Raw genomic sequence first — 72,089 nt, forward strand, 5'->3', positions numbered from 1 at the left:
GCAGGACCAAATATGTTGTGGGATAATAAATCATACCATACCATATCATATCATAAATAGCAAGTACATACACTTGATCACGAAAGCAGCTTACAATTTAACTGGTAGATGGTTCATTTCTATAGCAGGAAGTTGACAGTAAGATCCTCAAGGCAGGTGTCAGCTCTGTGACTCAGTATCATTTGTGTCATCTCACAGTGGGTGTTTCATGTGACAGGTACAGATTATATAAAAATAAATTGTACCTTTGTTTGGCAAAGTTTTGAAACTAGCCTGTGAATAGATGTTTTTCAAATCTGTTCTACTTCAAATCATAACTTCTGATGTGAAATGTCTATATTCGAACTATATACATACTGTATATAATAGTAGAAGTTTAATGTCACTCATGGTATCATGGAAACAGAAGTGTAAGAACAACTTCATGCCTCGTAGTTCTCCACAGCATCCATCTTGCTCCATTCTCTATTTAATGTGCTTCGAGGTTTTTCACATAATAGTTACGGAAATATTGGCTATATGGGTTATGTATATATATATATATATATATATATATATATATATATATATATATATATATGTGAATATCAAATAAAATATGCTACAACGTTAATGAAAGTACAACCTTCAATACGAAAATTAGTCATCGTTCAGAGACTAAGACCCACCTCAGAATAACTTGGGAATCATTGTGTATGCCATACGAGTATTTACATCCATGTGTTTTACATAGATTCAAAGCCTGGTCTTTGGAACAATAAGAGTTCTATCGCTAAGCCATAAAGACTTCATAGGGAGTATATCGTTTTGTGTCATACACATACATCGCTGCTACGACTTAATTTCATCCTCGACCATGATGCTTAATATTTCGTGTAAATTACGTGTTAACCCGAATGACACTTAGACAAATTAACACTACAGGAGATCGACCATTTTCTGTGTCAAAGGATGTACATACTTTATTGTATTTTATTACTTTCGAGTATAGACATTTCACACAATCATTATATTTCCGTAAGTTCCCTGTTAATTTTTAAATAAATATGACTGAACGTACTTCCAAATGTTAATTTATTCCTAGATTTTGAGACACAGTATTTCTTTTTTTTTTTTTTTATACATTAGCGAAATACAAGTTAAGACTAACTAAATTATCTTATAACTAATAAAGAAATAAGACCTTATCTTATTTAAACCTCTCTTTACAAACTTGAGTGAATCTACCAAACCAACCTGTAAATAACAGATATTCTCACACTTCCAGTCACGAGAACAGTTCAACTGAATCCATCCAGTAGAAAACAAAATAGGAACTAAAGCACAACTCAAATGTTGGGAAGGAAAATCGAAATCAGTATAGTTCTTCAGTAATATAATTTTTTCAAACAGTCCTTTCTACTCGTGTGAAATGAGAGCTTGTTTGGTAAACTCAATCCGACTCTGCAGGTAAACTGTAGTGTAACAAATGCATAACTAAGACGGCCAGGAACCTGGACAATGCAACTGCATCAATAACCTGAGACTACGACGGCATCCATGCTCCTGGCTAGCAGCACTACCTTGTATACTGGTCTTCATTTACTCGTCCACTAAATAAAAATCGTGTTTATTTATATTTTCAGACTTGTTTAAATGGCTTCAAGAAATCTAATTTATTTTTAAGATTACAGAAAAACCAAGCTTATTAAACCCTTTTTGTAACAGAAATATGTTACATATAATTGTAGTTTAAAGTTGAATACATATTTCAAGTTTATTTAGCCACAATCGGATATAGTATGGTCTAAACAAGATGGATTATGATTTAGAATGTAACGTCATCTTACAGAGCAGTCAAAAGTGCATCAAAGTGAAAGCCAAGGTAACATGCAGAGTAGCAACAACATAACTTTAAAACAATTCTGTTCCTTCTCTGTACATCAAATTTGCAGCCACACAAATTCTATGTGGAATGTTTTGTAATATGCCAGAAACTTCTCGCAAATCCAGTACACTTAATCACCACTGTCTCAAAATAATCACAATAATAATTTTAAAAGAAGAGATAAAATTGTAAGGAAAACCAACAACTTCCTATCTGCCATTATTATGAAACAATGAATATAAGATGATTTTAAGAACACAAACTGAAGGGAGAGAAAAAAAAACAATATCGCTCATCAGTTTCATCGGAAGGATTTTTTTAAGTGGGAGGCCCTAATTTCACAACAATGCCCATACATAAAAAAAAGCTACAAGAACACAAGCAAAGTGTTATCTCATTCACGAAATCAGTTTTAATTATTTTCCGCATCTAAGTCGCCACACTTCTTTATATACTTGAAACAATTGTCTGTGCGATCAACTGCCACAAAGTCTCCACTTGCTTGTCACTCGAAGCTGTTCATAAATAAATGTCACCAGATCAACACTCGCTCGCAGTACCAGTTTACTGCCACGTACAATTAATTGTGTTTGGGTTGAGTGCTCAGACGAGTGCACTCCATCCCATCAGTCTCTAGGCTTGTAATTTATTTTCATTAATTGTTTTCAGGACTTACACATGAGAAAAATAATAAAAATAAAGAAACAGTCTCACAGGCGATCAGACTTAGCCGTCTTCTTTGGGTGGCGTGAACCAGCCTGCAACAGAATCAATACAGTGATAAGAATCATTACGAACAGTTCCCTTCATCCTTTACATAAAATAACAAAGCATATGATCAGAAAACTTTTATTTCAATCTTTCCTCACAAATATTTCACAAAATAAGTACGACATGGATTTATATTTCATCTCCTTTATTTTGAATTACTGACATTATTCTAAGAACTACATGAAACATGTATATCTCCAGTAACCAAGTTCGTTCAGTTGGCAGAGCATCTGATTATGATTTTTATGTGTGCGAGTTCGATTCCAGGCAATGGAAAGGGACTTTCGCTTCACTATGACTTCCACAATAGCTATGGGACCATAAAGCTTCCATGTTCCCAAATTCCTTCACGAAACGTACACTGGAATTTCACCTCTATATACTTAACTACAGTGAAATTCCAGTATAACGAACTTCAGGGGGTACTGTAATTATTTCCGTTATAGTGAAATTTCGTTAAACCTAAATTTGCCTACAAATTGTGTCCCACATTATACAGAGTGATTCAGACCACCCGTAACAGTCATTTCGGAAACTAGTGCATGAAAATTTCCGAGACAAAAATATTTATTACTAAACCACATGTGAACTTTCAATTGAGCTTGATTTCATCAATCAGCTCTAACAGGAAGTAGGGTCAGTGGCGTATCACTTTAAAATTTCAAATAGGAGTCGGGGTCAAATAGGATACCATTTGATAGAGCTCTTCAAAACAAACAACTTTCATAGGAAACGTTTTTATTATTTCCTACTCTTTCAATGAGAAAAGTACGTAAAAGTAATGGGTGATTCGGATCACCCGTAAGTCATTTATTTCGGAAACTGTGCATGAAAATTTTCGAGACAAAATATTTATAACTAAACCACATGTGAACTTTCACTAGAACTTGATTTCATCAATCAGCTCTAACAGGAAGTAGCGTCAGTGGCGTATCACTTTAAAATTTCAAATGAGAGTTGGGTCAAATAGGGTACCATTTGATAGAGCTTTTCAAAACAAACAATTTTCATAGGAAACGTTTTTATTAATTCCTACTCTGCTAGTCACTTGACCACGCCGAATTATTGGAGTCACTGACAGTGTTAGAAGAAGAGTAGCCTACAGGTATGTGCTGCTTAGAACGGCAGATAGTTTGAAAATTTATAAAAAATTAATGGAATTGTCAAGCCTTTCAGTAACATGTCAATATTAATTGTCTTGTTTACATTTTCGTCTTGTAACATTTCTCAATATTGATGACATTATCTTTTTGTACGTTTTCTCTTTGAAAGCGTAGGAATTGATAAAAACGTTTCCTATGAAAGTTGTTTGTTTTGAAGCGCCCTATCAAAAAGTACCATATTTGACCCCGACTCCCATTTGAAATTTTAGAGTGATACGCCACTGAGCCTACTTCCTGTTAGAGCTGATTGATGAAATCAAGCTCAAGTGAAAGTTCACATGTGGTTTAGTTATAAATGAATCGGTCATTTCAAAAAGGTCATGAGTCAAGAAACTGAAATTTTACAGGAGAAAGAAAAAACTACCTACAGCATAAACTACCTAATTTTTAATTCTCATACGACTGTCAATGATTAAAGCGTTATCGAGGAAAATATTACATTATATATTTTTCATTTAACATTTTTTGTTTGGCATAAAACACATTTTCAAAATCAATGACTCATGACCTTTTTGCAATGAACGTCCACATTTTACCAATTAATAAACTATATTTTTAGGAAATAATGTTATAATTATATAAATTGTTTAATGCACCAATATACAATGAATGAGAACACTTATGCGTACTATTTTCATATTATACAGGGTGATTCACAAGGATTTACCGTCCTTTACGGAGGTTATTTCTGAAGACATTTTGAACAAAAAAATGTCAAATAATCATAGTTCCTATTCTCAATATTTTCAGCTAATTTAAAGTTGTTTGTAAAATACGTTTTTCTTTAGTTTGAAGGTAAAAGAATAATACAAATAGAGAATGAACCATTCAGAAGTAGCAGTTCTTTAATTAGAAAGTTTTATGATGCTTAAAATGTGCTGTGAAGTCCTTAGTTGCTTCGTACAGACATCTTTTTCTATTTTTAACTAAAAATTTACATTATTCTAATGCACTTATCACAACAGTTATTATAAATCACACCATTTCCACTGACTTAATTATTTGCAGTTCAATTTTGCATCCTAATTTACAGTCTTGGAGAGTTTGCAACACATTTAAAAAAATGTCGCCGCACGCTTGTAAACGGCACTCGTCATGCTACGTAACTGCATACAGCTATCTTTGATTTCCATAGCACTCGCGCTGGCTGCTGGCTGCTGACTGCACACTGACCAAAATCACGCCTTCACAGCAATGTGTTCCAATAACGAAACGTAACTCTGTTAATGTTGAGAATAGGACCCATGTTTATATGATATTTTTTGCTCAGAATGTCTTCGGAAATAAGCTCCGTAAAGGATGGTAAATCCTCGTGAATCACACTGTATAGCTATATTTTATCTAGAAGAATGAACTCTAATGAAAATCTACACACTTTGGATAGAAGATAGATTGAGAAAGTAGTTTTTTGTTTGTTTGTTTTTAGTCCTCCTGATCATTTTCAACTTCTTTTCCTCCTTGTCTTGGCCTTTCCTGAAGTTGATCGTAAAACTCTGTATACTAAGCTGGAATATATGTACTTCTTCACCTTAAGAATGTTCCCTTTTATTTTCATTGATAGGCATCTGTTTTGAAGGATAAGTCAACTCCGTAGGAAGTACAGGATTCTTGTTGTAACTGTGAAGGAGATTGAATTTCTCTTTGCCGGCACCATCGATGAACTGTTAAGTTTTTATTTGACCAGAGTAGCTTGAGTTGTATTCAAACATCATCCACTTAAAAGGACAAAAAGACATTTTATGTACCTTAGGAATTTTTCCCATACTTGATTCAGAGAGAAAAGTCTTCTTGTAATAAATAGACCAACATCGCTTAAAGTCCAGTACAGGCACAGCATCAATGGTTTCTACTGAGAACTGACACCTTTTTAATCATAACATATTCTTTAGGTAGATAGACCCTATCATAGCTTTTTATCAGTTTCTTTACAGTCCCAGAATCCCTGTTGTTTGGTAGGAAGCTGTGACCTTTTATTGGAAAGAGTAACATTATATAATTTGGAATCACTCTGTTGTTACAATGGATAAACAAAAGCGGATCATTGTGTTGTTTTTAATTTGACTGGCGCACCTGTCAGACAATAGATGCAGCTCAGTTACATTCTGTAGAATATGCTTCTTGATGTAATGAAACAGAAATGAACATACGTCATTTTCACCTTTGTGTGCTTTTTCTTCATGATATACATAAAAATGTGAGAGATTAGTTTTTGATTATGTATGCCAAACATATAACTGTCTCAAATAAAAAATGTTCTATACAGGAATATTTGGCAGCAGCAAATTTTGCATAAAATCAAAGGTCAATCCACAAACATTATTCCCTTTTAGACTAAGTTCAGAAATTTTATTAATATTGGCATACAATTTTTTGACCTTCTACGGTGAACCATTAATTCTGCTATTGCAGCTCGCTTGACGCTGCAAGATGGGAACTGCGTATTTTAGCTGGTAAAACTTGAAGAATCGGATACTGATATCTTTCCACAACCAAGTCTTACCTTCAAATATGGGTACTGAAGTTGAAATGAAAAGGATACAAGAAACACTATTAATTCCCGCGAATGAACATTTTGAATATAGACTACAGATTTAAAGTCAGTCATTGCAAAAAGGTCACGAGTCAAAGACTCATGACCTTTCTGCAAGAAGTGGAAATTTCAAGCTTCGATTTCAGGACTGTTTGAAAGTATATTCATGATCTTCTTACATAGACTGGTCGGGCTACCCCTACATCACAATGTTCAATGCATAACTCATTTTCGTAAAAATGTTGACTCATGACCTTTTTGCAATGACCAATTCAAATATTTTTGTCTCGAAAATTTTCATGCACTAGTTTCCGAAATAAATGACTGTTACGGGTGGTCTGAATCACCCTGTATAATAACAGATACTGTACCTGGTTTAGGTTATATTGTATACACATATTATACTGCAACTTCAATAAGAATCGGTACCATATTGCATATTCGACAACTGAATAATTATTCTTGCATATTTTACAATATTTTATTATGCACCATGACCTTGTTAGGACCAAAACTTAAATTTTACAGAGCAAAACTTATGTTGAACAGGGTTATATAGGTTATACCTGTTTTTTTTTTTAAGCTGGGACATAACAGTTAAGCGGCCGAGCTTGGAATTGCTATGTTGCCAATATAGACTACCATGCTGTCAGCTGATGGAAGCTAGCAATTGACGTTAAGATGGCTGACGTTAAAACATTAATTGACAATTCACGCAAAGGTAAGAAAACAATTAAAAAAGCGATAGAGAATCAAAGACGAAATGTACCATCTGCATTTTGATTGTCTGGACATTACGCTTTTTTTTCCCCAGGTGTCGACAACACACTTTCTTCTGTACAATTGTTCATTTCATTCTTTATATGCTGTATCATTCTCGTGGATAGATTAATTACAATACTTTTCTGTCCTTGCTATAGCTTTCGTTGTTCTTTTTTTCATCGCAGCATTTTATTATATTTGCAATAATGTTTCTTTCTTCACTATAGATTGTCAGTCCTTGTTTCGTCTTTGTCGACATATTTACAATTAATAAACAAAAACAAAAACAGAAAAAAAAACTGCTAACTATATAAGCCTAAACTGAAAGTGTACAATAACATAAATTCCATTAACTGTATTATTATCAACACTAGTAACACTAAAAGCAAACGATAACTAAAGCAATACAAAGACTTGCGGTATATTGAAAACAACAGTCCTATTGAAATTAATAAAACAGTACAATAAAAGCGCCAATATTATTCAACAAAGCCGCAAACACTCTCAGACACGTGAAGTAGATGTTTGTGAAACAGGAATACTGCCGTGAACAGCGCAGTGCGCCTGTTTCCCTTTCGCCTCATCTAAGTACTTCTGACGACTTCTCCTGGTGTGACAACAGTATGCTCATTAACAGTGACCAGGCCATACCAAGCCATGAAATAGAAGAGAAGTGATTTTGGTCTAAGGGAAATAACCCAGCTTTAGAGGAAATACTAGCAGCAACCATAAATCACATTATAAGGTTCATGCATAATGTTACATAACTTTGACAAAGTTATGTTTGGTGACATTGTGTACTTGGTTGTCATGGTAACAGCATGGTTCAACAGCCCCACACAAATTCTCCAGTTTAGCTAATATTATTAAAAAAAATTAACTCATGAAGGGTTTATATGACTTGAATACGCAGTTGTGTTGTCTGACAAATAAATCTGTTTCCATTTCTTCGAGCACTGGTGTCATTTTTTTTTATTGGATCTTGTCCATTCTAATAACATTCCAAATGCTCGTGACAATGCCTGCAATAAGCCTGTAACACATCAAATACTTTATTATATATAAACATAACCTGCTGTCTGTTATTCAAGCAAATGTTGCCGATACATATTATTCAAAATATGCTCAGTTTGATTTCCAATTCCTGCACGAATTAGAACTATTCTATTTTTTTATGCTTGTCACATTTTCTTAACAACACCACATATAAAATATGAGACATTCTCAGTGATAACTTTGGACAGTAGCTGTCAGTGTTCGCTAACATAGTTTAAATGTAAATTATTTAGAAACACAGATTCATTTGCCAAACAATACTGCCAGTCACTTTGAACTGTCTTGTATTAAGCACATAGAAAATATTAATCCTAATATACTATACGGAAACAGATCAACTTATCCCTTTTGGATATTTCTAATCCAAATTTGGAGAGGAAGTTCACATGAAAAACTAGAAAGAGAATCAAGCAAATCCTATGAACTTACCATTTTTCTCATGAATCTGGACTAAAGACTTGAATGATTGTTGTGCTCTTGCCAAACTGTACTGGCCCTATAAAAAAATAAAAAAAACAAATAAATAAAAACTCAATATTATTCATATAATATATTTTATTTACTGTCTCATACATGTCTTGACAGAAAATACGAAGTCATTATTCTGCATTATGATACAGTAATCACATTCGAAACACGCCAATATTTAATAACCATTAAAATATACTGTATTATTTGACAACACTCATACTTCAGTAAAGAATGCTGAATGGAACTCCAGATCAACAGGAAGGGACGAAAAAATTTTGCCTTTCATGTAACACTTTAAAATTATATTTTATTTCGATTCTCTTAGGCTATTCTATCTGAATCCAATAGGCAAACCATACAGTATATAAAAAAATATTCAAACACAGAGAACAGTCACATCATCAGATTCAACTCAACATAGAGCAATGATCTAATGATAATCTATACAGGTTGACGAGCTAAAGAAAATCAAAGTGATGACAATTATTACAACAATAATTACAGTGGCAGTAGAAGCAGAGGTGATTGTGTGAACAAAATAAACTCAACTAGACAAACTACTCCAGATAGAAATTCAAAATGCCTTAAAAACCAAGAATATTAGATATTTTAAACCATCACATTGAATGTACAGTAGTGGCAAAAAAAAAAAAAAAAAACCCAGACCGACAGAATAATCAAAGTCCCCGAAATGAGCCACTGTGCATGCCACACCCGCATTCACAAGATAGCGAGTAATCTATTGAAATTGTTGTAGCTTCGACTGCTGACATAGCCAATTTCGAAAGCCATTAGAAAACAAGCTGGTAAAATTCATGTTCTGGGAATAATAAGTTAATTAAGTAGTAAAATATCGCTGCAATCGAAACGTATTGGGAATAAATTTGAATAAGGAACAAAAAAAAAGTTTCCTTCCCAGGCTGGATTCGAACCACGAAAGTCTTGGTTACCAGTCTATCGTGCTGTCACTGTGCTCCGGAATCACTTGAGAACCAACGTTCCTTGAGAGTCTGTCATACAACAAGTGATTTAAAAGGAGACTACGTTATATGAGTAGCTTTAATTTAGAACTAATTTCATGTAATTTGCATTACTTGTGAAAACAAACGTTTCTGTTACATCTCTTAATTTAATTTAAGTATCACTGGATTGAGAAACTCGCTACTAAATCACGTTATATGTTGCACCTTATCACAAATTTGTAGTCGAAACAGAATGCTATGAACAGATTCTCCTCAAAATGGATGCTGCTAGAGAAACACGTATCAGACTGACAGCTCTGCTAGATGACGGATATTCCATATCTTGGGCTGCAGATAGGCTAGGAATGGCAAAAACTACTGCGAAGAGGTGGGCTTGTCGATACCTAGTAACTGGGGGGGGGGGGGGGGTTGAAAGATGCCGTGGATCTGGGCGTCCGAGAGTTTCAACGGGAAGAGAGGACAGGGCATTACTCCGAATTCGTGAGTGTAATCCTTTTATGTCTTCAAGTCAATTACGAACTCCCTCTCGATTCCCTGGAGGCTGTAATATGGTTGGCAATCGTCTTAAGGCTGCGGGTATTAGGAACTATAGGGCTGCTCGTAAACAAACTCCTACTGAGGAGCAAGCCATAGACCACCTGGCATATGCAAACAGTCTAGATGGCGTCGATTGGGGAAGAGTCATCTTCACTGACGAATCCCAGATCTTGACTAATTATGCAGGACCTGTTTGTGTCTATCGCGAGGCTGGCCAACAGCACAGTCGTGCTTATGTGGCTCCAAACCCAAAGCAGGAGCGCATTAGCATCAAGTTCTGGGTGTGGATGACTTTTCGAGACAAAGCAGGAATGCTACAGCGGATAGATGGGACTCTGCGCACGAATCAGTATATTCATATTTTGCAGCACGTGTTTTACCCTTCTCCCCGTGAACGTTATCCAGATGGACCATTATTGTTCCTGCAGGATAATTACACAGTACACAAATCGATGGGCATTCTGAGATGATTATCAGAGGCGCCAGAGATCGAAGAGATTGCTCCGCCTCCCCTTTCACCCAATATGAACGTTATCGAAAATGCATGGGCCAGACTAAAAGGAAGGACGCGCAAACTGATTGCAGACAGACCACCTCGGAATCATGATGAACTCTGGGAACATGTTCTTGATGCCTGGGAGGATATCGCCCAAGATCTTGACTATTTTCGGATTCCATGCCTAGGCGAGCAGAAGCTGTCAGAGAAGCTGAAGCCTATTGGACAAAATATTAGCACGATGAAAGAGTAATGGAAGGGAGAAAAATTCTCTCCGGCGCCAGGATTTGAACCCGGGTTTTCAGCTCTACGTGCTGATGCTTTATCCACTAAGCCACACTGGATACCAGAATTCCTTAGTCAAAGATTCATTGCCACTAAATTCAATAACTCACTTTCTAGTTACAGACAAACATATCGAGGTCTACCTCAGGGCGCTGTCCTCAGCACAACTTTATTCAATATTTATATAAATGACTTACCCTCCCTATTAGAGGAATCAAACATGAAAACAGCACTATTTGCAGATGATATAGTTTTGTGGATTTCCGGATCTTACAGACATAGAGACAAAATTCAAAATTCTGCTCTTAAAGCTCTAAATCAACTACATGAATGGAATACATCAAATTTGATGACACTCAATTTAAGCAAAAGTAACTACCAAATATTTTCACTTGGTAAAAAAGAAAGAGAATTCAATATCCAATACAATGGCCAACACCTTCCTAGGACTTACGAATCCAAATATCTTGGAGTTATTTTCGATAGTAAGTTAACATGGAGCAACCATTTGAAATACATTTCTGAAAAAGCTCGTAAAAGATTCTCCCTTCTAAAAAAACTAGCAGGAAAGAAATGGGAATTCTCTAGGAATACTTTGAACACTACATACAAAATGTTTATACAGCCAGTGCTGACATACTGCGGAGAAATTTTGATTACTTCACCTTTCATAAACGACATAGAATATGTTCAAAACCAAGCTCTCAGACTCATTACTGGTGGAATCAAAACAACTCCAATAGATTCTATGAGATTCCTCACTAACATTAACAGCATCAAAATGACAATAGAAGAAAAAGCACTGATTCAATATGAAAAACTTATCAGATTACCAGGAAACAATTGGCATTCATACAGTCCTCTCTGTAGATTGAAAACTCAGAAAAGTTTGATATCCATTGTTCAAGAATTAAAACAGAAAATCAATATCCCGAATTTAAAAGAAAACTTACAAATTAAACCAAACCCTTTAACTCTATTAAATATAGAATATAATCTAAATTTAACAGAAGAAATACTGAAATCAGAAGTAAACACTGAAATACTAAAACAATTGTCTTTAGAGACAATTAATATTAGGTACCCTCCACAAAACTGGCTTCATTTATACACTGACGGATCCTTGATCTCCAGAGAACAAGGTGCCGGTGCAGGTGTTATGTGCTGTCTCTTCTCACTTTATAGATCTCTTGGATATGGAACAACAAGTTTTGATGGTGAAATCATTGCAATAAGGGAAAGTCTCAGGAATCTTTTATGCCACATCAATAAATTTAGGAATGCAGTTATATTGTCAGACTCCAAAACAGCTATTCTATCAATCGTCTCTAAACACACACCTTCATCTCCAACAGCAGAAATAACTAAAATGCTCTCTCAATTAATATCACTCAATAAAAGAATTGTATTCCAACGGATACCATCCCATTGTGGAATCCTGGGAAATGAGAATGCGGATGCTTTAGCAAAGAAGGGCAGCACTGCTACTTACAGACCTGTTACTAAATCTACATATTACTCTGTGAAAAGATTTATTCATTCATTCATTCATTTATTTTATTCCATAGATCTTACATGAGCAATGAAGCTTTAAGATGTGGAACATGTCAACATTTTACAATATTACAATTACAATTTTTACAAATTTTTATAGTTTTACAATTTAGTAATTTTCTACAATCTACATACTTAGACTTCAACAAACAAAATTTAATAACACAATCCCAAGGGAAAAAATGGAACTCTCTGCATCAAAATCCACAGTTAATTCCCGATTTACCACGAAAATCGTCTGTAGCTGCATTTAGATTGGCAACAGGCCATGATTGTTTGGCCAAACACCTGCATAGAATTGGAATATATCAGTCCCCTAACTGTCCATTGTGCAACTCAAACCAAAAAATGGATTCGGAACATCTCAAAATCTGTGCTTCAGTGGCTGGTCATGATAATATCTTTGAAAAATATTGGAGTGCAAGAGGTCAAATGACTTCATTGTCAAATGCCTGGCATTAGAAAACAACAACAACAACAACAACACTGGATACCACCCCGGCGTCGGACAGAATTGTCTCTGATTAAGTTCCAACTCTTGGGTTCCCTCTAGCGGCCGCCCTCTGCACTACGTCATTATACGATGAAAGAGTAATGGAGCGGAGAAAAATTCTCTCCGGCGCCGGGATTTGAACCCGGGTTTTCAGCTCTACATGCTGATGCTTTATCCACTAAGCCACACCAGATACCACCCCAGCGTCAGACAGAATTGTCTCTGATTAAGTTCCAACTCTTGGGTTCCCTCTAGTGGCCGCCCTCTGCACTACGTCATAGATGTCTATGAACATAGGACCGAAGTCCACACATGTGCTGAGGTGCACTCGTTATGAGTGACTAGTTGGCCGGGATCCAACGGAATAAGCGCCGTCTTAAATCACGAAGTATGATGACGCAGAATATCTGCATGGAAATATCATATGTACTTCGGTACATTAAAATAATATATATGATATGCGTAAATCACTTTGTGATTTAAGACGGTGCTTATTCCATTGGATCCCAGCCAACTAGTCACTCATAACGAGTGCACCTCAGCACATGTGTGGACTTCGGTCCTATGTTCATAGACATCTCTGACGTAGTGCAGAGGGCAGCCACTAGAGGGAACCCAAGAGTTGGAACTTAATCAGAGACAATTCTGTCCGACGCTGGGGTGGTATCCGGTGTGGCTTAGTGGATAAAGCATCAGCACGTAGAGCTGAAAACCCGGGTTCAAATCCCGGCGCCGGAGAGAATTTTTCTCCGTTCCATTACTCTTTCATCGTATGATGACGCAGAATATCTGCATGGAAATATCATATGTACTTCGGTACATTAAAATAATATATAAAATATTAGTAGTTCAATAGCCTATTTTATTTAATTATTTTTTGTAAATTTTTTAAAATATATTTTTTGTTTTGTTAGCGGAAGACCAGATGCATCTTCCAAATAAATCTTTATTTTTTTAGGCCAAATAATAATCCACATTTTGTTTTACTAAAATGAAATTAGGTCCATGAGCTGTGACAATGAATATTACTATTGTATACTTAAAAAAAAAATTGCCTGCCACAGGAATCAAACCTGCGACCTTTTGCACGATAGTGGCGTGACCCAAGCACCTGAGCCATTCAAAGAAGACGAAAACAGTAACCAGCTGCATGGCTGTTGTTCAACTGCACAGGTGGTTTCGGGTCCAAGGAATATGCACCGACGCTCTGGAATGAACAAGGCTCTGAAATTAGCTACAAGGGTCGGTCCGGTTTTTTTTTTGTTACTACTGTACTTTCAATTATTATCTTTCTCCAAAAGTGAAGTCAGGTGAAAGTTTTTACATTAAAGTTAAGTATTTACTCTGCTAGTTTAATCAAGAAAATATTTCCTTCAGTCAGAACAAATGACATCTTCAGGTCTAGGCTAGTTTCTAAGAAAGTAGTTTTGACACCAAGAGACTGAAATTAAATTTGGAGTGCAGGATATGTATGTATGTATGTATGTATGTATGTATGTATGTATGTATGTATGTATGTATGTATGTATGTATGTATGTATGTATGTATGTATGCTGCAGTAGTGTTCTGCAATGTTCGAACATGAGAGAGACAACTAAGACATTACAAACTTAGTCTTATTTCATACGAAAAACCAATTGTAATATCCATGCTAAAATCACTAAGCAATTAAAACATGAAGGGGTGGGAGTGGAGGACAGCGAATAAGTTTATAATAAGGTGAAACAAACATGACAGGTCTTCTTCTGCAGAGTGAACATCTAACTTCGCTGAACACGACAAACTTTAACTGAACATAGCACTTGTAATGCACGATGCAAGTATGGAATGAATGAATGTATGTATGTATTGTATATGTCAGTCTGTTGACTTTTTGTACAAATCTTGTATTAACTTACACACATGCCTTCCACAAGTTCTACAAACCTTAGTCAGAACATTTGCATCAATGAAAAGATCCCATTTATATTATATTGTCTTGGTTTGAACAACTGAAGTCCCAGAAACTTGTCAGCATTTAATTTTACTGATACATTAAGAGAAAATAACTTAGGTCCACCCTGCATGTATACTCACACATATAACTGCGTTTAAATTAAGATGCAATCCAAGCACACAATATAATTTAAATATGCACGTTTTATGAAGGATGACGTTCATCAAAGATGGTCATATGAATTTTGTTTATAAGCAGACAGAAGTACCGCTGGCAAGACTGTAATTATGAATTAACCAGAGTATATATTTGCATAACCAGTAACTTTCAAATATAGCTCGTTACATAGTGACATAGCAAGTACTGCTTGCAACTGTCCACAGACAATGCTCACCATGGATGGAAACTTGCAATAAGGCTTGCTACTCACAATGCAGATGGCAGTGATAAGTTTTGACCAGATAACATACACAGTATGGAAAAATTTACATTTTATTATATGCGAAACTATGAAAATGTAATATACTTTTATAAACATCTGAAGAAATGATCAATTTCACCTGCGACATATAACATATCAAAACTAAAATCAGAACAAACATTTGTACTTCAAAGAAATTTTCAAAATTTGGTAGTTTTACAGCAGTATGCACAAGAACATAACTATGGACGGAGCACTTGGAGGCTGCAGAGAAAGCGTGTGTGGCATACAGTACCTGGTTACAAACCTTGGCGGCACCAAACTGGATCCGCGCCTTGCCTTTCACTAACGTGGCAGCTATCTGCATGATGACAGCTTCTACCGTGTATGCTGAGCTCCAGCCCTGCTTTGTAAGAAGTTCCATACAAATGGCTCCACCCACCAACACGTAACCACCAGAGATGATTGGATGGACCACACGCACAAATGGTGGCTCAAAAGGATACGTTTCCTTTCAGAACAGACAAAAAATGAAAATCCTGTGAGGAAGCATATAGTTTGTACTTTGTCTCTACGCGCTACTGCATTTACCATGATACATGCCATAAAGGATAAATTTTCCAATCCCAGATTATCACGTCAGGATTAATTTTATCACTTGCAACACTGTCCTTTTGCTTCTGTTTCTTTATGAATGTTGCAAATGATGACACTTTTCAGCCACTTCAGTCTGCTACTATCCTATATCCGAATCACTAAATGCAGCTAATTTAGCCTCCAAACTCGTTTGTTTTCGTGTTACACCTGCTATTATTATTAGCTAATGCTCAAATGTCAAAGACAACAATGGCAGGGACTATAAGGGCAAATTCTGTTAATGGACAAGCATCGTTGAAGCAGGTAGAGCTCTAATGTAACACAATCCTTCCACAGAATGTCAAGACCAGTCAACAAAGGTGTGAAAGAGGTTTGACGAAATAACAGAAAAACATAGTTAAAAGGTGATATTCGTACCAAGTGAAAAGTGAAACACTGAATATCAAAACTAAGTGAACTGAAAAAATTAAAATGTTTTTATTGTTCCATCAGGGTTTCTTCAAAATATGACCACTTTAACAATGGATATAAATAATTCCACCAACTAATTATGAATTCTTTCCTAGAGTTCTTCGAAGTTTCTTTGGAGTCAATCACCGAACACCTTACTCTTCAAATATCCCCACAAGAAGAAACTGCAAGCTGATAAATCTGGCAATCTCTCAGATCATAGTCTGGAAACACCGATTCTGTGAGTGGCAATCCAGTCTGTTGGAACCATGTGTCTGGATTGATTTCAGATTTCATCACAATTTGAGGAGACAAAATTTCTTCAATCACTCGTACCTATCACTCTAATGTAACGATAAAAGAAGAAGAAAGTCATACAGTCGACTTAATCAGCATCTTGTAACATTTGCATTACTTGAATTTTGTATGAATACATGTGCAAATCCTTATGAAGAATCGTTTGGACAGAAAGCTTAGGGTTATGCAGCACAGCAGCTCTCACAGTGTTCATGTTTCTGGGAGTATGTACAGTTTTTTGTTTACTTGAAGGCTTCTTCAACATAGATCCAGTTTCTTCAAAATTCTGCATTCACATTTTAATGATATGGGTTAATGGTAACACTTGATTGCAATAGATATTATAATGATGTTGAAACAGCTGTTGCTGTTGTACAGCCACAAAACTATCTTCATTTTTGTAATATGCTTGGAATGGAATTTTTGGAAGCAGTGGCACTCTCAAGCTAGGCACATTCCCAAACCCACTGGCTGACTACACTAAGGTTCGCTGTGTACCCAGGGTTAGAGCAGACAACCCCCTCGTCCCTAAGCTAGCCCCTTCATATGTTGCCATAGTGGAATGCTATGGAATGATTATGAAATGGAGAAATGTTGACAAAATGATGTAATGCCTAATATGGGGAAATGGGAGAACCCTGAGAAAAAAGTGCAACTACAACCTTATACACCAGAAGTGTCACTAAGGATTTTCAATTAAAAATTCCCAGGCCTGACCGGGATTCGAATCCAAACTAGGCTGAAGGTCTGACCACTGCAGAGGGCTTGTAATATGCTTACTAGCAAATGCACATTGTGTACCTATCCAACACTTTCGAAACAATCGATGTGCACCCATTCAACACTTCATTATTAACTAAATGCTATACAATGAAGGATCAATTTTTACTGGCAACAATTAAAATAAATGAATGTGACCAAAAACAATAAATATTTATAATCGCCCATTTCATTGGCTCACCCTGTATGACACTTTTATCACAATGTAAATTAATTTGGTCACTGCTGATTTACACAAATGGTTCTTGATATGAAAAGAAATTTACTCAGCTTGGTTCAAACTGGCACCTCAATGTTCGGAGAGTGCTATCAAAGCAGCTATAAAATGGAGCACTCAAAATAATTAGATATATGCTTGTTCAGTAAGAACTGAAAAGAAGAAGAAGAGGTGTTACAATTGGTAAATAGTAAGTACAACACAATCCTTGTTGTAGTGATTAGACAGCCCATTAACAACTCCCCTACGCACCTTGGGTTCGATGCCACGTAAGTGTTTTCGGAAATGAAAAAGCTGATGAAATAGAAATATCAAATATACTGTCTTTTGCAATCTATATCTCAAGTTAATCATAAAAAGTTAAATGAACGAACTATGGAACCAACAATAAAGACAAACAGATTTCGAGCGTGAACTTCAGGGTCACCATATTCTCCAACCCTTTACAAAAACTATTTTAATGACTTTCTCGACATTTGTTATTCTACTTTATTTACCCATAATGATATTGTTATAATAAATTGTGTTTATACTACTTGCAAGTTCTTTCCTAAATTAGTTTACTCTCACATAGCTTACTTTATTGGTATATAATAATAATAATAATAATAATAATAATAATAATAATAATAATAATAATAATAATAATAATAACAACAACAACAACATTTCAACCACCTTAATAAAAGATAAGATTCTCCATATTGGATATTCAATATGTAGTGCTGTACCTTGAACGTCATGTTAAGTAAAATGCTATCTTTTCCTTCCTTTTCTTTGAGCAGCACCAAATCATTATGTAACGGAGAGTCTGGATCAACACTCATCAGTCGGATGTTCCACTCGTACAAACTATCATTCACCAAGTCAATGCTATACATCCCTGTAACATATATTAAATGCTATGTACAAACTGGAAGGTCCGAAGTTCGAGATCAACTTTAGCAATTGCAGCATTGCAGCACGCGCGCGCGCACACAAAGATATATACAGGCTGTATCTCTTGACCATATTTTTTCGGAATGTAGGCAACACTGAATTTTACGGGTAACATTGAAATTCTGGTGACCTTCGTATAGAGAAATCTCCCTGCACACATGCCAGACGCTTTACCTATACTCTACTGGTGACTTTAATAAACAAGGGAATAGTTAGTTGTATGTACGAAACTGCGTCCACAAGTGATACACAAGGAGCACAGATTCATATTTGCGGGCACTGTCTATGAGTAATGTGCAGGACTGTATAACTTAAAAAAAAAATAGGGGTAAGAGTTACACCCGGTATATATAAATAAATAATGTGCGACTTATTTCCTCATGGCCCTTTCTCAAACTTAAGTTCATTAAGTTCATTTTTTTCTCAAAAAACTTCTCACAATGACAAATCACTCTACTGAAAACAAAATTATAAAGGCCTCATTTGACAATTATCCATCTTGTACTGTAATATAACACATTACAATACATAATCGTAAATAACAATTACATGCTGACTAAGATTTCATAGTTGCATGGCTTCCTAAATATATATATATATATATATATATATATATATATATATATATATATATATATATATATATTATTACCTTGTTGCTAAAGTTTTAAATCTCGTAGTTTAATATCGTTCAGTTATTTGTATCTAGTTCAATCTAATGCCCAGGAGCTTGGATTGCCTCTATTTTCCTTTCACTTATAATATTAAACTATAAAATTTCAATCTCATCTTATAGGTACAAGTAAACATATATATATATATATACAGTATAAACGAACAAATAAAAATTAGCTGTATATAATCTATGGTAATGGAAAACATGCCTCTCCTCTACTTGTAAACGAAAGCACAGGCGTACTTTTATTGTGAAAAGTAACTGTGTACAGGATACTACTGTGTGATTCTTGCTGTTGTTCATGCATACCAATATGCTGGCTCCTGCCAAGCAACAGCATTAAGAGCCCAGACTATACCACGCACTTGCATAACAGAAATTATACAATTTGTACATGAACGAAAAAACAGCCATTATTAATACAGCAGACTCTTGCTAGTCGGTCATTTCTTGCATAGAGAAGTGCTGGATTACTGAGTGCTTAAAATGCTTAATGTTGTAAGCTGAGTCAACCACTCCACTTGTACTTATAAATCGAAACTAGAATATTCCACACATGGCTGAAGCATGTATATGTATATAAGTACATATGTGTATAAGTAATGCAGTATAACACATGGCACCGGTGCAAATTTCCCAGAAAACTATTACAGTAAAAGTGATAAGAAGTACTGTACATTAGAAGGAAGCTGAATAATTTCTTTAAAGTTCTCCATATAATGTGAGTTTTAGTATAGCCCGTCACATCCGGTTACAACAATTCTTTTACTATTTAATGCAGTATCATTTAGAGTGTTGAATCATGTTTTGAAGTTTGCACGTTCTTGCACATTTATCAGTAATTTAATTTTTTTCAGTGGTGATGCATACGGTAACATGGCAGCAACTGTTCCATGTTTGGCTTAATGGCAGAAAAGACTCATGGAATAAGGAAGTTTCTAATCACTGTATGAGTGTTTTAGGCCTGCAACATTATTTACACTACACAGGAAAATACTAGCCAACCTATTATTCATAATAACAAAACACTAACAGATAGTAGAGATATAGCAAACGCATTTAATAAACACTACTCAAACTCTCACAGATTACATCCCAATATCAAAAAAACTGACAAATTTATCAAAAGAGAATTACATAAAAATAATAAAAACAATATTACTAGTACAAAACCTGAAATATTTCATCAAAATTTTACTTCCAAAGAATTAAATATAGCTATACAAAATTTAAAAACCAAGAAATTTCCTGGCACCGACAACATTCATTCCGAATTTTTTAATCATCTGGGGGAAAAAGCCAAGTCTGTACTTTTATCCATTTTCAATTTATCATGGAACACCTCAATTCCTGCAGCATGGAAAAAAGCAATCATTGTACCAATTCACAAAAAAGGGAAACCTGCTCATGATGTTAATAGTTATCGACCAATAGCACTGTTAAGCATGATAGCAAAAACCATGGAGTCCATGATCTCCAACAGATTAACTTGGTATTTAGAATCCCAAAATCTTTTATCACCAAGACAAGCCGGCTTTCGACAACTACACTCTACCAATGAACAAGTCATACGCCTCGGCCAAGAAATAAAAGATAGATTTAACAAGAAAGAAGATACCTTGGCAATATTTATTGACTTTCAGTTAGCATATGACTCTGTTTGGAGAAATAAATTATTACTAAAACTCCAGAAATTAGGTATCTCCAGCAATATGTTCAGATGGATATCAGAATTCCTTAGTCAAAGATTCATTGCCACTAAATTCAATAACTCACTTTCTAGTTAAAGACAAACATATCGAGGTCTCCTCAGGGCGCTGTCCTCAGCACAACTTTATTCAATATTTATATAAATGACTTACCCTCCCTATTAGAGGAATCAAACATGAAAACAGCACTATTTGCACATGATATAGTTTTGTGGACTTCCGGATCTTACAGACATAGAGACAAAATTCAAAATTCTGCTCTTAAAGCTCTAAATCAACTACATGAATGGAATACATCAAATTTGATGACACTCAATTTAAGCAAAAGTAACTACCAAATATTTTCACTTGGTAAAAAAGAAAGAGAATTCAATATCCAATACAATGGCCAACACCTTCCTAGGACTTATGAATCCAGATATCTTGAAGTTATTTTCGATAGTAAGTTAACATGGAGCAACCATTTGAAATACTTCGAAATTTTCTCGGGCTTCCAGCCAGGTCATAAGTTGGTGATCCACCGACGTTTCGAGGATGTTCATCTTCCTCATCTTCAGGGTTAAATGATATCTGAGGGTACCTAGCTCCTTAATTTATAGTGCCAGAGGGGGTCAGCCGAGGAGCTGATATAAAAAATGCTGCGGTTGCAACCCTGACACACGTCACTACTTTTAAGCTTCACGCAGCATGAAAAAGTAGCGAGCAGCAGGTTTGGCAGCAGCTACTTTTCGGGTTGCACCGTTGTTCACATGTCACAGTACGACAGTTGCGCAGTTTTTTGTACTGCATCGCTGCAAAAGTAGCGACGTGTGACCGTACCTTAACGGACTGTTATAAAACCTTGCACAGTCCTTACAGGTGACACATATTTGTTGTGTACAAATTGTGATTACATTTACACAAGAAAACTACTCCTTTATAGTGAGTGAATTTAGACAGAACAGAATTAATAACTTTTCTCCTATCTATCAGATTTTTTATGAAATATTGTATGGAAGTTACAGGTAGCATATATATTTGTATACAAAGTATGTTTACAGTTCCATAAGAGGAACTACCTATTTGTAGGGGGTGTACATAAACAAAATTAATAACTTCTCTCCTATCTAACAAATTTTTAAGAAAATTTATACTGAAGTTACAGATAGAATATATTTTTTGTCTACAAAGCCTGAATATATTTAGGAACTGTCCCTATATAATGGTGCATTCAGACAAAACTAATACTTTCTCTCCAATATAATATATTTTTATGAAAGTTTGTAAAACAATTAAGCCTACAGGTAGCATACAGATGTAATCTGAGTTTGTACAGAAAAAAATATATACTACCTGTAACTTCTGTAAAAAGTTCCACAAAAAACTGTTACGTAGGAGGAAAGTTAATTTTGTGTAAATGCACTCCCTTTAAAGGAGTAGATCCTCTTATGGAACCGTAAATATAGTTTGTATACAAAAATATATGCTACCTGTAACTTCCGTACAATATTTCTTAAAAATCTGTTAGATAGGAAAGAAGTTATTTTGTCTACAACCAATCCCTATGAAGGGGTAGTCCCTCTTAATTAGAGTTTGTGCACAAAAAAGATGTGCCATCTATAAGGTCTATGCAATGTTTCATAACAATTCATTGTTAATTTTGTCCAGCTAGATTTACGTTTTAGCACACTGTGTGCTGTAGTAAAAAAATCTGACAAGATAAAGTTATAAATTGATGAAAAAAAAACTTTCAATTCTAATATTTGTATGGAGAAATTTTAACATTACTAACGAAAGAGTTGAATAATATAATATATATATATATATATATATAAGCAAATATTCCGAACAAAAGTGGTAGTTTTTACTAGACAATATTATTTTTTAAAATAAAAACCCGAGGAAGAATTTTATAAATTAGTTATTTAAGAACTCTTTCTCAACTGCATGGTTATTTAGCACTGGTGGACTTAAAGGAAAGATGAGACTGAGGATTTGCTATGCGATGAACTGAAAATAGCTTTACAAATTGGGAATACCTCGTGAAAAAACCCAGTCAGGCAATTAGCTCAAGGGGATTTGAACCAATGACCAAAAAGTAGTTATGCATGAATTTGATTTGCTAATCCCTAAGCTATGCCAGACACCTTGGGGAAAAAGACAAATAAAATGCGTAACTTTATAACAAGAGCAATGAAATTAAATTTAGCAAAAAAATAACAGGGAAATGAATAAGAAATTAAATAAGGATCCCCATCATCATGAATTACAAATAAGATATAATAACAATCACATAAATAAGAGACGAGAACGAAAATGTATCCCATTCTAAAAAAAAAATACAATACAGCTATTAACTGTAACATAAGTACTGATTTTGAATGCATCCAACAAACTATAAGCAGAAGCAATAAGAAAACACAAACACAATCAAGTTGCTACCTAGACAGAACTTGAAAACAAAGAAAATAAACAACAGTAAACAGAGTATGGACAGATTCAGATTCTATCTTCAATTTAATTTTCATGGGTTCTAAATCACAATTTATGATGGTTCTTATCATACTCACCTTTCTTAAAGCTGTCAGACCTGTAAATATCCCGTAGTTCCTTCATGAGCCTGTCAGTTGCTTGCACAGATCCAGAGACAGACCCTTTTAGATAATCTTGCCTCTGATTCTGTCGTAGCCGTTCTAGTGTTGCCAAGTGTTCCGTGTCCATTTCATCCATCTGAAAATGCACATCACTTTTAAACAACAACCATACTTTTTTATTTTATTTTATTAGTGTTTTGTTCATTTGTCTGTATGTCATTCATTTACTCATTTCTTTTCTTTTTCTTGTATTTCCATAAAAATTATTCTTTCCAATTACAAGAGTTAAATCCGCAACAACTCATTTTTCATGTTATTTTCTATCTGAAGTGCAAGCATTTTTCGCTAATAACAAAATGTTCATCCTGCACTATAGTGATGTGGTCTAAAACAGCATGCCTGAATTCGTGTAAAGAATGAGTGCTGGTTCCAGTCCTCATTGAGAAGGAATTTTCTCATGAAATGTCGGCCAGTGTACAGGACAAGTATCTATCCAGCAACATGATGAATTTGGGGAGCTAAGCTAGATAGTGAAATCCAATTTCAGAAATCAGCTATAATGACTGAAAGGGGGGGGGGATTATCGTGCTGAGCACACATTACCTCTGTAGGCTACTGGATGGATGATTGTTCACCTCTGGACGTGGACGTGAGACCAGCAGTCAGCTGGTTTGCCTTAGCCCTTCATGGGCTGTTGCACCTCTGATTTAATTTCTAACAAAATATTCAATTAAATACAGATTTCGGTAGGTCTCCAGCTGAAAACTCCTTCAGACCGAAAACTTTAGGAGTTAAAACACATCTATACAAATGCAAAACTAATGTAACCAAAACCATTATGGAAACAGAGAAAAACACAAGGACCATTTTTCCGTAAAAGCTTTAGTTTTCTGAACACTTATATACTCTCAGAACCTGTACTGCTTACTCGCCACAGATAATTTGAGCCAGATAGATACACCAACGGTCGATCTTTACTAGGATCAATGAAGCCATGTCCATAGCACACTAATGTCTGAAAAGTAGGAAAGACGAAAACAGGAGCAATTTCCTTTCAGAAAAAGCTACTGTTGGGACTGGCCAAAGAGAGAATAAGAGTATATCTCATTACAAACCATTAATATTCTTTAATTTTTCTAACATATTTTAAGTGGTAAAATAATAAAAGTGATTCCAAAATATGATTTTTTACAAAATGAAGAGATTCTAATTAAATTGCACAATTAGTACATAAGCTTAAGTACACTTTCTGGGGGAGGGGGAAGAGGGGGGATAAAAAAAGTTTTGTGGAAAATTAGTATTTATTTTTATTTGGGTTAACGGCAAACAATTTCAATTATGCATGTATTTTTTTTTCATGACACTTCTAGAAAATAAATTATGTTGTTGCTGTTTTCTAATGCCAGGTGTTTGACAATAAAGTCATTTGACCTCTTGCACTCCAATGTTTTTCAAAGATATTATCATGACCAGCCACTGAAGCTGCAAAAGGGTATCTGTCGGATACAGGGGGGAGAGCCATTAATCCTTCCCATTGAAGGCTTTAAGGAACCAACCTGGACAAATACCCAATGTCCCATCCCTACCTTCCCGTGGTGCAGCTGTTAGTAAGCATAATTTTACAAGCTGAACTAAAGGGAGGGGCTACTCATCAATCAGCACTGGTCAGCTTGATGAGTGAATGACTGAATTTGGTATAATTTTCCTCTATCCAATACCTAATTCCCTCTTTACCCTTTCCTGAACTCTTACTTTCTTCGACCCTGACGGCATTAGAGCATTTGAGGCCTAGGGGTTCATTTCCCTTTCCTTCCTCCTCTTTCTACTTTTCTGTTCCTAGTGCTGACCTGCTATGGCACTAAAATCGTCCTCCAGTGGCTTAAGGAGGGAAAGCTGGTGATCAACAATATCTCCCAGCTAGGTCCAATGGACCCGTCGACCAACAGCAGGTGTGGTCCTCCAGACATTCTAGGGATTGTGTGTGAATGAAGTAGCCACCAAAACGTTAAAATATGGTGTTCACTTAAATCAGCTACAACTTGCCATTTTTCACTCCAATATGAAATGAGTACCATTAAGGTAAAATTATCCGGAGGTAAAATAGTCCCCCAATTGGATCTCCGGGCGGGGACTACTTTAATGGTACAGAATCAACTAAACATCTTACAATGGAATGCTGGCAGTATAACATCAGCCAAGAAGACTGAACTAGCCAATATACTCTCAGAAAATAAATTATAAATAGCAATATTATTGCTAACATGACTAAGAACTCAACTTTTGCAAACACATGAAATTTACTGTAAAATCAGAAAGTATGTGTAGTCTCATAACACCAATTTATTTTTGTGAAACCATTAGCCAAGGTACCTTCAATGGATTAATAAGTAATGTCATAGGTAAGTGAAAATTTTCCATAAACAGGCTATAGCAATTTTTTCTTACAAATAAGCAACTCCAGTACAGACCTTGTATCTTCAAAACTTCGTTTTAAGGAAATAGGATCTTTTACATAAATCAGTTACCTATAAAGTGTTAAGGTTAATAAAAAAACTGTTCCAAACTTTTAGATTTTCAATAGATTTTTATGATTCACTTAGAAAAATTAATACAACTCACGCTAATTAGGAGACATAACAAGGAGTGGCATAAGGACTAAATAACCTATTTAAAAGAGAGAGAACATGTTACAAAGACACAAACAATAATACTTACAGTACTTGCTTCAGTATAGGAGGCAAGACCTGTCCTGTGACCTTATCATGTGCCATGGCTGTATCACCAATGAGTATGGAGGGGAAAGACAGGTTTTAGTCTGAGATGAACTTTCGTGTCTGTAGATTCGTATGATATTAATCATCATTAAATAAACTCTCTTTCTTATAGCTCATTCTTTCCCATACTGCACAGCTCGCATGCCAGGTCTCGCCTCCTCATCTTAAAAATAATTATATGAATAACTTACAATTCAACTTACAGTTCGACAGACAAGAAAGTAGAATAAGTGCTGCATGTTCACTTCAGTCAAATTTCACCCATAGCATTTAGTCTGCTGGATTGTAACCACAAGTAGAACACAGGTAGTTCAAAACAGTCATACACGTTAAACATTTACTTCCCTCAATAAGGGAGGGCAAACATTTACTTCCCTCAATAAGGGAGGGCAGTACAGGCTACTTCTACTGCAGAACATCTGTAACATTGCAATCTACTCGCCATGGAACGCTACTCAAAGAGGATTTCAGAAATAATTTACCAACCAATTCATCATCCACAAAAAGAAGAAGAGAAATCAACACTGGTTGTATTGTAACACAAATGGTCCATCAGTGTTATCAATGTGTCTCATCTTCTAACTGTACCCATTCACCCAATATAGTAGTGTTCGCATAGAGAACTCAATTCATTTAATTAGTTTCAGTCATCAGGGTTTAGAATTAGCGATGTCCTCATTTGTATTACAGCTCACCTTACTCTTAGCAACACCCTCGCCTTCATCCATTTCAAGGTGAAGATCCTCCTCTCCCTCCTCATCATCGTCATCATCTTCGTCGTCCATATCGCGATCCTCCTCGAGGCGGTCTGGAAGTCGATAGCCTGTTGCAGTTGGCATTGTGAGCAGGGCAATGTCCGGAGGCTCTGGGATGCAGTGTAGTCGACATAGTTCCCGCAAGAGAATACCAACTTGGTTCAGGACCTGTGGGAAAACAAGCATAGGACATCCATCCTCAACTTACCAAATTAATGGTATCAATATTTCATGACAACAGAACTATACCTTAAGATGGTCACTCATGTTGATGTTGATGGTAAAGGCTGGATATGAATGAATGTCAATTTTGTGTGAGAAAATAATCACGAAATCGTTTAGGTGTTTGACTGATTGCATATATGTCATTAGATTCGAGGACAGATAGTTCAAAACTGGCCATCGGTGATGGATTTTCTGGACGTTAAAATCTTTACAATGTAAATCTTTGAAATGTAAAGCTGAATGTCCTATACCATAAACTTTCAATACATAGAATAATTATGTCCCTAAATGAGAGGGTTTCATGTAAAATATACTTAAAATTCAATTGTGCCAGTCATTGGATGATGTGGATAAAAGTGAGGCTGAAGATGCATCTCAGAATTTCAAGATCAATCTCACCGTCAGGTGGATAAAAACATGTGTCTCAATTGTTACCTGTGACCACTGAAGTCCAATAGAATTCCACTAACGAGATGTATCTCAATCGAGAGGTGGAAGAAGTTTAAATGGATTTTGTACAATTGAGATTGATCTTAAAAACTTCTGAGTTACCTCCGTAGATATTTCAACAGTTGACAGTGAAGTTGGAAAGTAGAATGGCAGAGTTCATGACGTTGGCTAAGAGGAAAAGTAAAATGTACAAGATTCGGAGGGATTCTCATGTTCAAAATTATACAGAATTGTATCGATTTGAAAGACAAAATGTGCAGTATCTCTCGGAACACTTTTTTATGAGGCGTGGTGGGGCTCTCAGTGTAGAACAAAAAAATGAAGATTTTCTTACAATGTGGAGGACCCAGGTAGTAATCACAGTGGTGAGGCAGAGGATATTGGTGTGGATCGGAGTACGGTGTCTGATACATTTTGGGACTTCGCTCAGAAAACTCAATTAAGTTTCTATCCACAACAGAGACACTAGAAAATGCAAAGTTAGAATGGCAAGAGCGGTACACATTCACCCACGCATTAGCAGCAGTAAATTGCACCAATGTGCTAATTAAAAAAACGCAGGGGTTAAGAGAGAAGTTTTATATGATATTCTTATTGAATTTGGTATTCCCAAGAAACTAGTTCAATTAATTAAAATGTGTCTCAGTGAAACGTAAGCAGAGTACGTATAGGTCAGTTTCTGTCAGATGTGTTTCCAATTCACTGTGGGCTAAAGCAAGAAGATGCACTATCACCTTTACTTTTTAACTTTGCTCTAGAGTATGCCATTAGGAAAGTCCAGGATAACAGAGAGGGTTTGGAATTGAATGGGTTACATACCTGCTTGTCTATGCGGATGACGTGAATATGTTAGGAGAAAATCCACAAACGATTAGGGCAAATACGGGAATTTTACTTGAAGCAAGTAAAGAGATAGGTTTGGAAGTAAATACGGGAATTTTACTTGAAGCAAGTAAAGAGATAGGTTTGGAAGTAAATCCCGAAAAGACAGAGTATACGATTATGTCTCATGACCAGAATATTGTACGAAATGGTAATATAAAAATTGGAAATTTATCCTTTGAAGAGGTGGAAAAATTCAAATACCTGGGAGCAACAGTAACAAATATAAATGATACTCAGAACGAAATTAAACACAGAATAAATGCCTGTTATTATTCGGTTGAGAAGCTTTTATCATCCAGTCTATTGCCAAAAAATCTGAAAGTTAGAATTTATAAAACAGTTATATTACCGGTTGTTCTTTATGGTTGTGAAACTTGGACTCCCACTTTCAGAGAGGAACATAGGTTAAGGGTGTTTGAGAATATGTGCTTAGGAAAATATTTGGGGTTAAGAAGGATGAAGTTACAGGAGAATGGAGAAAGTTACACAACACAGAACTGCACGCATTGTATTCTTCACCTGACATAATTAGGAACATTAAATCCAGAAATGCATATAGTGTTAGTTGGAAGGCCGGAGGGAAAAAGACTTTTGGAGAGGCCGAAACGTAGATGGGAAGATAATATTAAAATGGATTTGAGGGAGATGGGATATGATGGTAGAGATTGGATAAATCTTGCTCAGAAAAGGGACCAAGAATACAATGCGTGCAGTTCTGTGTTGTGTAACTTTCTCCATTCTCCGGTAACTTCATCCCTCTTAGCCCCAAATATTTTCCTAAGCACCTTGTTCTCAAAGACCCTTAATCTCTGTTCCTCTCTCAAAGTAAGAGTCCAAGTTTTACAACCATACAGAACAACCGGTAATATAACTGTTGTATAAATTCTAACTTTCTAAGCTAAACATGACCACATGTAAAAAATTATTTTCTTGCAAATTCCTTAGCCATGCTAGCACGAAGTCAGTCAATGTTTTTTTATTATCTTTATCACCACAATTATCATAAACAGAATGCAACAATAAAATATCTCTCTCGCTCTCTCTCCCCCTCTCTTTTTGTGATATTCTTTCTTTTTTTACTCATAATCAATTCTACTTATAAAATTTTCTATTCTTTTAACCTTTTTCTTACCATCCCTACCATATAGGACTAGTGCTCCTCAATCTTTAACACATTCTGCCTTAATGAAATGGGGATAATGTGTGTTCAATGTCAAGACGTTTGGCAATGAAGCCATTAGTCTTCTTGCACCCAATATTTTTGCACCAAGATATCTTCTTTCTCTACGGCTGCACATGTTCTATATTCGTTTCTTCATTGGTATTGTATAGGATGCAGAAAGATGTATTGAATACTCCTATTCTTGTAAATAACTTGATAAACAGTCATGGCCTGTCACCAATCTAAACAAAGCAACAATAGGTTTTTGTGATGATTGTGGCATTTCTTCAGAATTTCTTGATATTATTTCCCATGATTTGCTTTAAGTTTAATGTACTAACACTATAATAACCAGTATCAGAATTCCTTGAATGTTTATAACAGGTCAAAACAATAATTTGGGAGTACGACATGAACTGTCTCGATCTATGACAAACAGTATATTCACTTCCTTACAAGAGGCTACACTTGCGTTATTACTTTGATAACCATAACATTACCAGTATGTAGGGAATAATACAAACAGCCTATGATCCTTAACTTCCCATGGACGTCCCAATCAACATTCCTTAAGAGTTATAAACTAAATAAAACAATCACATCTGCCTACGTTAAATGTTACCAAATATATTTCCCGTACAAACTATTATTATCAATAAATGTTTCTAGCAAGCTGTCTTTGGAAGGAAAATAAAAATATTTGTGTAATAGTTCTAGATTTGTGTCCACCACTTTGGAGTAGTGGTTAGCATGTCTGACTGTGAACTAATGGGGCCCAGGATCAAATTCTGGTTGGTACAAGTTGCCTAGTAGATTTTTTCAGCAGTTTTTCCTCAAGCCATTAAGAGCAGACACTGCTGAGTAACTTTTGGTGTTGGACCCTGGGTTCATTTCGCTGTCATCACTATCTTCATCCATCCTGCTTACTTCCATACTCATATGTCATCCTATCATATGGGGCTAACAGAATCTAACTTAGGCTAATGGGTGCTCCAACTTCAGAACAGGATTCATCATAATCATCAAAAAGTAGACAAAGGTGAAAATGGCCACAATCAATATGAGCGGTGTTACTAAAAAAAATTCTAGATTTGTAACATATTAAAGAATAGTAACATGAGGTTAGCAGCTGGATGGTCGGTCTGGGTCCTTAAAGGATTGTAGAGCCAAGGTTTATTATAATTGTTATTATTAACCTTGACTGATAGGGGCTACTCAAATAATTTCTACTAGACATCATCTTCACTAATGTTATTTCCTTACGATATGAGGTAATTATTTCTATCAAGCGTCTCCATCTTGGAAGTATAAGAGGGCTACTTATATGAAAATATGGCTATGAAAGAACTATACCAACAAGCTGTTAATGCTTAGTAACAATTTACTGAAGATGTTAACTGCAGGAAAAGCTTTCTTTACATACGTGGTTGTCTCTGCCAGAAGTATTACTAAGAATTTGGACAGCATTAGTTACACTTGTCTCCTCTGACTCTGCAAACCAAACTGGTGGTGTTGAAGGGTAGGTTTCCTGAAACAAAGCAACAAGAATAACAAACTTCACACACTCAGATGAATTATTCTACAAGAAATCAATTCATGAATTTTCTATAGTTGTGAACAGAACATAATGACGTTAGTTCCAGGCCTTCTCTCTTTACCAGTATCGTGTACTATTAGTGAGAACAAAAGATGGCCTTCCAGGCAGTGTTATGGGTCAGGCACATTAGGATTTATCTTCAAGTATATATGAAAGAAAATTGATTACTTTACTCTGAAAAATAAAACGCATTTAATAAAAAAAATTAAAAAACCAATAACTCCTAAATATGTACAAAAATGTTACATTCTTTACATAATATGTAGGCTAGGCCTACTAAGAATGTGGAAAAATATGTAAAATAAAACTCAATTGTAACCATATCAGAACCGCAAATCACTGACATGTCATTTTCAGTAGTCTACAAGTAAAGGAATGTAATATGCAATTACATAAGAATCTGGACCCTAATGATGACGATAGAATAATAATTAATTTGAACAATGATGAAAGTAGCTCCAGCGACGAGGGTAGTCGCATGGATAAAAACAACTGAGTGACAGTTAAGTTTTTAAATAGTATTCAATAACATTAAATGCACATGTATGTATATATCTCTAAGAATGCTATGAGAAGAGGGTAGACGTGATAACTATGTCTATGTCTTAGTCATGCCACAGTAGCTGACTCAGAGCACAAAGAAAGCCAGCGGACTAAATTTCCATTGTCGCTAAATCAATGGCTTGCCAGTGGTTCATGTGGAATTTGTACCTACTGTAAGGTTTAATAATTTATTGGCGGTTATTCATTGTTAGACTAATATCCAGTGTAAGTTGTTTCTTAATAATGGCTAAGAAAAAATTACTATGTCTTGTTGCTGGCAATTATTCAATGTCAGACTAATATCCAGAAAGAGACCTCTGGGAAGACCATGAAGTGAATGGAACCATGAAATCGCGAGAGAATGTCTGGAAAAACGGACTGACAACTGGAAAGATCTGATCACAGAACAGGATGGAGGCATTTTGTGAAATTGACGTGCTCCATAATGCCTGACTGACTGATTGAGACTAATATCAATTATCAGTTGCTTCTAATTACAGTCAAGAAGGAATTAATATCTCTTGTTGTTGACAGTTATTCATTGTTGGACTAATATACATTATCAATTTCTTCTTAATTGCTTACGCTTTTTTAGACATCCGGCTATTACATATAAATGACCCTGATTACTTTTCTATTACGTCATTCACCTCTGTTACCCTCCCTTCTTTTTCTATTTACCCTTCCCTTTCCTAGTTATCTATCTTATTAAAAAAAATATCATTTAACTAAACAATCACTCCTCTCAACCTCTTATTACTTGTTCCCAAAATTGTTTACATTAGTTGAACTCTTCCATAGTTGTCACCTTTTATTTACTTGAATCACTAACATTCACTGACCACTTATTCCCATTAATCTAATCTGTATATTTTCAGTTCCACAGTTTCACTACATTTCCATTCCTACTTTCTTTATTATATTTGTATCACTACTTACTTATTATCACTCTCTGATTACTTATATCTTATCCTTTTTTCATTATTATTCCCTTGCCTTACCGTCTTTTCTGTCACTATCACTCTTTCCACTTTATCACTTTCCTAAGTTTTGTCACTCATGCATACTATTTTCACTTTATCACTTTCGTATGTTTTTTCACTCATGCACCAACCTCGTAAGATATAACTTTTCTGTCCCTTACTTCTTCCCACTGACATACCTCTATTCGGTGTCACTAATGTTACTTCATCCCTTCCAGTTCTTGCAGAATCTTGACTTCTTATCTCAGTATCTTCATCTCTCGATTCCTTTTGTAATTGCTGACCCATATTTGTTCTTCCAGCTGGATTCACTGCACTCTTTTTGGTGTTCTCAGCTCCTATATGTTGTCCTTCTGTTCTCCCCTGTCTACCTGATGTCGTCATCATTATTTTAGTACAAGCCTCTTGTTTCTTCTTTAATTGCTTGTTGACATCCTCATCTGCTGCTGTTGCTGCGCTATGCATAACTCTGGTCGCTGGCCTCTCTTCCTGGTTCATGTGACTCACTGACTGATTCATTACATCGCTTGCTATTCTTTCCTGTGTGATGATTTCTCCACCTTCTAATTTTTCAAATAGTTCTCCCATCGTATGTTTCACTATAATGTTCCTTATTTCCTCTTTCATTGTCCCTATCTCTGTATGGGTCAAATTTTCCAAACAGAATTCCACATCAAACATCTCCACATTTATCTTTGTCTCTGTATAATCTAGCGAAATGACCACTTTTCCTTGCAGCCTTCATAAAAGGAATCAATATTCTTCTCTTCTTCTTAATTTAAATGTCAAGAAGTGTCTTGTTGTCTAGGAGGAAGAGTCAATCACTATTGGTCTGGTACAGACCAAAATTCAGATTCAGCGTGGAAATATTTTGAAATAGCATACTTAAAAAATGTTCTCTAGAAAGGGTAGTGAACCAAATGCAAGGAATGTGAGCGAAAGGCTGAAGATCAAATGGCAAGAGTGAAAAAACAGAGAAGTGTTTTGTTTCTTCACAACTGAAGATGATAAAGAATGTGAAGTAATACAAATATTTATGTATATCAGTCTCAGAAATGTGTTGAAATGGAATATAAATTTGCAGTTGCTGAACATAGTGAAGTCCTCTGCAAATGCACTGTAGAAAAACTGATATGATGTGCAGTATCAGTAATAAAATTCGACACACCACGAACTATTAATGTAAAATATTAATAAACATAGATATCAACACTCAATCACCCAAATTAAGAAAGGAAATGCTGAAATTGTCTGCCTTCTTACCCCAAGTATTTGTTGCATCTGTTTAAGAAGTGACATCACTTACCACAGTTCACTTTGAAAAATGCACGTATGTTTTCTCACATACTATTTTTCAGTTCTTTCAGAGTATGTGGAACATTTTTGTACCTTTTTGTCTCTTAACATTCCTCAAAAACTTAAGACAAGAAAAAATGCAAAGCACACTCCTTCTTCAATTATAGTATTCTGTGATTTCATATAAAGCCGACTTATTCTAAGAAAGAACTTCCTAATAGTATTCGAGGATAGAATTATCAGTAGGAATGTGTGACCTTCATGATCCTCTGACTTAACCCCTGATGACTTTCATCTCAGGAGAACTCTAAAAGACAAAACATACAAAAATAATCCATATATTCTGGAAGAATAAAAACCAGCATCTGAGAAAACATCACCTGCAATTCTCAAATGTCTGAAAAAAAGAAAGAAGAAAATTTCAACATCTACTTTCCTAATTTTGGTGAATAAAACATGTTTAAACTGTTTGTATTCAGTAGTATTTTACATTAATAGTACGTGGTATAGGCCCTATCACCTATATCAAGCTCTCTGCATAAGCAATGCCTACAACAGCTCAACCGAGAGCTGGACCTCAACCGAGAGCTGGACCTCAACCGAGAGCTGGACCTCAACCGAGAGCTAGACCTCAACCGAGAGCTGGGCAGTCACCAGGGTTGAAGTGTTATGCATAAAAAATTCATTCCTACACGACATGTAAAATACACGTAAAAATACGTAACATAAATGTAAAAAATTTAATAAATTAAAAAATTCCTACAATGCATTGAATAAACAAAGTGCTAAATTGTTACTCGAATTTGCAGACTACAAACATGCATTATTCTCAGTAATTCACTTGAACTCTTCATATTAAGTCTTCATTTCTTCTATCCTTCAAAACAATATGCGATACCACACAGTGTTTCCATGTGCTGCTTAGCTACTCGCAGCATTACTACAGATCCCAGCCTGGAGTTTTTTCCGAGATTTTTCCACAACCACTTAAAGCAGAATTGGTGGGCAACAGCATTAATATTTGTGAGGCAGAAACGAAGTCTGTTGTCATAGATAATGCAGTAAATGTAACTAAAACGTGCTAAATCTTAGAATATAAGAATTTTGATCTTATTTTTGTTCTCTCCGCATTCTGAATCTATTGAGTAACGATCCTTACATGGCAGACATTACAAAACATGTGGTCAGTGTTAAGAAGTACTCCAGGAACAATTATTCTATCAATGTCTATTTGCACCAGTCTGATCTAAACCAGACTTCTCTAGTGACTTTGGACGAATACAATGGTAGACTGTCTCAAGTCTTACATCAGCAATTGGCCTTTTATACTAAAAGTATGTGAAGAAAATCTTGTGATTGACAAGAATTTCAAGTCTTCAATGTGAGTTTGAAAAGAAACGAAGTTACTCTGTTACTGCCCAGTCCCACTTCATTAGCATGGACAAAGTACAACAGAAAAAGTGCACCATCTCAGCATCAATTATTGCATGGAAATAATTAATGAAGATTGTTACTGTCAATGTCCAGCATATAAAAAGATACGAGATGGCCATAATTCCATTACACCTCTTTCCCAAGAGAAGGGGAAATAAATAAATGATCCTTAATAGAAGAAAAAAGTATATAACATTATTCAGCAATTTCTCCATAGACAATGGTTTTAAAATTCGTTGTTAATCACCATGATTCTAAAAGGTCTTTCTGCACCAGGTGTGAAAGAAGAAATGACAATATATGATGATGAAATTAAAATATGACAAAATGTGCTCTATAACTGTACACTGACATTCGAAGATATCTGACCTACGATTTTATGATTGTGTAAAAGAACTTAATTGAGAATATCATCGGTTTTCAGCTAAACTCAGTGTTGTTTTACAATCAGTCGAATGATATGAAAAATTGAATTCAATAATGCGGGTATATTTATGTACTATTGGCCATCTATTCACAGAAGTAATAACTAAGTAAGTCACACTTACACCAACAAATTATTGATCACTATCTATTAGTAGGATCAGATACCTTTGAACATCAGTATACAGTTATTCACAGTTAAGATATCCTCTGCTAATGATCTGTGCATTTTTTCTATTTTATCTGTGCATTTGGAATAGTTTATTGTAAAATTTAGAAACAGATTGGGTACAAGAAGGCAGTATAAAAATTGGATTTCCTGTTTAGTGTTCAACAGTGAAACTAATTTGGATAATTTTAAACTGAAATACTAATCAATTTCAATTGCATACCAGGGAAGATGAGTGCAATAGATATTAGCTTATGTCATCAATTTATTTTGTGCAAAATAAAAGTACGAACATGTTTAGATAATTTTTGTTTTCCTCTTTTTAGATATCTTATCTGTGATTTAAAAAATTAAATAAGTATGATGTTAGAAAAAATTGACTGCCCATTGTGCATTCTTAATATTGCCAAATACAGCTAGATTAAACGAAAGAACTTATTTTTTTCCGACTCTGCTTACTATGCAAAGGTCTTGCATACATACGGTGACCAGACGTCCTCTTTTGTTCGGACATGTCCTCCTTTTTAGGCCTTTGTCCTGGGTCCAGGCGGATCTTTTAAAAATTAAGAAATATCCTCCTTTTCGTAACTTGTAGGCATATGCCTGATATTTTGAAATTATCTGATTTGACACCTTTCTCAAGTAATCTGCCTGTAGGTGGCAGCAGTAACGACGGAATATACTCTTTGCCAATGATCACTACTCTTTTTGCTTCTATTTCTTATTGTCGTTGCTTTCATATATGTAGCTAACTGTAAACTCATTTTATATATATTATAAGTTTTCTTATAAGTAGACCTATGCTGTAATAAAATATATAGACTATTGACATAATTTTAAGTATAATACAAGCCTAAGCTTAAATCTAAATAGATATTATCTGTCCTCTTTAATGAATCGGTTATTTCGAAAACGTAACATGTACTGTTCTGCGCAAACTACGTCAGTAGCATTTATTACATTAACCAAACTAAAAGTCCATTTCTTATCCATTTCTATAGATGAAATATGTGCCTTATTTTATGAATTTTAACAACGATATGTTATAGGAAAGAGTAAAGAACACTCTGGTTAAAAAAAAAAAAAGTAACATGCGCGAAATGTCACATGTTACGTTTTCGAAATAATCAATTCAATTATAGTGCCCTTGACTTTGATATGTAGCTACGTAACTGTAAAATCATTATTATTAAGTTTTTTATAATTATTTTGTAATAAAATAGATATTAATATACTTTTAAATAGTATGATATAAGCCTAAATCTATACTGTAAATATTTTGTAATAAAATAGATACTGACGGAATTTAAACTACCTACATGTATAAGAAGTCTAAATCTAAATACATGTTTTGTCCTTTTTCGAACAATGTCCTCCTTTTTGAAGCTTTCTGTCCTGTTTTTAATTGATGTGAATCTGGACACCCGATGCATACATGATATCTGTAACCATGTTTTTAATATGGAATAGGCCTATCCGTTTACATTAATTTACATAAGTAATAAATATAGCAATAAATTAAATATATAATACAGAATTAAATTTGAACTCTACATTAAGAAACCATGTTTTGGCAACAGGTTCAAGCACTACTGTTAAAATTGCCTTTTTTTGTTAAAAAATTTAGACCAAATTGAAAGATTAGCTACTTTAAAAACCTAATTAGTAATATTAATAACATTTAATATTACGCCTACTACAGATTTTTTTTTCTCCATTAAAACATCAATTTCTCATTATAGCCTACTAGTGGCTTGTGCAGCAAATGCTGCTGCAAACTAAGTTAATTAGACGTTCAAATAAAAATTTTTCAGATTTATTTTCAATGAAGAATATTTGTCTTTTTGATAGTTATTTGCCTTCCATAATAATGAAACATACTCTGAATGGATTTTTTTAGGCCAAATACTTTTTCTTGAACCTACCCAACTTCAGTTTTTGAGTTTCAACGCGAAAACGCAAGTATCAATGTCAGGACGATAGCAGTAGCTATTTCAGGTCATTGTGGATTGTAGGCGAAAGTTAAAAAAATGTCAGGTTTGCTAAGCTTTCGAACAATAGCATTTTCGTATAGCTGCTGCATGTAGAACTTGAAATGTAGAGCGTAAAATCATTTTATTCTACTAAGAGATCTTGCTGAAATAATCTGGAGACTACAAAATTTTCTAGGCCTCTTATTTTATCAGTAAGTAATACCTTTTGATCTTTCCTTAGGAACTGTAATTTTTCCGCTCTCTCGAGCCAATACTGAAGAGAATAATACATATCAATATCTACACTACACCGCCATTAAGTATATGAAAAAAACCCAACCCCACTGGGTTAATAAGTATAAAAATATTTGATTTTTAATAACAATATTATTATCTTAAGTTTTGTAGTTATATATAGCAGCCACTCAGTAAATTATAGAAATGAAGATCTAAATTAAGATATTCTCTACATTTACTTACATAACCTCAAAACGTTTCACTTTCATGTGATCAATATAGCATCAATGTTATGTACAATTAATGAAAAATAGATGCATCATGATATTAACTATAATAATATTTCATTTCTAATGATAATGTCATCAAACCACCTCAAGTTTCGTAGATTTGAATATCCAATACACAGCTGTACTGAGAAAATTATTATACACTGCAGAATGAGTTTTTAATAACAAATTGAATTGAGCTCTAAATATGTCGGCATTCCTGCAGGTCATGGCCATCGTGTAATAGCCTATTGTTTATTGTAGTGTGTGTTTTGTTCCGAAATTCAATCAAGTCGGCCGTGATTCGATAAAATTAGTTCTCAAAACTGACAAAAGATGGATTTTGGAAAATTATGTAGGAAAATTGACATTTCACTGAAAACTACTACTTTTCCGAAAAACTTTGGGTTCCAAGCTTCAAAATGAGGGGCCATTTATTAAAATCCGTTCAGCCGTTTTGCCGTAATTTCCATTACCAGTTCAAATTATATATATAGATATCAGATCATACCAGTAATCGTTTGCTAAAAAAAGTACGATGGAATGTAGAATTGTATTTGATATTGCTGAAATGTACATTTTATTTTTATTCTCTACAGTCTAAGTTGATTATGAACATACAGTACTTGGTATTTCTAATGAGTATATATCTTTTTTACATCAATAATTTCAATATCAACAAAGCATGTTATGGTAATAAAAGTACCATTTTCAAAATTGTTATTATTAATTATCGAATCTTATTTTATAAATACATTGAAAACATGAGCCAATAATCTTACTTCATAGTACAGTGAAAGTATACAGTATTAATTAAATCAAATACTAATAATTGATTAAACGGCGATCTTACACGTGTTAATTATGTAAGCATGTGTGGCTTACAGCTGTTTCGGTGTTACTTGACACCATCCTCAGAGCCTACTCAATCTCGGCGCTATCTCAACTTCGCTGCCTGTTGTGTGGGTGCGTTCGTGTGATGAAGAGTTATGTCAAATAGTGTGTGTGTTCTGAAATTGATCTGTGTGTTGAGAATTTGATTAGGGTGTGTTTTAGTGTGTCTGTATATTTCATATTGTTCTAGTGTGTTGAGTTTTTGGTTTTTGGGTTGTATGTGTAGGATTTCCATGTCTGTATTTATGTTATTGTATGTGTGGTTAGCATTAGTTATTTGTTCGGCATATGTAGATGTATTGTGTCCTCTGATTATTGCTTTAATATGTTCTTTGTATCGAGTTTGTATATGCCTGTGTGGTTGTATTTATTTGTTTGTGTTGTTTGTGTGTTGAGATGTCTTTGTAGTGTGTTTTCTGTTCTGTATTCTTTGTTGTATTTCTGTTTTCTGAATGAGGATGCGATCTTGTGTGTGTTTTTGTTTTCGTATGTTAGTGTGATGTATTTCTTGTGTTATGTTTTGTGTGTGTTAAGTTTTTGTTTTGTCTTCCTTATGATGTTGTCTATTATGTTTGGGTTGTAACACAACAAATATGCAGACAACATAATATACTGGCACAGATACATAGACGACATACTCATACTATACAAAGGAAACAAACGACAAATACACAAACTACACCAATACATAAACAAAATACACTCAAAACTCCAATACACACTGGAACTTGAAAATAATAACTCCATAAATTTCCTAGACATCACCATAACAAAAGTTGACAACAAACACACCTTCAAAATATACAGAAAACCAACCACCACCAGCACACACATACACAACACATCTAATCACCCCACACAACACAAACATGCTGCATTCAGGACAATGGTACACAGATTACTCAACATACCCATGAGCCAACAACACTACAATGAAGAAGTGAACAAAATCAAATACATAGCACAAGAAAATGGTTACAACCCAAACATAATAGACAACATCATAAGGAAGACAAAACAAAAACTCAACAAACACAAAAACACACAAGAACACAAGAAATAAATCACACTAACATACGAAAACAAAAACACACACAAGATCACATCCTCATTCAGAAAACAGAAATACAACATAGCATACAGAACATAAAACACACTACAAAGACATCTCAACACACAAACAACACAAACAAATAAATACAACCACACAGGCGTATACAAACTCACATGCAATAGTTGCGACAGTTTCTACATTGGACAGACAGGCAGATCATTCCAAACTCGATACAAAGAACACATTAAAGCAATAGCCAGAGGAAACAATACATCCACATATGCCGAACAAATAACTAATGCTAACCACACATACAATAACATAAATTCAGTTTTGTGTGTAAAATTGTAGTGTAATTTGTAAATTTGTAGTGTTTTTGTAACGCAGTCTTTACTCCTGGTTGAGTGTTAGAGAAGGCCGTATGACCTTAACTCTGCCAGGTTAAATAAATTATTATTATTATTATTATTATTATTATTAATAACATAAATACAGACTGGAAATCCTACACATACAACCCAAAAACAAAAAACTCAACACACTAGAACAATATGAAATATACAGACACACTAAAACACTCCCTAATCAAATTCTCAACACACAGATCAATTTCAGAACACACACACTATTTGACATAACTCTTCATCACACGAACACACCCACACAACAGGCAGCGAAGTTGAGATAGCACCGAGATCGAGTAGGCTCTGAGGATGGTGTCAAGTAACACCGAAACAGCTGTAAGCCACACATGCTTACATAATTAACACGAGTAGTTAGTTAGTGGGGTTTAAAAAGGGCGCGTCAGCATCTATGGCTATTTGCGCCCTTATCTAAAATTCTTTACAGAACAGAGACTATACAATAATCAGAATGCTTAAAGAACTAAAAAACGTTGTCACGATTAAAACGAGGTACACAAATTAATACGAGTAAGATTGCCATTTAAGCAAAAGTGTTGAAAGTAGTGTACGAAAGATTCAACATGGATAAATCAAATACTTTTATACTATTAAGTATGCTAGCCAAAAAAGTTTGAGATTCCCTACTCTACCACATATAAAACCAAAAGAAACTTAGCCACTTGGATTATATTTGATCACCAAAGGGATAATAAGGTAAATCATCTCAGTTTTTAACAATACATAGGTCGAGTCAAAACTAGCATTCCTGTCATCTGTCAGCACTATAGTCTGACAAGTAGGCTAAATCACCAGCTCTCGTGGATAACATTACCATTTCACTGCTCTACAGTCTGGAGAGTGAACTTTCGCATAACTGGTTTATTACTTATCTAAGGAAAGGGACAGAACTTTGACTAAATTTCAGAGCAGTTGCTCAGAATATCCATTACATACTTTACATGTTGGGAAAACCCAATGCACTACTTGTCACACAGCAATCTTGCAGCTTGGTAAGATGCCAGTAACTTAGATGTGCTTTAAGTCTGGCCCAAAAAACAATGTGAGGGTTCTCCTTATCAGTTACTGCACTCTGATGGTGACACAATTCTGCCAACACTTTACACTCGTCAATTTTAGTTAGTCAGCTCTCTGAACTGTAACTGAGAAATACGTGTTTTCACTGTTAGATACACAAGTGCTGCAATGGATTTTCCTAGTTGGAAAATACTAAAAGGAGGAGATACGAGTTGTGTTTATGCAATTTTTTGCAGCACTTTCTGGAGATTACACGACTACTGATGAAACACTATGTTCTTAAATTATTTAATAAGTATCATTAAAGATGAAATAACACAGCTAATATGCAATGTTAATGAGGATGAACTCTGCCAGAGTGTGTCCCAGAACTTCATATATTGCTGTAATGTGTGCAGAATGTAGTGGACATTTTGAGCAACTGTTCTGAATTTCAGGTAAGATTATATTCTCCTAAATAAATAATTCATTAGTTATACCAGCAAAAATTTTATCTGCAAGAACTGGTGGCCTGCTTGCCAAACTGTAGTGCTCAGAGATGGCAGGAGTGTCAGTCCCGTATGTATGACTCATTCTGTAGAATGTGGCAATTTCGCCTAGAATATTTCATTATAGACCTATATTGCCATTCTCATTCCAGGGCTGTTTCTTGTCTTTTTCATTTGATTATCATTTCACCAACAATTCACACCACATAGTAGCTACAGAAATTTATCCTAACTATATTATTCTCTCCCAGAACCTACCAGTGGCAGAGTTCCAATTTTTTTTTAACCATTAGATGACTGATTCATAAATTATTACATTTTATTATTAAAGTGAACTTTCCCTAGTACAACCACCATACTCCTGTAGACAGCTAAACGAGTATACAAAGATCAATATATACTAGTTGACAAAATATTCCAAATAAATATAAACAACATGTTAATGTAAGATACTGAAGCATTTCTCAAAATAACAGACAAACAAATTCTGCGCATCTATCCAAAATGAAGCCAGAGCCTCCTTCAATGAGACGACAAAATGTACGTTCACTAATACTTACTAAGTAAAAAATTTCTCATTACAGCCCACGCAAGTCATATCGGATACATAATTCAATCAAGTACTTGTTTCCCAGGTCTGGTAAAGAGGCGGATGGGAATACCACGATCCCTTCAGTTACAACTGAACATACAATTAGAAAGCCAATGTTTCTGACACAATGCAGAGGTTATAGTAACTTTATGCCATGTCTTTCATCGATAAAATAATGTTGTGCATTGAGAGAAAGATGTAGGTGCGAACATGCAATATAGGAAACTACTATCATTTCCCCCTTTTATTTTTTAAGTTTCATTAGAATCTTTCAATGTTACCACTGCTGTTACCACTTCTACTGCCACTACTACTATTCATGTTACTCTCATCATCAATACTACCACCACTACCACTACTACTACTACTCCTCCTCTTACATTTTTTGGCAGCAAAAATAAATTTATGATTTCGACTGAAAATAAGTTTTCTATATTTATTTATAACACGACACTTTCCTACACCATGAACAAAGTGTCATATAAGCATGAACAAAGTGTAATATAAATGAATGAAAGAGGCAAACAGAGCTATTACACGAAAATGTCAAACATAACACTGCCAAATTGCTTGCTTAGGTTATACCTTCAGTTGCTCAACTGTGATGGAGGCTGAGATATATCCCTTTAAACAAGAGGAGAATTTGAAGGTGAGGCACCGATAAGTACATGCACATTCTTCAAGCACAATCTTGATAAACATCAATTACAGAAACTTGTCCACCCTAAGAAAAAAAGAACTATGTGGCGATTGGCAGAATTCGGACATACTCATATAAAGCTGCTTTCATACCAGGATGTTTTATGTTTTCCTTCGATCTTTTGCAGTGGGTGTCATGCATAAAAAGTATGCATAACATACACAAGAAACATTCAACCTACCATGTCACTGTGGCAGAGTGGTTTAAAGTGCTAGTACACTAATAATTGTAAGATCACAGAATCGAATACTGTTTCCATCCTACATTTACTTTTTGTTGAACAAAAAATCTTTAGCATGCAGGTTATTGTCTGTTTTTCGCATTTAAATATTTTGTGAGATGTGACAATGATGTGCACACACAAAAACTAAAAGTAGATTTTTTTTTCTTTCTTTCATCTAGGATCAATGAAAATAAATAATGAAGAAACAAATCACAAAATGAATAATCTCATATGGAAAAAAAAAAAAAAAAAAAAATTCTTATAATATCGGGTATGTGACCCCTCAGCCCGAATCATTTGCCTCAACCTTCGAGGCATGGATGAAATCAAATTTCTACAGTACCGATGTCATGTTAATATCATATCCAGCTTCTTGAATCTGAACCCACGAGGCATCCTTTGTTCTTCACTGAATTACAGGCAGATTCGACTATACTTCTTTTTTCACCTCTGCCCAAACATTTTCAATGGGATTCAAATCAGGTGAATAGGGAGGCCAGTCCACAGTGGTATCTTGCCTCTCTGTAAATCAATACGAAACTGCACTGGATGTATGGATAAGATGGTTATACTGTACGAAATCATTGACTCCGTCGGGTAACATATTCTCACAGAGGGAATCATGACCAGAGAGAGCATTTGGTGTACATAAACCGTTGAGTTAACTGCTACATGCACTATATCTTAATGTATTAGGAAGCAAGGAAGGGAGGGGTGAATGTCATCATGTCGCTACAATAACGACGACTGGAGTACAGTTCCTGCAGCAAATTATCTTTACTATTCAGTAATTTCACTTTATAATATTAAATAACCTATTGTTTATATTTAACATTTAATTACAACATACATAGTTCTGTGTTACATGATATTAATGTAGCTACGTAAGAACAATATATTATATATAAATATAACAACATAGAAAACATAGTATTTTACTTTGTACTTCTTTGCTCTTCTTCATTCCTGCATTTGTTACAGTGCACGACAATATACTTCATTAAGCTTTTCTGCTTTTAAGTCGTCAGACCACAATAATCACATCGATTTTTCAAACAGAGCTTTTCTGCTTTCATTTCGTCAGACCACAATAATCGCATCGATTTTTCAAACAGAGCTTTTCTGCTTTCATTTTGTCAGACCACAATAATCGCATCGATTTTTCAAACAGAGCTTTTCTGCTTTCATTTCATCAGATCACAATAATCATATTGATTTTTCAAACAGAGCTGCAATGGTAACATGATTTACTTCCTCTGGCTCTAGAAACACTTAAGTTTGAAGTGCCCCAGCAATAACATTAGCAACGGATTTGTTTGCAATATATTTGTCGCTTCGTCTATAGATACTCAAAATTTTTCATCTTTTAAGGTTTCTCTAATTTCACGTAAGACATCTTCATACCATTTTGCTAAATAACCCGTGAGTAGATTGTCGGGATAGTGTTCTACCTGTATATTTTTGCAAAAATGATCTGACACGGGTGTTTCAGTTTTTTAAATGGAATATTTGCCCTAACGAACATGTGGCCCAAGTCTTGGTAAAAATCACATTCCATATTTGAACTCGTGGGAATAGCTTCGAATTTCTTCAAATTCAACAACTTAAAACATTCCTTGTGTCTTTTAGAGTTGTAGTGTTTTTGTACATGGTATCTCTTGTTCCCCAGTAGATCGACTTTACATACCATGCATGTAAGTTTTTCATCATCCGTGGAAAAGTGCTGCGATCCGAATCGCTGCAATTGTACATGCCGAGGCTTCTTTTCTTCCGCATTTCGTAAACTATGTTGTAATGTAAAGGCAAATAAATGCTTTGCACTTACGGTAAACACAAGTAGAACTAATTAGAAGGACTGCGATAGGAAAAAAGTAAATACAGGAAATAATGTAGAAGGACCAATAAATAAGATTATGAAGAAGACAGGAAATTCAAATATGCCAGGTAATGCACAGGTATTGAAAACTATCTAAGACGGCACATATAACATCAGAGAGCTCTGTGCATACAATGACTGTACCTTGTAGGTAAGACTCCTTCCCCCACCTTGTGACGTAGTCAAAGCTCTCGGTATAGTAAACTTGTGTCCACTGATAACGTACCCCATCTGCTCTCTTTGATCATGACATATTCAAGGATGACCCTGTATTGTTCTCTGTTCAGTGTTACATCGAGCATCCACAAAACACCTAGACCATCACGAGACACCCAGTCTCAACAAGACACATATACACGGTTTCGGCGAAATTGTTTAACCACATATCTTTCACCATATAGGCCTAGGGCTCCTCGTGGATTATAGACAATCACTTCCTCTCCATGTGTAGAAGAAACTGTCACTTCATCTGAGAATATGACTCTATTCCAGTTGCGATTGACATTTTTCTCTACAAATGCAAAACAAAATAGCTTATAATCGTCTTTAGGTGTTCTTGCTTTGCTGCTATGCAAGCAAAGAGTCCTGCATCTTTTAAACACCACAGAGCTGTTCAAGATGATCCAGGGAATGAATTCTAATGGCAGAAGCAGACTGGTGAGGATCCCTGACAGCTTCTGCTACCAAAGCCTCATTCTGCTCAGGAGTGAACACACGTCTTCCTCCAGAACCTGGATGACGGTGTTCAATCCTACACTGGGTAACTGCACCCACTTCTGGGCTTTAGATATAGGGACGTCGATCCTCCTTGCATTCTGGGAAATTGAGTAAACTGCAGTATTAACAAGAGTAAGAAGTGATTTCCTTGTGCTTACGTCCTTGTGTGTGCGATCAGCCATGGTAGAACTCTGTATGACGACAGAAAACAAAAGAAAGGCATGTACTGCTCCTTATATGCATGTGTATGTGTACATCTACATGACTGCCAACAATATTGCAATCAACTAAAACTGATCGAAAAGCAATATATAATACCAGGGGGTTATAATTAAACTTTCCCTACTTAACCGTCTCTATGTGAAAAAGAGTGATCGCATGAACACGAAACTTAATGTAAACATTGCGAAGGAGATGTGGAAGAGAAATAATGAATAAACAATTTGTTTCAAACACTTTTAATTCGTTGTTATATCATACACTATGCCTAGTTTTGTGGACATGGCGCCCTTCGGACTATAAAGTGTGCTCGAGATAGAGCCCATCGTCACCAAATGTGTTGCGGAGAAGTCGTTGAACTGGACGAACAATGTGTAGTGAAGCCTCATCTTGCAGGAAAATAGTTATGTCCAATGCATTTATCTCCTGCAGGGTAGGTATCACATGCTGACAAAGCACATCGCAGTAACATTGGCCAATCACACTGCACGTTTTTGGACCTTGAGCGCCAGTCTCTTGAAAGAACATTGGACCAAAGATGAAACTGGCCGTGAAGCCACACTACACAGTGACACGTTCACTATGCAGAGGAACTTCATGCACAGTGATTGGAGGCAACTATTCCCACACTCGACAATTCTGTGTATTCACCTCACCCGTTAGATAAAAATGTGCTTCATCGCTCCACAGGATGTTTCAAGGCCAGGTCTCGTCAATTTCAATCCTTGTGAGGAAGCGAAGAGAGAAGTCGACACGTTATTGTGCATCCTGTTGTGTCAGCTGCTGTGAGACGTGAATCCTGTACAGATACCATTTCAGAATGGTTTGAAGCACCTTCCGAATAGTAGACCATGGAATGTTCAGCTGCTGTAACACATCTCATGTACTGCTTGACGACCGGCAGTTGCGTGCAGCATTGTCCGCCATAGCAACAGTGATATCTTCAACCATCTCTTGCCGGAGCTGGATGAAAGGACTACAGAGAGGCCTTCTTTCCACACCAGCTTGCGGAACATGATGAAGTTCGAAAAACTGGAGAGCTGGTGTCGCTCAGGGAAGAGGCCAGCGGCCGTGTTCCACAGGTTGAAGAAATCTCTGCTGCGGATGATGCTGCACTCAACTGCCTATTGTCAAGCAGTGTGCGAGATGTGTCATGGCAGCTCAACATTCCATGCTTCACTGTTCGGAACTTGCTTTGAACAATTCTGAAATGGTATCCGTACACGATTCACGTCTCACAGCAGCTGCCACAACAGGATGCACAACATGTTGACTTCTCTCTTCGCTTCTCACAAGGATTGAAGCTGATGAGACCTGGCCTTGAAACATCCTGTGGAACAACGAAGAATATTTTTGTCTAACATGTGCAGTGAACACACAGAATTGTCGAGTGTGGTAATCTTCGCCTTCCAGCAATGTGGATGAATTTCCTCTGCATAGTGAACGTGTCACTGTGTAGTGTGGCTTCACAGCCAGTTTCATCATTGGTCCAGTTCTTTCAAGAGGTTGACGTTCAAGGTCCAAAAACTTCTCCACAAGACATTATTTGGTGACGCTCGAATTGTTTCCAAATGCTTGATCACCCGATCTCAATCCCTGTGATTTCTGGTTGTAGGACTATCTGAAAGAGAGATTTTATCAGGAGAACATTCGCACATGTGCATATCTGAAGAGAAGCATTTCAAGAGAAGTATCAGGTATACCCACGGAGATGCTTTGTGCAGCATGCTATCCTACACTTTCACACTGTCCTGAACACCGATGAGCACCATTTTGAAAACACTTTGTAGTCTAAGGGGCACTATGTCCACAAAAACTAGAAAAAGTGTATGATACAACAACGAATTAAGTGTTTCAAACGAATTGCTTATTCATTATTTCTCTTCCGCTTATCCTTGGCAATGTTCACATTAAGTTTTGAGTTCGTGCGATCACTCATTTTTCATACAGACACGATTAAGTAGGGGAAGTTTAATTATAACCATCCAATATATACGTTAGATTAGGAAAGAAATTTGATACTATGAAACAATGAGAATGAAAACAAAATGCAGATTTAAAGTCATTATTTAATGAAATAATGAAATGTTATAAAAAAAATTACATCAAGCATTCGAGCCTGTATATAGTCTATTAACAATAAAAAGCTGTTACCAGATGCAGAGTTCTTATGTAAGAAAAATGAGATGAAATAGGTGACTGACTGAAACATATTCCATCAAAAAACAAAAAGCTCTGTCAGCTTGCTCATGAAATAGACATTTGAAAATGCTCAATAAAAATCACCACTAAACTGCTGAAATGGAAGCCCAATAAAATAACAAAGGACCCATGAATTACTACCGTGCCACAACATGATCACTCGAGTAGAGTAAGATTTTGTAACAGGATGCTGAAGTGAGCTGCTGAAAGTGAATCCTGAATTAGCATAATAATATTTTCGGACGAAACATGGTTCAAATTACAATGCTACGTCATTTTACAAAACCAGTACTGGAGCATAGAAAATCCCCTGCTTGTGCTTGAAGTTCCACTACATGATGAAACGATTGATATGTGGTGTTTTCTGAATGTACACACAGAATAAGGCCCGGTTCACACGAGCGGAATGTCTGCGGAATGGCAGCCGCACGGCGAACGCACCATTTTCTATGGCACACTAATTTAAATGTAGCAGTTCACACAGGACAGACAGTCTGCGGCAATGGAACGTCTCCGCATGCAAGTCGCATCACCCATAGCTGAACGGACACCACACAGTGTCCACAAGTTCACTATGGGCTATTGAATTATATTGTATCAATCACACAAGCGAACGCGGCAGTTTGACGGCGAGTGTCCAGATGACATATCTTGGCTTTTACGAGAGCAGGACTCGATACGTTAGTTATGCTTTGGCCCTCTGTGTGCCTATAGGTCTATATGAGACAATTGTCCAAATCTGACAGGTGGCCTGAGTGAGATTCGTGAATGTGATGCTGACAGGTACACCATCCTGCCTCAACCCCTATAGAGCTAGGTCCCGTTACCCTTTCTATATCAGCATCGGAAATCTATAATCCCTACTACCGCATAACTTCACCCCCATCTATTCTTTACTATTGCAGAAAATAGATGAGGGGAAGAAGGAGTGTGTTGGTGGAATGATAGAGAGAAACGGTAGTACCCCAAGAAAAACACTCTGTAAAGTCTGCTTGAGTCACAGTCGACATATCACATGTGTATTGTAGTACTGGCTGTTGCAATTTGTTAACTTGTAGTGGTGCATTGCTCATTGTCATTGTATTCAATGAGTGATATGGATGTAGAGAAAGTTAACGTTAAGGAGTTTGTGATCGTGAATGAGAAAATGCCATGAAGCGTACAAGGACAGAAACAAAAAATGTTCAGCATGGTATGAAATTTGTTGTGTATTGTTTCTCACTTTCCTGGAACATTTCGATGGATAAAATAAATGTGTTAATAAGTAGTCCTTGTCAAATATTTCTCGCATAAGCCTATACAGTAACACATAAATTATTTTAATTTATGACATTTACTTTTTACTTCATTAATTTCTTTATGTGCTTTTTAATAAAAAGTGATAACACTGATAACATTTCAGTTTCTCAAAATAAAACAAATGGCAACCTTAACATATTTCATTCCAGTAAACTCTATTTATTATTGATAATTCCTTCTAATCCCTCTTTCTTTACCTTCTACTAAAGTACCGGTAATATACCTACTGTAATATATTTTCTCCAAAGTGAATACGAAATTAAATGCAGTTATTACTTATTACAGTTTCATTTTAACAATTAAATGCATACAACTATTGGCATTAATTTGCCATAAATGTTATAGAAAGCATTCTATTGGAGGTATAGCCAATCTTACATTAATATATTCTTTCTGAAGGCATTTTTCAGAGTATGATACAATTCATTGAAGCTGGGATATGTCATTTTGAAGTTAATTAAAATAAATTGATTCCTCCTTGCACAACTAGTTAAACAACACATAAAAAGCTCCTTGTAATAAAGGACTGTTGACTATTGGATGTACTCAATGTCTTCATTTTTACTTTTCTTATCAATAATTGCATTTCGAAGTACACTAGTACTGCACAGTGATTAGCATCTATGGTGACTGTCCACCTCAAATCCTTCTGTCCGTCTTTCATCCGCTCGTGTGGCCTCAGAATGGTGCAGCTGCCGCACAGCCGCCGTTCCGCAGACATTCCGCTCGTGTGAACCGGTTCTAACAGGGCCTACGCTATCAGCCTGATATCGCACTCAGCGAAATTCTTCTGCGAATACTGAATCGACGTTTATATTCTAAGATGGAAGAAGAGCAGTTCGGCTTCAGGAAGGGAAAAGGTACGAGAGATGCAATTGGACTGCTACGAACAATCGGCAAAAGGTACCTAGAGATGAATAAAGAAGTGTATATAGATCTAGTATATGTGGACTTAGAAAAGTAGTTTGACATAGTGGATTGGAATAAACTGATGGAGATCCTAAAGAAAATTGGCGTGGATTAGAAAGAGAGGAGGCTGTTCAGTAACCTTCATATGAAACGAGTCAAAGTCAGGATAGGAGAAGAAATTTCAGAAGGAAGTGAAATAGGGAGAGGAGTAGGACCTATCTTGTTCAATATCTACTTCGAGGATGTAGTGAAGAACTGTTTTCAGAACATGGGAGGAGTGACAGTAGGAGGAAGAAGAATAAACTGTATAAGATTTGCTGATAATATGGCATTGTTAGCAGAAGAGATGATACTAAGGGATATGCTACTGGAGCTAAATGACAGCTGTGAGCAGTATGGAATGAAGATAAATGTCAACAAGACGAAGCCCATGGTCATAGGAAGAAAAGTAAAGAAGCTAAACTTGCGAACAGTCAGCCCTTGAAGTCCAAAGATTATTTTAGGGAAGATTTCCAATTGCAGAACTGGTGTATGAAAATTAATATTTGAGGAGAAAAATTCGCTCCAGCGCCAGGGATTGAACCCGGGTCCTTGGTTTTCTACGTACCAAGCGCTCTGACCACTGAGCTACACCGGATCGAATCTTCCTCCTTCAATGTTTCCCTTTGTGGCCTGACTCCAAGTTAGGCATATATGTTGTATGTTGGTATATGAAACGTGTAAAATATAAGAAATGTATTAGCACATGGTTTGTACCAAGAAAAATTTGAATAACATTTTGTATCAGTGAAAAACTTCCCTAAAATTTTTGTCACCTTTCTGAGAAAATAGGCAATTAGGCCTATGTGTTATTGGTTCCAAATTAAACATAACAAAATTATTAGACTAAACCATATAATTTATGATGTGACAACTATGGCCCAATGATCCTGTATCCAGGCATAGATGCTGCATGTTGGTTTGAAACAACATACCTATGTGAAGGAGAAATTAATCCTAATTTCCTTTGGTTTCCAGACAAGAGTTGGTTCAACCTCTGTAAGTACGTAAATTCCCAATACAACCAGCATCGGAATTCTGAAAAACCAATCTCTTTCCTCCAGTGATTCCTCCATGGTGTGCTTCTAGCAATAGATTGAATTATCAATGGAAAGCTATCACTTCACTAGTATGTATCAATGCACCCGATAAAAATTTTCAAATGGCAATATAATGAAGTTTTGTTCACCCTGTTCTCAAAGAATTCTAGTCCAAAACAGCTTAGTCCACGAAGATTTCCAAAATATCTTTCAGTAATCGTACATTGGTTCCCTTGATGAGAAGGTAGGCCTATCTGTTGTCTTTCATATCTCTTCCATTTGCAATTTTTATCTCATCAATGTTATGACCTATAAATTTGTTAACCAATACAAGTGCAAAGTCTTGTTAAGTACGAGCACAGTAAGCTTATGGGTGACAATTACGTTCATCTACTTATAGCGCAAAAAAAAAAAAAAAAGAGAGAGAGAGAGAGAGAGAGAGAGAGATGGGTTGAAGAAATGTGCACATTCTCAGGTTTAGTCCTTAACCCTTTACTGAACAAACTGTTCCATAATTGACTTATTATTGTTTATAATTGCTACTGGCAGAGAGAAGTAAAGATTCCATTCCCTTTATGCAAATAAATTCAAGATGCTTAAGCATTAGAACATCAATGACATGGGCTACTGAATACTTGTAAAGTTATGTACCGGTATGTATCTAATGCCTACCCACTTCACTTAACGCGACTCGAATTCCGAATAATGCAGATAGATGGCAGCACTGTGACCCATTTTCAATTTGTACACCGCTTCGGTGGGCCACGCTCTATATATATATATTGTATCTAAGAAGCAGATAAGATCGTATACCAGGGTGAATGTATGTGTAAGTGGTCATGTAAGTATAGTGTAGGAAATGGATGAGAATGATGGTGAGGGAAAAGGGAAAACCCAGTGCCAACATGTGGCCTACTCCTGTTGAATAACACCAAGAGGGCTGCCAGACTTAACATCCTCATCCGACAGACGAATCACCATCAACTGTGACATAATATGCCTTCTCTTCATATGCACTGTGAAGAGATTTGGAATTTAACCCAGGCATATTGGTGCATAATTTAATGATTAGAAGTTGTGCACCTCCACCTCTCCTAGTCCCAAGGTAGAAAACTTGTAAAATATAGCCTACATAATATATCGTTTCTATGGCATTTTCTGAACGAACCAGGAGGACTATATTAAAATTAACACACAATGTTTACATTAGAAAATAGGTCCCAGTAGTGTTAATAATTAGCCTGTTCGATAAAATCACACTTTACTATAAAGGGGAATTTTACCCCATAATGTATGCTTGATCGAGCTACATAATCCCCATGGTAAAGGTAAACAGGTAAAGGTATCCCCGTAACATGCCATGAAGGCACTTGGGGGGCATGGAGGTAGAGCCCCATGCTTTCCATGACCTCGGCACTAGAATGAGGTGGTATGGTCGGCACCATGCTCTGACCGCCTTTTACTCCCGGGAAAGACCCGGTACTCAATTTAGAATTCATAAATTTGCAAAATGAATAAACCAGTTTCTTTTATAGTACCTACTGTATACTCAAGCCATCTTATTAATGGAAAATGATTTTTTTCAGTGTAATTTGCACAAAATTAATATGTACCTACACCTTTATCATAAAGTTTGCATACAAGGCACTCAAATTTGTTACCGTACTGATTTGTTTGCATCCTCCTTAGTTCTAATTTCTACCGCCAAGTATGCAGGAGGAGTCTTGACATTGCCAGGGGCGCAAGAAAGGTCCACTATAGTCAAATGAACGAATTTGTAGTTTTGGTCCAGGGAAATACTAGTACTTTACGAAAACACTAAGGCCGTGTCTCAAAGTTACATTTTCAGCTGAAGTGAACTAGATTGTTGACTAAATAGCCGGATGTGACGTCAGAAGTTATGATCCAAAGCTACATAGTGCATAGCAATCAAGTCCGTAGTAGCTAATAAACGAAAATGCTTGTTTGATTGTTGACTTGTTCACTAAACAAACATGGATACCTCATCAGCAATTGGGGTTATGAAATCTGAAACTGCTTTGGAAGTGAAATAATGTAAATATAATGTAGAATAACACGTTAACTTTGAACACTGACGTTGTTAGTACCTTCTGTACAATGTTTTAAACATTATTGTAATATATTAAGCCCTTATTTTTTCCGCATAATTCGTAATGAAACTGCATTAGGACACTGCCTTCTTAATTCTGTGCTGCACAGTGATGTCATGGTTTTTAGAAAAATAGTCTATGTTTCAAGCATACATTTCCAAAGCTCCCCAGTGTGTAGTTCACAAGTCACCTAGTTGCTAGTCACTAGTGTGTAGTATGGACTTGAGCTTTGAGACACGGCCTAAGTCGATAACATACTACACACGCTGTATGATCGATCAATAAATTAACATATACATCGACATTGCACTATGACAAATTAGCTACCTGTACATTACTTAAAAATTCGCTCTTATGACTCTGGTGAACGCTTCTTGCGCCTCTGGTGATGGAAGAGAGAAAGGCGTCAAACAAAACGTTTCTTGCGTCCCTAGTAGTACAAAAGAGAAACATTCAAATGCGTAACGAGAATAAGGTGTCGTGTATTCAAACATTACCCACCTTTAATTGGCGTGCCGTACTATGGTTAATGTCAACAACAAAACATAAAAATTACAACTAAATATATAAGGCAATACCCATACATAATTTAAACTACAACATATGTATAAGCAAATACATAATTGAAGACAACACTTGACTAAATTTATATGAGCTAAGAAACTACATATAACCTCTCATTTTCATGGCATCTCAATCACATACGTAATGGAGTTACGTGTCTAAATTATAAAGGAAGTAACAGAAGACAAAATATGAAATAATACACAACATAAAACAATGCTCTCTTTGGATAAGAAATAAGCAATCATAATATCTTCAAAAGATCTCTTTTCATCTTTAACCCACCATTTCAAGTTAACATGCTCCAACAAAACACACAATAGTCTGAGGTATGAACTTACCGAGAAGGAAGTCTGCACAACGACAAATAAACTTATACAATGAGTAATTCTGTTAACAGCTCCAACATAAACAAGTATGAATGTTTTCATCTACAGCATTGAATCTAGACAGAGGTAAACATGCACAAGTGCTTTCCTCCTTTGTTTTCCAACTCCTTGTCAACTACAAACTACGTCAAACGTGCTAAGTGGCAATTATATATTTGTGCATTAACATAGCTACGGCCAATAATATTTTCTTCACTTCACTTACAGTAATATTCGCATGAATTTCGTATTTCTTCCCATTTTTGCCTACGAATCTACAGTTCAATTCATCCACACTGGCTGACACTATCTGGAATCTTTCGTGGTTTTTTGGAAATACTGATTCTAAAGTCTTAATTTCTTGTTTTAACGTTATCAAACAAGCCATTTGTAAATTGTCCGCATATACAATACTTATTTCTTGGGAGATTTAAATACAAACAAAACAGAAAGATAAATACGAAACACTATTCACTCCCAAAGAAAATGGCGACTGCAACTTGCTCGGTATTCCTCGTACATTTCCGTATTCGTGATCGCTAGCAAATAGCCTAGCGCGTTTTGACCTTCAACTGGTTCATAGGCCATGTTTTAGGGAACTCCTGAATAAAGACTTCTTAAAATGACCAAGGAGACGTTCTGACGGACATTATCTGAATTGTTAGCGATAAACGAAAAGTTGTTGAAAAAAGCATTAAAAAGACTCATAATAATATTATGATAATATACTTTCTAGCATCCATTTTCCCTTTTAAAGAAAATTGCTTCTAAAATCCTTTTTCAAAACCAATTTATAACAATGATAGGGATTTTGAGTCAAATATAAACAAGGAGAACAATGAGAAATTGGAGATTCAACCATAGTATTCAACTGAAAACGTAGCATCACGTTTCGTCCACTTTAACCTCATAGAGAAATTCCTACCGATTACCATTGATGAAGTTTAAATGCTAAGTAGGATCTTAAACTTCTACGTTGAAGAGAGAATAGAAGAGAAAAGAACCACCGGCATATATTATATTTTTCTTTCTCGTTATACGACGTTCCAGGTAATGATTCGTGATTTCTTGTATTACGTGGAAGAAACATAACGTCTTTGGAAGAAACTGACAAATGACACGGAAGTTAGTATGACGACAGACATTTCCTTAAGAAGAAATTCATAATGATACATAAAATTATTTCTACTTTTCGCTGCAAAGTTTCAAGCACATCCACCCAGATACATTTACAAATTCTACAGAGCTCTCCCCTAAAAATTGTTGTTCACTAGCTGCATAATTGGGCCAGCCCGGGGATTGGGCAAGTGCTGCGAACTATCGACAACTTAATAAGGGTAGGGTTATTGACAATAACTTATTGTTACATTAGTTCTGATTTTAAAATATTTCCTGGTGTTTTTCATTGTTTGAAACTTTAAAAGAAGCAGCTACTTGAATATCCCGGTGCCACCGCGGTACTTTTTCCTGCAACTTGGGAGCTACCTGCGTCTTTATTTTTAAATAATAATAATAATAATAATAATAATAATAATAATAATAATAATAATAATAATAATAACAATAATAATACAGTATTTTCCTGCGCACGTAAGCCTATATACTATTAGATTAAATTAAACCATTCTCTTATTCGACCCTCTATCTGTGCGCTTATGCCTACGTACAGTTACGATATCCTATCCTTTTCTTAAACCCTCTTTCTCAAACAATTTTCCTCAGTCGGCCGTAATTCTGGAAAATTTTGGTGGTCAGTTTGTGGTCTTTGGTGCATTGAAGTGTCTGTGACTGTGGTCCTCTTATCCCCATTATAAGTGTTAAACGGAAAACTCTTGTTCTGATGATATGTCATTCAGTGTACCGGTACTGTAAATTCATATTTAAATCGTCTTGAAAATGTGGTTATTCATTGTAAGGGTTCACATGCTAAGAAAGCAACTATAATCCCCCCCTCCTCGAAAAAATGAAGTACGGATGCGGAATTAAAATTTGGAGAGAATCTTGATGGGAGTCCACCTGTATGTAGGCAAAATTTCGCAAGACTGTCCCCACAAGTAGCATATATACAGGGACTCTTGTTTGCTGCATATGTGTGCAGTGCGTTGTAAGCGGGGGGGGAAAAAAAAAAAAAAAAAAAAAAAAAAAAAAAAAAAAAAAAAAAAAAAAAAAAAAAAAAAAAGAGCTCAAAATTTTATTTCCGTATCTGTACATACAAGTACCGGTACTGTAAATCATCAAAACACTTAGCATCATCAATATGTATAGATACCGAAATCCAATGTTCTTTTCAAGTCAATATAAATAAATAAGCAAAGAAAGAGGACATTCCTTCAGAAAATGTATTTGTAAATCAAATTATACTGTTGTGTTATGTTTATTTTTCTACTGTTAGGCCTACGTGTGAATATTTTAATGCATAGAAACATTAACAGCCTACTTATTATTTTCACTCCGAAATCCAATGTTCTTTTCAAGTCAATATAAATAGGTAAATAAATAAATAAATAAATAGGTAGGTAAGTAAGTAAGTAAAAATAAATAAATAGAACTTTCCTTCAGAAAATATATTTGGGAAGCGAGTTATATAGTGTTGTGTTTACTTTTCTACTGTAGACCTAAATGTGAATATTAAAAAAAAATAGCAATGCTCACTGTTTTCATTTCCCTCTCCAAATTCTAATGTTCTTTTCAGTCAAGCCTCTTGCCCCCCTTCCAAATTAATTTTAAGTCTGAGCCACTGCCCACAGTATATACTTAATACACAATTACAATAATTCAATACACATACATTATTTGATTTCATTATACACGACATACAAACAAACCTCCCCACCATAACAGCAGCAATGACGAAAGCATTAGCTGGAAATAAGGACCAGCTGGAGCGGAGTAGTTCGAAGGACACTGATGATGACACCACACCGGTGTTGAAATGGAACCCGTATGTCATAAGTAGGGAACGGAATTTGGAGTAGTAAAAGCTAGTATTGGCATCTACACAGTCATTTGTTTACAACCCTTTATACCAAGTCCTCCCCTCCATGACATACTCGCAGATCTCTGCACGTCAACAACAGGTGAACGGGACAGTTGTCGCATGAGAACTTCAACATGCAGGTTTGCAGTTCAGCGTAGTGAAGTGCATGTACAATGCCGAAAGTGAAACCAACTAACAATACAAAATTGAAAGACTATATTTGTAAAAGATAAGATCGAGCATCAAAATTCAGGAAACAATTCCCTAAATTATCGCTTCCCCCATGTACAGTTCTTAAGAGATGGGGGTCATGGTTAGAAGCTTGCAATAATTATTATTACGCACATCACCTCCAATCTGTGAAGAAAGTGGTCCAGTCATTCGATCTTGATGACGCGGCTGCGATTCAAATATGCCAGGAACTGCTAAATGATAGAATAATAAAAAAAGAAATCATGGATATTAAGTCAAATTTTTTATATTTACCGGATGCCATTATTCGATTAGTACAGTCAGGAGTAGAACTAGTTGAGCAAATAAATATTATGAGTACTATTGTAAATAAATTGAGTGCAGTAGAAGGTGAAGTAGGAAAACGTGTTGGTGAAAAATTGAACAGAGTTTTGATTAAAAATGATAGGTACAGTATTCTTAGTCGGATTTCAGATGCACTAACAAACACGTGTCCCAATGACGTCATTCAACATTTGAATTTAATTGTCGTATTTTGTTTCAAGTACTCTCCAATTGTCTCTGCAGATGTAGAGCGGAGTTTTTCCATGTTAAAAAATTTCTTTCCTTGCAAAAGAGCAAAGTTATGTTTAGAAAATTTGAAAATGATATTTACAATTTATTGTAACAAGGCAGCAGGAATCAACATTTAATGATACTCTATTACGCTATGTTGTAAATATTGTAGTATTATATATATATATATATATATATATATATATATATATATATATATTCATTCTAAATACTGTAGTGTACTTTGTGTACATATTATCATATTTCATGATATTGTAAATAAAGTTTTTAATTTAGCACGCTCCTGACAGAAAAACACACATATTCAGAGTCTAGTTCCATACAGAAGACAACTATCAGCCATCAATATTTCCCCTGACACGCGAGGACGCAGAGATTGATATTTAATTATGTATATTTGTAATGTTGTTTATTGATGTCTTGTGCGTTGCCAAGAAAAACGCATGTAGTTCAAAGTGAAATGCAGATTATGTATGTAGGCCAATATATGTCATTAAACTATTCCATATGTTTATTCTGAAATACGTTTACAGCACGTTGCGTGTAAGTTTGTATGAAGTGAACAGTACTCGTCCATGCTCTGTGACGCAGCTCGCTTGACAGTCACTGATCTAGGAATATCTATACTACGTTTCACCATTCTTTATAATACTCCAAATCCCTTTCCCTAGTCATAAGATACATTACCTTTTTTTTTTTTTAAATTGTAACACTTTTTAGTCCACACCAGGTGGCCCGGGTTCGATTCCCGGTCGGGACAAGTTACCTGGTAGAGGTTTTTCCGGGGGTTTCCCTCAACCCATTATAAGCAAATGCTGAGTAACTTTCGGTATTGAACCCCGGACTCATTTCATCGGCATTATCACCTTCATCTCATTCAGACGCTAAATAACCTAAGATGTTGATAAAGCATCGTAAAATAATCTACTAAAATAAAAAAAAACACTTTTTAGCGTTTTAACTTATGAAAGTTTAATAGTTTTAATATAAGTGTGAAAGTGAACACAAAAAACAATGATATATAGGGGCTCTTGTTTACTGCACATGCGCAGTGTGTTGTAAACGAAACACACTATAAAGAAGCTCTCACTTTCACTCCAGACAAAAAGACAATGAATAACGCCTCTTAACCCTTTGCAGCACAAATGTTTTTTTCTTATGTTTTTCATATCATGGATCATAACAAAGCTTCGATCAATTTTTTCAAAATTTTAAGTCTGCACACAATTTTAAACACAGATGGGACCTCTATGTATCCTCAAGGTGTGGTTGTATGATGGAAAATCTTTGCTATAATTGTAGAAATGGAAAGAAAACGGTGGCTTTTCTCAACAACCACTATGCGCGATAAATCCGTATTATGAACATTTTCATGTTGGCCTACGGAAGCAGTGATATTACATTTGCGATATATCGCACGAAGCACGTCCGATTTCGAAGAATGTCATTCGATCAGCACAATATCTTGTGGTTTTAAAAAGATTTAAATTTGTCCATAACTTTTGAAATAAATCTACGTAAAGATTATTATTTTTTTAGTCCTACAGAATATATCTGTTATGGCAACAATTAATATTAGAGGAGAAAAATTCGCTCCAGCGCCGGGGATCGAACCCGGGTCCTTGGTTGCATGTACCAAGCGCTCTCACCATTGAGCTACGCCGAAGATCAATCCACAGCACCTTATCGAACCCCACTCCTCCAGTGTTTTTCCCTTTGTGGCCTGACTCCAAGTTGGGCATGTATGTTGACATTTTATTAAGTCAGCTGCCATTATACAAGGAGCGCACTCAGTTGAGTGACTTGGTGGCCGGGATTCGACAGTAATATGCACAGTAATCTGTACAGAAATATACACTGTTGCTAAAAGAATCTACATAAAGATTTTTTTTTGGTCCTACAGAATATATCTGTTATGGCAACAATTAGGCCTAATATTAGAAGAGAGAAATTCGCTCCGGCGCCAGGATCGAACCCGGATCCTTGATTCTACATACCAAGCGCACTCACCATTCAGCTACGCCGAAGTCCAATCCACAGCACCGGATCGAAAAAAAAAACACTGGAGGAGTGGGGTTCGATCCGGTGCTGTAGATTGGACTTCGGCGTAGCTCAATGGTGAGAGCGCTTGGTATGTAGAACTAAGGACCCGGGTTCGATCCACGGCGCCGTAGCGAATTTTTTTTCCTCCAATATTAATTTTGAAACAAAACCTGAACACCATATCTTTTCATAAAATCAGCTCGGACGGATTTTCTATAGGCAAAAAAGAGGACATGTCCGGGGAAAAGAAGAACGTATGGTAACCCTATGGGCGGCGAATCCACAGTTCTCAAAACTGAACGAAATAGCATCTGTGTTGTAGATATCAGTGACCAATTAGCTGGGAAGTACAAACAAAATTGTCTCACTTAAATTTAAGATTAAGACAGTCTCTATCCGGTTCTCGATACTGAATATCATAGTGAATACTGTCTCTTCTCAAGTTCACATTGTAGTATGTAAGTACTTGTTTCACAATCCGTGTGCCCTGATTTTTAAAAGTAGGCTACCGGTAATAGGTATAGAGATTTAAATATTAGGCTAATAGGAATAAAAAACAAGGGTCTTTGTTTAATTTTAATATTAAGAAGGCGTTTGTAATGCAAAACAAGTGATGCATCCACCTCAAGTTCACAGAGCGATCTCCAGGATAAGCAAAGGAGGGTAAAACTACCAGCACACGGAAGAAAAAGTCTGCGTTCAATTGTAAGCACATGGACTACTTAAAATTTGGTTCATATAATGCTCTGACACTGGCCAAATACCACGACCTCAGTGTGTCATTAATTGTGACATTGTTCTGGGAATTGAAGCTATGAAGCCATCATGACTTTTTCGACATCTTGGTACAAAACATTCTGATTTAGTCAACAAACTAGTTGTATTCTTCATGCATAAAAGGATGCATTTAAAATAGAAAATAAACTTAATTCTCACGTTCAACCACTGCTAAATCACTTCTGACGGCATTGTATTTACCACCATTAAAGATGGGCAAACGTACTCGTAAAAAAACGCTGCTTGTAATAAGACCAGGCTGCGGCAAGTAAAATGAAAGACATCCCATTGTCGAAATGATACAGTTGAAAGGCGGATATCTGATATGGCATGATTACGCCATAATTAATTATTAATACTTATGTTACAGGGTAGTCTGAAAGTTTCTCACCCCCAACCAATTCTTGCGCCCAACTTTGATTGCTTCCCACTTTCAAATCCTCGCACCTATCGACGTTCGATATTCCTTACAGAGGGCCACACTGTGGGAAGGCTCCTACTGCAAGCGCAGTCACAACTTTCGGAGCAGAGGACAGTACCAATACTAGTGACAGTGATCAATGAACATTCATTACCCTAGTAAAGTGTTTCCAAATCTGTACTGTGTACGTGCTCACTTAGATTTTATTATTTATTAAGTGCCCCAGTAATAAATATAATGAACAGTGAAGTGTAAAAAAGGTAAAAGGTAAAGGTATCCCCGTAACATGCCATGAAGGCACTTGGGGGGCATGGAGGTAGAGCCCCATGCTTTCCATGACCTCGGCACTAGAATGAGGTGGTGTGGTCGGCACCACGCTCTGACCGCCTTTTACCCCCAGGAAAGACCCGGTACTCAAATTTATAGGAGGCTGAGTGAACCTCGGGGCCGTTCTGAAAGTTTGGCAACGAGAAAAAATCCTGTGACCACCTGGGATCGAACCCCGGACCTTTCAGTCCGTAGCCAGCTGCTCTACCAACTGAGCTACCCGGCAGTGTAACAACCATTAAAAAGTTACTATTGAACAGTCATGAATATAATGGTACAATATTTGTAATACTTCATGCACAGATTAACTGAATGAATACTAATAATTAGAGCCCGGATGTTTAGGCATTTATTTTGGTTAAATATGCAGGCATAATTATAGGCACTAAAATAATAAAAATAAGCAGTGAAATAGGCATTTATTATTCATGGAAACAGACAAAAAATAGACAAATAAACTACTTAATACACTATCCCATGCGGTACTCACTTTCCTTGGTTACATGTCACAACAAGATGCTTTTTTAAGTTGTCAACTGTCAGAGAGAACGTTTTTCATGGTGGAAAAAGATCTTTCTACTTCTACTGAAGTGATTAGACCAAACTTAAAACAACTTATTTCAGAAGGACTGTCTCTATTTCCTTTCAGAGATCGGGAAAAACCGACTGTGTATTGTCTCAAAAAGAGGGGTGTGAGAAGGAATTAGAGACTTCAAAGTACGCGTGACTTGTGCGTGCAAGCGACAACAGTAACGGGGTCTGGAGACTTGCTTTTAATACTTCCCTCATCCCCTTTCTTTCGCTGGTAAACCCCGAAGTGACCTGAGCACTGAGGGTTATACTGTTCAAACATCTTTGTTAATTGACATAAAGGATGGAATCGGTAGGGAAGAAAAGTTTACGACTTCCTGGAAACATATGTATATTGCTGGAGAATAAGATTCTCAGCAAATATTTGTGTGAGATGAATATATATTTTTAATTTGTACAACCGTTCTTTTTTGTTTTTTGATATAATTTACGTGCGGTTTATTTTAAATGCATTAAAAATATAGAAAATGTATAATAACGACGTAAAAAGGCTAAAAAAAGGCATTTAACCTTAAAACAGGCAACGAGAGCTAAAATAGGCAAAAAAGGAAAAATAAAAATTGGGCCTATCGTCCTCAAAAGTGTGGAAACGTGTTTATCTCTATTAGGTCTTTCATACATACACTCAGTTTAAAAAAGGCATTTTGCCTAACATCCGGGCTCTACGGTAATAATATATAAAGTGTTAAATTAAGCGACGAGGAAAACTGGGCCTACCACTTCATTGTTCAAGTATACCCAGGGGAACGCGAACCATCAGTTGATAAACACTGTCCTAAGGTAAGCAAGTAGACCTGATATATTGTTAATATGATATAATCTTTCACTTGGTACCAAAAACGGGTTAAAACGTGTTAAAGTGGCTTTCAGTATTTTTGGCCAGCTTTTATGCCTCTAGAAAACACTGTGCATTGGGTAGACGTGTGAGTACACAACCGAAGAGAGAGTGGCTACAACTTCAAGCACGAATACGAATTATCGTGCAGGATTATCACACCTATGCAGTCGATAACAAACACCTCGATTACCTGAGGACACTTGGACATTATTTCACTTTGTAAAGAGAAAGTATAATTCATTACCATAATTATATTAAATACATTTGTGTGGTAATATATACTACTGTATTATCGGAAAATGAAAATCAAAGAAATCGGAATGTGGATTCGGGAATTTTGTATTCGGGAAAATGGATGTTCGGGAATGCGGAATCGGGAAAATGTCCAGGAATCACATATTACACTAGTCAAACTTCAGAAGATGCATACAAACAATTATTGTTCTTCCTCTGACACATATCGTCAAGTGAGATGTACTGCCTGAGAACAGATTTACTTATCAACCAGAACCTCAATCAGAGGATAAGCCTAGGCCTATTATACTTAATTATGTGTGATGTAAGAGAAGAGTTTGCTCCTAAAATTATACTATTGTTAATAAAATTGCACATTAATAAAAACAAAAGCAGAGTATAAACACAATAAACACTAAATAACGGCACCAATACACAAACACAAAAAGAAAAGAAAATTCATTAGGTACATTAGTGACATCGTAAGATGAGGAATACATTGATCTATCACAATAACAAACAAAAAAGTCTACATTCAGAAAACTGAACCTACGAGTTTTATAGCATATAAAACACAAAATACATTACACATATATCTAGATATCGAAGATAAACAAATAAATAACTATAACCTGACGAGAATACAAAATTAAATGCTATAATTTTATTATTGCCCTCACTTTTAAAGTAGGACTAACAGATAGGCCTTGGTAGTTTCAAACAGAATTCAATGAACAAATTAAAGCCATACCGGGACATCAACAACTATAACAAATCCAGTAACAAAGAACATATTATCAGCACTAATCATAATTATTTATTACAATAATATAGGAACAGATATGGAAATATTACATATAGCACCAAAAGATCAAGAAAAATACGAAATATAAAAACGTACAAGAATACACAAAAAATACTCAACACAAAATAAAAAATTAATTCACATACTTACAGTTTTTGACCTATCACACAATACATTGTTCCAGCATTAAAAAAAAACCCTTTCACTCAAAGTGAAAACGTTAACATGAATAGCACAACTCCATGCTTCTGTATGACCAAACAAAAAATGGCAGCCCATAGTACTGCCAGTCTCCGCGGGGAGCGCTAATTAAAGACATACAGCAATTCTATAGTACGCTATACTTGTTTTTTTGAAAGATGGGACATGACAGGAGCGTTGCGATCGGAAAAACAACTGAATGTCACATAGCGTGGTAGGTCTGTTGCTATGGTAACAACGGTTGAGTTGCCAAACTTACCTTTCCCACGTGGCGAGTGCTTAACAGCTCTCTTGGTGACATTTGAATCGCTTCATGAAGAAAGGGCATCAGTCCAGTTTAGCTAAGTTGTGGGAAATGAAGAAAAACTGTCCGGACCAATGCCCCTTCCTTTGCAAAACGCTCACATTCCGAACACAATATCACGATGAAATAAATGTTGGACTGGTTTCTTTTCTTGATAAAATGATGTGTTGAACATTCAAGATGGGAAATTCAATGTTAACTCAATTTCGAAAAAAATGTGACTGATGCCCTTTCTTTATGAAGCGATTCATTTATTGTGCACACAAGTTAGCATTGGTACGTTTCGTCTTTGATTCTCTGTCGATTTTTGTATTGTTTTCTTACCTTCGCGTCAATTGTCAATGAATGTTTTAACGTCAGTCATCTTAACGTCAATTGCTAGCTTCCATCAGCTGACAGCGTGTTAGTCCATATTGGCAACATAGCACTGTAGTTCCAAGCTCGGCCGCTTAACTGTCATGTCCCATCTTAAAAAAAAACAAGTGATAGTAATAAAAACTGTGATAGTAAAATAACTCGTATAAACCCAAAAACTATAGGCTAATACCAACCCAACATCTTAGAAAAGCCAAGACCGTCTCCAATACGGTCTTGGAAAAGCACAGGCAAATTTCAAATGGGCTACTCGCAGACATTCATCACGAAACAAGAGGAAAGTTTGCAGAATTGAAGGAAATGAACGACAGTTACGCAGAAGAAATAATAAAGACAACAGCATGGAAACATGGTAACAAATTCCAAGTCTAAGAACTCTACAGTCAACCTAATAACAACTTTACTGCAGATCTGATAACTGGCAAGAAAACAATGATTGGTGACCTTAAAGGCCACTCTCTAAGATGTGGATATACCAGTAACAATAAAGTAGGAGATGTCACTGAAGAATTTGTGGATTCCAATACAATGAATATATTATACAAGATGAAACAAGTCAATAGAATAAACTGTATTAAGAATAGTAGAGATTTCGATGCCTTAAAGAGTGGGACGTGGTAAATGATAAATAGGAAAAGTGAGGGTAAGATCGTAAAAACAATAAATTACAGTGGAAGCTCTTAAGTTCGGCAGCAAACAAGTTCCACATTCTCTAGTTCGACTGCATACGTAAGAGAATTAGACACGCCCCTATACGGGCACTATGAAATGGATTTGCCATTTGAATGGGAATTGGTTCTGTGTCTTGTAGTGATCTTTTGTTAAAGGAAAACAGAATATTTTATTGATTAGGACGTCCATATTTAATCACTGGTTTGAAATTAATGAACTCTTCCTTTTTAATTTGAGACAGAGACTCTCCGCCTTCTCCACGTTTTAGGATATTTAATTTTTCCTTTAACGTACAATATTTATTCCTTCCACTACAGGAGGCAGACTGTACTGTGCCGTTTGTGAGACGGAACTGTCGAAACCCACCGCGGTACTAAAAGCGCATACACAAGTCTCGGGGCGGGCAGGAAATGCAAGTAGGCCTATAGTACTGTATTCGTTGATGGATAACCAATAAGAATTTGTATTCATTTCACCTGCCACACCCACTACCCTTATTGGACAGAACTTTCAATTCTGTTCAGTCGAACTTAGGAGAGTTCACTATACAATTATTTTAGTAAGAAAAGAATTCAAGAAGGAACATCAGCGGGACCACCAGCGTAGTTCAGTCAGCTAAGGCGTTTGCTTGCCGATCCGGTGTTGCGCTCGGGCACAGGTTCGATTCCCACTTGGGCTGATTACCTGGTTAGGGTTTTTCCCGAGGTTTTCCAAAACCGTAAGCAAATGCCAGGTAGTCTATGGCGAATCCTTGGCCTCATCTCGCCAAATATCACCTCGTTATCATCAATCCCATCGAAGCTAAATAACCTCGTAGTTTTTTTTTTTTGTTTCTCTTTTTCTGTTTTTTCCGCTTTCTTAAACTAGTACTTACACAACACCCATGCTCAAGGCGGGACTCGAACCCACAACCTTTCTGACCATGCGATAGAGACATGCCGTGCCCCTACCGCTTGAGCCATCCAGGTCGGCCAAGTAGTTGATACAGCGTCGTTATATAACGAAGTAAAAAAAAAACACATTAGCAGAGCTTGATCTGTAAGGTGAAATAACATAGGCCTATCAGAAATGTTGAAAACAAAAGTGAGAAAATGAAATTTTTGTGGAGTTAATATTTTCTATGTCAGTCTGGGATTTCATTAATATTGTAGACTAATGTAATTAGAGTGTAATAGCGGACCAAATACAGGAATGTGATTGTTGACAATAAAATATATCAGATCATATACAAGCAGCAGCAGTCGTAGAGTTATAATAATAATAATAATAATAATAATAATAATAATAATAATAATAATAATAATAATAATAATAATAATAATCATAGTAATAATAATAATAATAATAGTAATAATGATAGTGTACAACCTTAGAAAAATTTTTTATCACACATACTTTGTAAGTCCCAGAAACGAGACAGTATGCATGATCACAGGACGTGCGACCTGAGGTAATAAAATTAGCTTTATTTCGTAATGCGCACTGCCTCCTTTCTGGGACTTGTAAAGTATCTGTGCGACAAAACGTTTTTCTAAGACTGAACAACCACGACATTCTCAGTCAACAGTTTCGATATTATTCAGTTGGTATTAAACAGATGTGTTGTTTATAATTAGTAATGTCAAATAATAGTTTCTTACGGCATAATAAATATTTAAGTCATATACGAATGATTTCATAAGTACCTTCATGAATGAATAATAATCACATTGTTCATAATTACGTTAGTTATGTGCTTCACCCGAATCAGTCATGGGTGTGATTCTCACGCCTGCAATCTTTTCTGCTTCTGAGTGAACCATTTTATCTTACTACTAAACTATACAAGACGCAGCAGTCTGCAATACATAGGAGACAATGGCATTGCAATTATTACTGTTAAATGTATTGTCCTCTGTTGCTTAGTAACGTAACATAGTCTGCTTTCGCATATCGTCAACATTCGTTCATTAGGTAAATATGTGATCAGGCTTAATTTTAGAAAGACAGAATTGATTTCGTTTAATGTTTATATCTTTATATGAATATATTTTTAGCATTAATAAACACAACTGAAGTTGTCCACAATTAATAATTTTGCAACTAACGTTCTTGTTAAATGGCAATGATCATCACAGGGTGTAAATTTCAAAAAGGAACAAGAGCAAACAAGACATGGAAGGACTGGAAGGAAGATTAAATTCTGCCTTCTCCATATCCTTTCATTAAAAGATGCTACAACATACATCTGCAAGGCGAAATAAATCTGTAAGTATTGCATGCGCCATTTTCTGACATCTTGTGTTTAAATTTAATTTAATTTATTGTTTGTAGTAATTAGTAATAACATTAGGTTTATTTTCTGAAAAATCTACGTAAATGAAAATTAAAAAGGAAAAAGATGGAAAAGTAAAAGAGAAAAGACAAGAATAAGAAAAAATAATATAAAAGAGAAGTAAAAGAAGCAAAGATAAATAAAGAAAAAAAGAAACGAAAAGAAAAGTAGAAAATAAAAAAGAAAAAGCAAAAGCAAAATGAAAGAAAAGAAAAGTAAAGCAGAAAAGAAAAGAAAAAGTAAAATAAAAAAAAATAGAAAAGAAAAGCAAAGGAAAAAAAAGAAAAAAGAAAGGGAAATAAAATGAGTGGTCACCATCTGCTTCTAGAGTTTGTGTCACAAAAAATTTTTATAGAAAAGCCGAGAAACATCTGTTGTATAAAAATAAAAAGGTACGCAGATTTGTTCAGTCTACCCACTATTTGTACTTTAGCTTTGGCACTGCTGAATGAAAAAAAACTCCCTTCGGGCGCTATATGCCCTTCTTGCACGCATTATATTACGATTTTAACATGACTCAGTACATTATGATGTACCGCAGTACATATGATATTTCAGTGCAGAATTTCTGCGTCATCATATGGTGATGGGAGAGTGAAACAGAGAAAAATTCTCTCCGGCACCAGGATTTGAACTCGGGTTTTCAGCTCTACGTGCTGACGCTCTATCCACTAAGCCAGCGTTTCTCAAACTATGGTCCGCGGACCGCCTGTGGTCCTCGAGGTCTGCCCTTGTGGTCCTTCAAAAAAGGCAGAAGAAAAAATAAAATTCAAACGAATTGCATATCACTCTATAGCTGAAAATCTCAGTTTGGAAATGACACATAGCAATCGCCTTTCACTTTTTCTCTCAGTAACTTACTGACATTTTATGAAATTTATTACCCTATTCGTCTACTGACTTCCCACTCTACTCTAAACAACAAAAGAGGGATTTAAAGCGCTATGAACGTATTGTTTCTCGCCATCTTTTCCCTGGCGCCGCCCCTGTAACCCAGCTAGGGACCACCCGAATTCATAACAGAGGACCGAACCTTTTCAATCTTTCCTAATAATTTTGCCGACACCCAGTTTGCACATTGAAATGGTCACGTACTGTACGTCGTACACCAATATTACAACTCTGAGGTCACAATTTTAAACTTATTTTCCAAGTAAATATGACGAATTTTCATGGGTTCGTGATCACTTTCATTGCGATATTGAAACTAACAAACTTTCATTGAGTGAAAGAGAACAGTTAATTGAACTCTCGAATGAGACGGGACTTAAAATGAAATTCCAAGCGGAAGGTATGGTTAATTTCTGGACTGCATCACAAGTGAAAAGAGAATATAGTGAACTGTACAATGGTGGTTTAGAGATTATAATTCACTTTGCTTCTACGTATCTGTATGAGAAAGGGTTTTCATCACTAACTCTAATAAAAACAAAGTACCGAAATCGACTTGATTTATGTGACGATCTCCGACTTAAGCTTACCAGCATACGTCCAAATATAGAACAACTGTGCAAGAATCAGCAGGCTCATCCATCTCATTAATATGAGTACCAACATTTATATATATATATATATATATATATATATATATATATATATATTTTTAGTTCATAAATTAAAGATTGTCCAAACTCTAATAGCCCTGAATTATTAAAGAAACAAAAATGAATTTTCTTCTATTAATATTAGCTTAATTAGTTAATACTAATATAAAATTAATTTAATTAAATTAATTTTAATCAATTGATTCTATTTTAAAATATAAGTATATTGATATTAAAATATACTACAGAAATGATACATTTGCTTTCGAAAGAAACAAGAGCAAAGGTGGTCCGCGGAACTGTTCTGACTTAAAAAAGTGGTCCCCACCTCAAAAAAGTTTGAGAAACGCTGCACTAAGCCACACCGGTTTCCCATCCCTATGTCGGATCGAATCCTCTCAGTTTAAGTTTCACTTCTTGGGTTCCTTCTAGTGGCCTACCCTCATGCACTGCGTCATAGATGTGTGACAATGGCACAATGTCCACACATGTGCAGAGGTACACTCGTTATGAGTGACTAAGTAGTCGGGATCCGACGGAATAAGCGCCGTCTTAAATCACTAAGTGATTATTTTTCGCATATCATATTATATTATGATGTACTGAAGTACATATGATATTTCAGTGCAGAATTTCTGCTTCATCATATGGTAATGGAAGAGTGGAACAGAGAAAAATTCTCTCCGGCACCGGGATTTGAACCCGGGTTTTCAGCTCTACGTGCTTGACGCTCTACGTGGTGACGCTCTACGTGCTGAAAACCCGGGTTCAAATTCCGGTGCCGGAGAGAATTTTTCTCTGTTCCACTCTTCCATCACCATATGATGAAGCAGAAATTCTGCACTGAAATATCATATGTACTTCGGTACATAATAATATATGATATGCGAATAATCACTTAGTGATTTAAGACGGCGCTTATTCCGTCGGATCCCGGCTACTTAGTCACTCATAACGAGTGCACCTCTACACATGTGTGGACATTGTGCCATTGTCGTACATCTATGACGCAGTGCATGAGGGTAGGCCACTAGAGGGAACCAAAGAGGTGGAACTTAAACTGAGAGGATTCGATCCGACATCGGAATGGGAATCCGGTGTGGCTTAGTGGATAGAGCGTCAGCACGTAGAGCTGAAAACCCGGATTCAAATGCCGGTGCCGGAGAGAATTTTTCTCTGTTCCACTCTTCCATCACCATATGACTCAATATGCAGTAGTAGGCTTTCACGCACGAGAAAAAATAAAACTAAAGAAAAAAAGGAAAGTAAAGGAAACAAAAAAAGAAAGAAAATCAGAAAAGAAAGACGAAAGAAAAGAAAAAGTAAAACGAAAAAAGGAAAAGAAAAAAGAAAGAAAAAGAGAAACATAAAAGAAAAAAGAAAGAAAAGTAAAATTTGAAATGAATAAAGCAAACTGAAAAAAGA

At 35.7% G+C, this 72,089-nt stretch overlaps 1 protein-coding gene across 4 annotated transcripts; it reads right to left on the bottom strand.

Annotated features, from left to right (window-relative positions):
* Positions 1–1,057: 1,057 nt before the first annotated feature.
* Positions 1,058–55,995, bottom strand: LOC138696364 (ubiquitin-conjugating enzyme E2 Q1). 4 transcript variants are annotated; one of them, XM_069821222.1, is made up of 8 exons: positions 55,700–55,995; positions 31,239–31,343; positions 27,034–27,261; positions 23,541–23,700; positions 18,399–18,550; positions 15,634–15,837; positions 8,579–8,645; positions 1,058–2,625 (listed from the first exon to the last, which is right to left on the bottom strand). In XM_069821222.1, exons 1-8 carry the CDS (start codon positions 55,859–55,861, stop codon positions 2,594–2,596), a joined length of 1,110 nt encoding a protein of 369 aa, XP_069677323.1. In that variant the 5' UTR covers positions 55,862–55,995; the 3' UTR covers positions 1,058–2,593. The 4 variants fall into 4 exon arrangements, with proteins under 4 accessions (XP_069677323.1, XP_069677322.1, XP_069677324.1 ...); XM_069821221.1 differs by having other exon boundaries at positions 15,622–15,837; XM_069821223.1 differs by lacking the exon at positions 55,700–55,995 and adding an exon at positions 55,447–55,678 and having other exon boundaries at positions 15,622–15,837.
* Positions 55,996–72,089: the final 16,094 nt, after the last annotated feature.

The sequence above is a fragment of the Periplaneta americana genome, chromosome 3, assembly GCF_040183065.1.
Source record: "Periplaneta americana isolate PAMFEO1 chromosome 3, P.americana_PAMFEO1_priV1, whole genome shotgun sequence".
Classification (NCBI taxonomy): Eukaryota; Metazoa; Arthropoda; class Insecta; order Blattodea; family Blattidae; genus Periplaneta; species Periplaneta americana.

Bases quoted from the DNA above. Each gene is read 5' to 3' on its own strand.
- LOC138696364 (XM_069821221.1), bottom strand. From the start codon at position 55,861: ATGGCTTGTTTGATAACGTTAAAACAAGAAATTAAGACTTTAGAATCA. The intron at 18,551-23,540 runs GTGAGTATGATA...TATATGTTACAG, and splicing joins GTCTGACAGCTTTAAGAAAG to GGATGTATAGCATTGACTTG. The intron at 2,626-8,578 runs GTAAGTTCATAG...ATTCTGTTGCAG, and splicing joins CCAGATTCATGAGAAAAATG to GCTGGTTCACGCCACCCAAA.